Genomic DNA, 60,948 nt, shown 5'->3' with positions numbered 1-60,948 from the left:
CATTGACATTGCGGAATGCCATTGGGGACCATGGGGTGCGGATATACATGCGTTTTTCAAGCGTTTACGCTGCGGAAATTCCGCAGCATATACGCTTGAAAAACGCTACGTGGGCACACAGCCTAAAAACGCTTAAAAAACGCGTGTAAAATCCGCAAGCGTTTTTACTGCCAAGGACATACAGAAACGCTGCGGAAATTTTCTGCTTCAATTCTGCATCGTGGGCACATAGCCTTAGTGATACATAGAAATCTGGATGTGGCCTTAGGGCAGGGTCAGATGGTGCTGTGACATTGTGTCCGAAGCTTCGCCCACGCGCAGCAGGGCAATGGCTGAACAAATGTCCCATGTTTAAAGAAAGACCATCTAAACCCAAGGGACACCCCCCTCCTCCCAAACTACAATAAAGAGTTATAATACAGGCGGGCACTGGTAAAGCCGGATAGTCACGCTAGACAACCAGGCACAATATCTTCACAGGCCAGGAAGCCACAGCCATCTTGGCCACCACTGCTGCAGGCATTCCCTAAATTCTACAATGCTAGGGTATCATGCATTAACCCCATACAGCTCCTTTGTCATTCCTCTTAGTTGGTGGGAGTCTGCTAGTCCACAGTTTGCACTAAGGCTGTGGAGTCGGTGTCCATTTTGGTGGAGTCGGTATAAAATGGACCGACTCTGAAAATATATAGTAAATTGGGTACAGTAGTACAATGCAGGACGTGCTGTAAATGTTTTCATAAGAATTTGGGAGAGTTATGAAATGTCCTATAAATGTCTGTTCTGTTCCTGATCTAAGGATCTCGGCTTTTAGTTGAGATGAATCTGTGCTGCACTTTATGTACATGCTCAGTAGTGAGGCAGGGCAGGGGAGTCGGAGTCAGGGAAATTGAGGAGTCGGAGTTGGAGGCTTACCCACTCCATAGCCCTGGTTTGCACAACTAAGTGGAGATGCATTAAAATAACAGAATTATTGCTTCATTGTAATAGGCTGCGTGCCCACTATGCGTTTTTCAAGCATTTTTGCAGCGGAATTTCCGCAGCGAAAACGCTTAAAAAACGCTTGGTAATACGCGCCCTATGGTCCCCAATGATAATCCGCATGTGCTGTGCACATGCTGCGGAAATTTCCGCTGCGGATTATCATTGCGGAAAAATACGCAGCATGTCCATTAATTTTGCGAACACGCAGCGTAATTGCCGCCATTGACTTGCATTGAATCGCTTAATATCCGCATGACTCCATGTGCACACGTGGATATGAAGCGATTCAATGTACAGGTCTGGAGAAGAGGAGGCGTCAGCGGTCGCGTGACCTGTCACATGACTAAATGACGTCACCGCAGGTCCTTTTAGACCATCGCGAGCCGTACAAGAGACCGGACGCCCCGGAGAAAAGACCGGGGGACATCGGAAGGTAAGTATAATGTTTATTTTTTACCATTTTTATTCTTTTTTTGTAATTATTAACTTGGTCACACTATAAAAATCCATGCCGGTTGCATGGATTTATATAGTGTGACCAAGTTGTCAAGCACTTTTCCAACTGATGCTAAAATCGCTTGGAAAAGCGCTTGATAACCCGCATGCGGAAATGCATGCAAAAACTCTTGACAAACGCTTCCACCTGGCAGGAAAAACGCATGTAAAATCCGCATGCGTTTTTCCTGCCAGGGAGAAGCGGAAAAAAATCTGCAGCATTTCTGCATCGTGGGCACTTAGCCTTAAGCTGCACAATTGGTTGACAGGTTGTGGCCCCCAAAACCTTGGGCGGCAGAATGCCCACTGCACTTACCAAATATCTCCCATCCTATGGAATTCTGTGCCTCAACACGTCCGATTATCCACCACATCCGGATCCTTCAGACGGAACCTGAAAACCCATCTCTTCAAGAAAGCTTACAGCCTGTAATGACCCCGCTGCCTCCTCAACAACGCCGAAGCAACTACTACTGCAACCCCCCAACCTACTGTCTCCTCCCTATTCCTGTAGAATGTAAGCCCGCAAGGGCAGAGTCCTCTTCCCTCCGTATCGGTCTATCATTGTTACTTTGTTTACTGTAGTGATAGTCTTATTTTGTATGTAACCCCCTTATGTACAGCACAATGGAATCAATGGCGCTATATAAATTAATAATAATAATAACTAAGAGCCAGTAGTGCATGCGCTTCTCCCCCAACCAAACTTTTTTTTCTGCCAGAATCGACTTGACCTGGGGACCTGCAGCACAGCCTGTGCCCCCCCACTGGCAAGAAAACCTGTCACTAAGGGCTCATTGAGACATCCATTTTTCATGTACATGTTCCATGTTTTCCACAGAGAGAATATGTGCACATTATAGACTATGGGTTTTTTTTTTTTTTTTTGCGGACTGAATGTCTGGAAAAAGACACGGCCATTTTTGAACTGAGTCATGGATCAAACACGCCCATGCAAAACAGTGGGTAAAAAAACACTGTCTAATGGGTATGAGAAGCATGGAAATTTTTTTCTCTCTTTATTTCTCAGTATACAAAAAAATTGAATGGCTTGTCATGGCCCTCCTAGAGTGTGAGCTTCTGAGCAGGGCCCGGACTCTTCGTGATATCCGTTGAATCACGTCATGTCTTTATTGCCTGTACAAGTCCCCGCTGAATTGTAAAGGGCTGCACAATATGTTGGCGCTATAGAAATAAAATTATTATTACTATTATGACCCTCAGCTACCCACTTGCTTCACTGTGTATGTAAAAACCACATACAGGGAGACCCATGCCGTGCTAGAGGGGGTCCGATGCTGATCACTTCTGTGGTGTGTGGCGCTGATGTAGAAGTGACACCATGACCTATGGCATGCGCCTACAATGGGGTACCACCTATTCTTGTGTTTCCCCCAGAGCCCAATGTTTACAGGGTGTCTGCCATCCCCCGAATCAGTAGTAAGCAATCTATACAGCGCTATAGGGGACTCAGCCCTTATACACATCACACTGGCACTGATACTAATAGTGCCCCTTATAATGTGTGTGCAGATGAGGGGTCTCTAGTTCACCCTCAGCTGCATAAAAGCTCGTTGGACGGTTACCACCCCTAAATTTGGAGGTTGAGGGTCTCCCCCGTTTCTGATGACACCGCTAGCTTCCCTAAGCTTTCACTGTGTGACATCAGCCCGTGTGTCTGCCAGGTGAATGGCGGCCTATGGCTATGTTAGTCCCTCAGCTATACCGAATGAAGGAAAACCAATGTGAACCGGTCCCGCCAGTGTGAATTCAGCACGTAGAAACAGTTATGTTTCCACGCACGCCGTGACGGGCCAGAACAGCCGCACTTTCGGTCTAGTCTTTACGCGCTATGAAAACAAAAACGGCACAGTGCACCATGCAGAAGACTACATATCCCATGAAGCTGCTCGTTAACGTATTACCAATACATAGCCGGAAGGGGCGTGGCTTCGCCTCACTACAGGCACAGACTACATTTCCCGTGATCCTTTTCGAACGAGTAAGCTAGAGAGGCGAGGATAGTATGGGCGCGTCACCCGTCTCCGGGGTGACAAGGCTCGTGGAGTCCTGCCCCTACGCTGTCATTGGTCCTCAGGTGGAAGGAAAGGTAACGTCACAGGCAGGGTGCCCAGTCTGAGCATCCGATTGGTGTAAACCGTCCCCGCGGGCCGGCGGTGGCTCTTGTTCTCTGGGAGGAAAGTGTGAAGATGGCGAAGACGTACGACTACCTGTTCAAACTGCTGCTGATAGGGGACAGCGGGGTCGGGAAGACGTGCCTGCTCTTCAGGTTCAGCGAGGACGCCTTCAATACCACCTTCATCTCCACCATCGGTCAGTGCTCTCACCACACCCACTGCTCACTTCCTCCCCGGCTCCCAGCCTACAGCCAGACTGTCACCCGTGCTGCTGCAGCTGAGCATGGCAAGCCCCGGTGCCCTCAGCTGGCACCTCCCCCGTCTACAGCTCAGTGTGGCCGTACACAGGTCTTACCCTGCGTGCCCTCTGCCTCCTGTGGGCGCCCCATGTGTGATCGCTGCCAGCTGGAGCTGTGGTACCAGCCAGACTCGGCTACTGTGCCTTGGGCTGGATGCAAAACTTCCCAGTAACTGCCCCAGAGCTTGTATGAAGCTGTGTACTACCTATACCAGCTGATGCCCGGGAGATGGGCACATTCTGCCTGTAACCTGCAGGGGGTAGAAGAGCATGCCATGCCACCAGCCATAGTAACACCAGCTTATAGGAAGGCATGGGCTGCTGGCGAGAGCACACATTGCTACTCCCTCACCCTCAGGCATCTAATGCTACTTCAAGACCATGTGGGGGGCCTGGATGGTGGACCCATGGGGTGGATGGATGGTGGGCCCATGGGGTGGATGGATGGTGGGCCCATGGGGTGGATGGATGGTGGGCCCATGGGGGCTTTTTCTGGGTAACACTAGCCAGTAAGTCTTATTTGGCTGCTTCCATTAATGTCTGGTAGTCTGCTCATTTTATTCATGCACAGGCCCCCATTAGTCACATACTTGAGTTGTCGTCATATTGGAGACACTGATGCTTATATGTATGAATACGACGCTGAGCAAATTTCAAACCAAGCTATTATGTGGCAACGTGTGATCCATCTAGTGCCCATTAGACTGATGCAGACGGCAGAGGCCATAATCTTACATACCGGAGGATTGCCACAAGTGGGAAATTCTCAGCCCTGTGCGGATAAATTCTGGTGGCAGCGATGATGACTACAGAGGCAGAGCAAGTACTCGTGTGACTAGTAAACTTTCCCTCCAGCGCTGTGTGTTTTCCCTGGCCTTTAAAGGTCTTCTCTCTCACACACTTTTGTTTTTTTTATTTAAACATTTTTTTTTTTACTGGTTTAAATAAAAAATAATAAGTGTGAGCCAGATAGATGAAGGCTTTGGCTCTGGAGCGCTGAGCAATTGTTACAGTGACATTTCTCTTTGATTGTCCTATGGTTTTCCCAGCCGCAGCACACATTAGTTTTGGCATTTCTTCTGCTGTTTGTGGTGTTTTTCTCCCAGAGATAAACCAATCTTTGATACATTTTATAACTTTACAAATCACCTGATTTTTAAGAAGAATGTTTGAAACGTGATCTATGAATCACATGATTTGTGGTGTGCAAAACATGAGCAAAAAATGCAGGTCCCATAAAAAAACAACCAGATTTACCTGTAAGTGATGGTTGTGTAAGAGCTGAGAACACGCCTGTTGGTTAAAAACATCTTTTATGTGGACAGAAAAATTATGGTGATGGCAACAGTAATGAAAGTGAGGGAAATCCTACATGTGAGCCCCTGACAGTCGTCATTGTGACATGTAAGGCTGCGTTCACACGCTGCGCTACTGTGTGCATCAGCAGATGAGCGCAGAGATTTGCAGCTGACGCCTCAGTGTAACCGCAGACCAGTGCATTCATTGGTGGTTATGGTGGGATTACTGCCTGAAGGTATTTGCACCCGACGTCTCTTACATGCCAGCATACCCACAGAGTTTTGTAAGTAGAAGACACTTCGGGAAAATACTACCGCCCTTTTTTTAGTTTTGTACTTGTATGTATAAAATAATGAGTGACTTCCAATCGGGAGCAAACTGAAGAATGTTCAGGCCACTTCTTTTCCTGCTTTACAGCTCTCGATGCTTGAAGCCATTACATGAAGTTCAAAAAGACTGACTGTGTCAGCAGCGTGTCTTCCTCTTCATTATCATTTTTTAAGTGCCTTTTCTGGTGGAATTCGCCTAAAAAAGTTATCTTGTGCACATCCCCTAAGGCTCCGTTCCCATGATGAGCCTTTGATGTTGCAGATTTTCTGCGCCCATTAAGTAAAATAGGTTACTTGCTTTTTTTTTTTTTTGAAAATACGCAGCGTAAAAATTCACCAAAAACTCATTGTGGGAACGTATCCTAACGCCGGTTTCGCATGTCAGGGTTTTTTGTTTTCTCCTATCTTTTTTTTTTTCAGTGTGCAGGACCCATTTTTGGTTTGTCAGTTGCTACAATCCTTGTTTCCTCTGTTTTTTTCTTACATGAAAGAAAAAAAAAAAAAATGGCGTCTCCTAGCCATTAAATAGTACAGTAAAATACCCGCAGCAGACGATGACTGTGCGATCCAGAATTTATTTTTATTCACAAAGTTATTGACTTGGATCAAAGTAGGACATGTCTGTGTTTTTTTTGTTTTTTTATGTTTTTTTTCTTTTTGCACAAAGTCAGTCCATTAATAAAAAATAAAAATAAAACACAAACTGAGAGCTGTCCTACTTGGAACCAAAGTCAATGACTTTTGTGAAGGGAGAAAAAAAAAAGTGAATGCATCTTCATTGTAATGGGTCTAGTGATCCCTCTGCAGGAATGGGAGATGGCACACGTAAAAGCTGGTGTGATGTGTGAAGCTGGTCTTACCGCAAACTCGTGCACTCAATGGTGAGCGTGGCTGTCGGACGCATGCGGCAGCAGCAGTGCGGGATAACGCCATGAGTACAAGTAACACCAGCACTGATCAACTTCCTATAATGTTACCTTGTGATTGTTGTGGTAATTAAGCGACTTATGTTAATGAAGCCTAATGACTTGCATCTTCAATGAATTGTTGTTTTTTTTAATAGGAAGGTGTGCAAGTCTAAAGTGCTGAGGAATATGTTGGCACTATAGAAATAAAAATTATTATAAGTATTCAAACACAAATTTGGGGAGATTTACTAAGTAAAATGTATCTGGCTCAAATTGTGCAAAAAAAAAAAATAATAATTGTGTTTCAGACACTTTTGAGTCCCACATGACCGTTTTGAAAAGTGTCTAGAAAGTATTGGGTGGCTAAGAGGAGTCGTAGAATGTGTCAGATTTATATTGGTGTACATAATAATTTTGATTTAAAATATTGATCTAAGATAGGTTCACCATAAGAAAGAAGTGCCTGGCAGCGTGCCATGTCTGGAGCAGCTTCTGCCAGGCTGGTCAGATCTGATGCTGGCTTTTTCTTATTCTTTTTATTATTCCTCCTTTGCATACCTTACTGTTGTTTTCTTGCCTTTATTGTGCAGCTATCAAGAGATAAAGTGCGTCTACTGCATTATACTAATGGGTGTTATGTAGGTGCCACCACTCAGCATTTGGAGCCGGAGTTAAAGGGGTATTCCCGTCTCCAAGATCCTATCCCAATATGTAGTAGGTGTAACAATAATAATATTAGCAAATACCTCCAATTAGAAATATAGTATAGTATTTTTGATTCGCTATGTCTCTTTCCTCATGCGCAGGCATCGCAGGACCTTAGGTATCCATGGTTACGCCCACTGATAAAGTCACAGTTAGTTAGTTGCTAGTGGTCGTAACCATGGATACCTAAGGTCCTGCGATGCCTGCACATGAGGTAAGAGACATAGCGCATCAAAAATACTATACTATATTTCTAATTGGAGGTATTTGCTAATATTACTATTATTACACCTACGACATATTGGGATAGGATCTGGGTGACGGGAATACTCCTTTAATGCTTAATTTTCCTATTAAGCAGGAGTTTCATCTGATGCAAACTGTTTAATATATATATATATATATATATATATATATATATATATATATATATATATATATATATATGTATGTGTATGTATATATATATATATATATGTGTATGTATGTATATATTAGTACAGACCAAAAGTTTGGACACGCCTTCTAATCTAAAGATTTTTCTGTATTTTCATGACTTTGTGTGCAAAGCAGTCATCAAAGCAAAAGGTGGTTACTTTGAAGAACCTAGAATATAAGACATATTTTCAGTTGTTTCACACTTTTTTGTTAAGTATATAATTCCACATGTGTTAATTCATAGTTTTGATGCCTTCAGTGTGAATGTACAATTTTCATAGTCATGAAAATACAGAAAAATCTTTAGATGAGAAGGTGTGTCCAAACTTTTGGTCTGTACTAATATATATATATATATATATATATATATATATATATATATATATATATATATATATATATATATATATATATATATATATATATATATATATATATATATATATATATATATATATATATATATTACTTAAAGCATTATCTGTATATTACATAGTTAATGATTTTAGAGAATCTCAAAAGGTGTGATCCAGAGAAGGGCAAAAATCCTATATAAGGCAGTTGTCAGTTACTTCATATTTGGGGTAAAATCCCATCAGAAATATGACATTCAGAATATATCTCTGAACCCACGTGTCATCTGCAATTTTTGATTTGTAATGTTATGTTTTTATGTAATCGCTGTACAAGACAGATTCTTTTTTTTTTTTTCTTTTTATAAAGGGTTTGTCCGCTTTTAGAATAGTGGACACTAAACACTGTAAAATATGTACCCATCCTCCCTGGGTCCAGAAACCAATCTCTACCGCCTCTCGGGTCTCAATGTTTTGGCTGCAGCAGTGACTTCATGTCGACAGCGCAACTCACCGCTGCAGTCAACTGCTCAGCGACTTGTGCTGTCTGCCTCGGCAGTGACTTCATAGCCGCAGCCAAAGCATTGAAACTGAAGCCGTAGCAGAGATCCGTCACTGGACCCAGGAAGGGTGGGGACCTCTTTTTGTTTTGAAAGTGGACAACCCCTTAAATTCTTCAATGATCACAACATGGTGTGCTAAAGGGTTCCGTAGAATCGCTGCTCATAGTAAAGAATCGCCATTTTCCTTAATATGGAATTGAGCTGTTCAGATCCTTGTGTCGGACATAGATCTCTCTGAGAATCTGCCTTCAAAACTTATTTTAAATGAAAGGGGGCGTTACCAGTGTTAGACATGTAATGACTGACAGTTAAATAACAGTCAGCAGAACTAATCTTTGTCAAATTGCAAACACATCTGAAGTTGTCATCTAAAAGTGCTGTAAGCTCTGCTGCAGAGCTGTGTCTAATTATAACGAACACTTCTTCAGCTTCCATCGCCAGGGAGTCGGTGTGTGGTGAGGGGCAGTACAGAAGAGCTTTGTCTCATTACAAATATATGTGCAGTTGTCCTCTCACTTTGGCTGCCTGTGAGATGGAAACTGAAGAAGAGTTAGTTTTAATCAGGCACAGCTCTCCAGCTGAACTGACAGCAGAAAAGGAGAGCTGCATCTGCAAATGTGTTTGTAATGAGACAAAGCTCAGCTCTGCTGTACTGTGTTAGTTGTAATCACCCACAGCTCTGCAGTGCGATCAGGAGAGAGGACATGCAGATCTGTGTTCGGCCCATAGATCTTAACAGTTCATTTACATGAAATAAAAATGTTGATTTCTCTGGAATAAGAGATTGGATTGAAGATATCAAAATATAATTTCATTCAGCTTCCTATGACCTACATGCCCATATAGATGGCTTAGGAGGGTTGATCCTACTGACAGATTACCTTTAAGATTTTCTGCATAGAATCCTAGTTCTGTCTATGGTACTCTTCTAGTACAGTGTATATATAATATATATTACATTATACTGTGCAAGTAACTCAAAGCATTTTGTCTTTGGGCTTACTTGGAAGGAGTGGTGACACTAATAGGTTCCACCGAGTGGGGGACAGTTAGTCAGCCAGATATATAGAACAGAATGATAAAATAATGAATGAATACTGATGAATAAGAGGATCAGATATACCATGCCGTCACTGCGTATGATGTGAAGTCATTGATTGTTTTTTTTTTCACTGGGGACCCAATGGAATTCTATAAATAAATGTATCATAGAGACCGACATCTGTCTATGTCTACAATTCATATCCATCTGTAGCAGGTAGTTCACCAGCAATATAAGTCCTTACGAAAACAGAAATAAATATATATATATATATATATATATATATATATGAGTTGGTGCGAATGGATTCACACATCACATCCCATCGGCCACAACAGTTGTCTGTAGCCGCTGTACGTGAGTGGGAGTACCACCTCTTACTGGACAACATCCGCCGCTCTTCTTTTGATTAGCCAGCTTGGTGCAGCATCATTGATTGCTGTGACATACATATGACGTTGCGCCAGACTAGCTAATGAAAGGAAGAGCTACGGATGTCGGCAGGTAAGAGGTGGTAACGCCCCCACCCCTACTCCCTCTTTTGCAGGTGCCACAGACCACTATTGTGGTCAATGGAATGGGATATGCAAATTGCACCAACTCTAATATATATTATACTCTTTTTTTTTTTTTTTTTCTTCTTTTTTTTTGAGAATGATGACATGTTAAATTTAAGATTTGCTTTAAACAATGGTAAACTCCTGACTTGTCAGTAAGACATGTTGGTGAAGTGGCACATCGTTAATCCTCAGCCTATGAGAACAGTCAGTGTACATTTGGCAAATCTCTGAGTTGGATTTGCATATTTCCATCTGTTAGTCTGTCTAGACGTCGTTTGTCAGACGACACTGAACTCGCAGTGTCACATTGCAACATCACATTTAATGATTTCTTATGGTGTCGCACTGCAACCTTGCGACACAGACGCAAATGTTTCCGAAGGAGTTGGATTTTCTGTTGCAAGTCTCCTCACTTGCCATAGACTTCAATGCACATCACATGCGACTTGTCAAAAATTGGCTGTTTTATTTTACAACAGAATCACAGCCCTAAAGTTGCGATACAATTGCTTCCATGTAGCCCTAGCCTAAATGTATTTCAACTTGTACTGAACTCCCTCGTACATGTGTGCGGGGCCTGTGCATATAACGCAGCCAAATATCAAAAGACTGACCGTCACTTCCAAAACAGAAAACTGGTGTGTACAGGTGCTTACTAAGAGTAGCCATCTCCATGGCTAGATAGGTTCCCAGCAACGAGAGTCTGCTTACCGTGGCTTCCGGGTATACATGAATTGGCCAATTTATGCGCTAAGTATTCTCAGTTATTCCTATTTTCTAAAGCAGTAATGCAATTCAGATTTCATGTATTTCATGTTTACATGCTATAGCGCTACAGAGTGCTACTTTATTTGTTAGTTATATATGGAGATGGCTACTCTTAGTAAGCACCTGTACACACCAGTTTTCTGTTTTGGAAGTGATGGTCAGTCTTTTGATATTTGTATACATAGGCCTTCTAACTGAGCACTCCACCCTTGAGCTCAGGTGGTTTTAATTCTAGCAGGATCCTACCTTCCCATATACATGTAGACTTCAGTCTAAGAGAGGATTCACACTTGATAGGTTCCCAGCAACCAGAGTCGTCTTACCGTGGCTGCCGAGTACACATGTATTGGCCAATTTATGCCCTAATTATTCTCAGTTATTCATAAAATGCAGCCAACCAAAGCACCAATGATGATCGGAGCGGCGCACAGGTCCCCGATGAGCCCGGAGGCGTGTCTCAGAATCCATCTGACTTGCCATACGGCTAAGCCCCAGTTTGATCAGAGTGTGCCCTAATGACTGAGCGGTGGGAGTAGGACCAATAAGACCTCTACTCATTAGGAAGAGGACTCTGTGCCTGAACGAGGCTGCACTGCTGTTTTTTGCATACCCAGGTGGGTCCTCTTTGTGACCGTACCACTATTGACCGGCTACTGTGATTTGTATGGCATCACTATTCAAGTGTTGGGAGACGTGCTGGGTCTCAGAAAAGACAAATACAAGGTTGTCTCCTTAGATCAGTCATGTGCAGCACATCGTACAGTTAAACCATCAATGTCTATAGTCTGGGTACTTCATTACGTGTTTGGTCAGACTGTGCCAAATCTGCTGAAATGCTTACCCTGCGTGAAGCCGGTGGTTCTGTCTTAGATACTATCTGTCCAGCACTTCTTTGCTCGTTTCCCCTGCGACCTTTGAGTTTCTTTCCCTTCGCTGCACTACTGCTATGCAGAACCTCTTTGTTGGTGTCTAGAGGGATCACAGATGTCCTTGTGTCTATATGTATAGATTCACAATAATTGTGACTGGCTCATTCTAAGAGCTCACTGACACCAGAGTGGTCCTGTAATAGGACGCCATCATTGTAAGTCAGTTCAAGAAATCTCTTATCGTCTAAATATTCCACGATCACTTGTGAGTGTTACTTGTTACTATTAAAATGTGGAGGCGTTTAAGAACCACAGCACCCCTGACATGAAGAGGAGACCATATAAAGTTCCAGATCGGGGGCACTGAGTTCTGAGGTGCGTAGTGTATATGTCACCAACGTCCTGCAGACTCAGTAACTGCAGAGCCCCAAACCTCCTCTGCCATTAACATCAGCACCAAAACTTTGCGCCAGCAGCTTCCTGGCATTGGTTTCCATCCAAACCTTACATCACCAAGCACAATGCCAAGTGTTGGCTGTAGTGGTGTAAGACTGATGGATGAGTCTGGGTTTGGCGAATGCCAGGAGAATGTAATCTTCCTGACTGCACTGTGCTAGCTGTGAAGTTTGGTGGCGGAGGGATGATACGATATGGTGGTTGTTCAGGGGTTGGTCTAGGCCCCACAGTTTCAGAGAAGGGAAAACTTTCTACTTTTGCATAACACATTTTGGAAACCTTTTTTTTGGAAGCTTGGGAGAAGTCCCTTTTCTGTTCCCCAGTGCACAAGGCAAAGTCCATAAAGGCATGCGAGGGTGTATTTGGGGTGGAAGAACTTGATTGCCTCCACAGAGTGTTGACGTCAATCCCACCAAGCACTTTTGCGATGAACTAGAACGAAGATTTCTAGCCAGGCTCTCTCATCCAACACCATTGTCTGACCTCACAAATGCTCTTCTGGATGAATGGGCAAAAACTCACTCCCACGGACACCCACCAAAATCTTGTGGAATCTGTTATAGCTGTGAAACGGGGACAAACTCCAAATTTTTACCTATAAAATGTTCTAAAAACTACTGTAGGGATAATGTGCAGGTGTCCAAATTATTTCATCCATATAGTGTATTTCTTGCCTATAAAACGTACATTATATTTAATCTAAAATACTGTCAGCTGACTACACTGACAAACGTTTTTTGCTAAAATGTCAAAATCTGACATTTTTTAGATGAGATCTTTCACTTTACTCTGTGACCTATAAGTAATTATGGTCCAGACAAGCTATACAGGGCATTGTGCCCTATTGGGTGGGCGTGAAACAATCCCATATACCTGCTGCGTGGGACATCGGGTAGCTGTGTAGGTTGCTGAAGACCTTTAGTTATTACACCCCAATGGAGAATTGAGTTAATAATAGGTGGCACTGCACATACATTCCTGCACATTTGCAGGCAACATGTTTATTTTCTGCACTTGTTCCATTAATCATAAGGTGGTAAACCATTGTGTGTGTTATGGCTTCTGCTAACTTTGCTCTGATTGCTATGTGTGGCACAGGGGTGCATGTCTGAGAGAGGTGATGACTCACGGTGGCTGGATTTTAGCACTTCCTCCATGGTAACACTGCATTTACACCCACTCATATGCAGTACACAGGAGCTGCCAAGCTGCTCTCCTGAGCTAGCGATCTATTTTGAATGTACGCAGAGCACACTAGAAATGCTAACATTAATAATCAGTGTATTCTGAGAGGAGAGGTGTCACAGGAGCCATATTTGCACAGATTGATGTGCTGCTGCTTTCTACATAGTATACATAGTTACCATTTCTGTGTATTGGGGCTTGTTCTTCTCACTACAATATATCCTGGGGACTTCCACAGATGCCTAGTAGAGCCACATTATCTCCCTCTCTGACACCGTCGCCTTCCTCTCGCCCTCACTTCCACCTCCAGAGCCTTCAAGATTTCCCTCATTACAGGCTTTCTTGTGAATACTTCAATTTAACAATTTAACTCCTTGTTGGCCACAGGAAAGAAATTCCTCATGTAGGCACGTTGCAGCGGACTCGCACTACTTGCTGCAAAGGCTATTGATGTGATGCAGTCATAGATTATCTCTAGCAACGTTCTTATGTGGAGTCCAAAGTTACTGGACTTTGACATTTAGCGCCACATAATGATGTATCACGGGGTGTGCAAAGAGTCTTCTTTGTAATCGTCCTTTTTTTTTTTAGCATTCTGACTGTGTAATAAGTTACATGGCAAAAAGACAGATGAAAATGCTGCTGTAATCACTTGACAAATGGCATTTATTTTATTTTCTTACTGTATCGAGTACTGTTGAAGATTGCGCTGTTTTATGTAGAGGAATCCAGTAAAAAAACAAAAAAAACATGGTCGCCTGTAGGTGACACAAACTGGGTTGTTTCTCAGGCATTGCTCCCCAACCTCTTGTACATCATGGGCCACTTTCTACAAAAGTAAAGAATCTCATTAAAGGGGTTTCCCACAAACAATAGTTTATTTTAAAAAATTGTCTGTGTCTGACCGTGTACGGAACATACCACATCTCCTGGGCAGGGGAGAAAGCAAAAGAGTATACAGACATTACAGCACGGGATCGCAGAGGATTCATTTTGTGAGGTAAAATATTGTTTAAAAACAGGCAGTGAAATGTTTTACCTCACAAAATGGAGCCTCTGCGATCCCCTGCTATAATGTTTGTAATGTATTTTGCTTCCTCCCCTGCCCAGATGTGGTATGTTCCGTACGGTCAGACACAGCCAATTTTTAAAATGAACTTTTGTAAAACTCCTTTAACTCTTTAAGGAACAGGAATTTTTTTTTTCTTACCATCAACATTGATATGTGGGCTTATATTTTTTTTTAATGTTTTTGCGTGGTAAGCAGTGGTTTTGAATGACATCATTCATTTTGCCACTTGTTTCTCCCCATTTTCAGTACAATAAGTGGGAGGGGGAATTGTCATTCACCCATGTGTGTGTTTGTCTTTAAGGCTTTCATTGTGCTGTAAAAATGACCTGGAAACATGATTGGTCCAGATCAGTGCAATTATGACAATATCATAATTTTTTGAAAGGAGGTGGTGACCAAAACGCAACGCAATTCTGGCATTTTTTGATTCTTTTTTTTCTCTTCGCAGTGTTTACTGTAAACGTTAATTTTAATTCTATTTTGATTGGCTGCTCTGACCTATCAAATCCAATCGCAGGCCTTCGCTCTCAGGTGACCAGTGATCAGGACCTCATTGCTAGTTGAAAAGGTCAGAAAACTCCTTTATCTATGTGAAACTGAGCATACGCATTAGATAGGCATCGGCTATACACTCGTCCGGCTGACGCCAATCTCTCCTCTTCCCCCGGACTCAGGAACGCTCGCCTCGTCTGGGTGTTTGTGTGTTTTTTTGAGAGCCTCTTCCAGAATCATTATCTGACGTGTATGGGCCTACAGTCCCCAGCAGGTCCATTGTTGTCTGATGTATGAGCCGATGTAAATTGAGATTATTTCAGTCAGGTTTCCATCAGTAAGTCATTGTGTAATCTGGAAACTACCCGCTGTGCTGACCATGATTGACCTTAGAGGTTTCATAACTGGAGAGCGCAGCACTTCCTGACCAGAGCTGCTGTAACACTTCCCAACTGGTCATTACAATGAATAGTCAAACTGGTGCAAAAAGTCTCTGGCTGTAAATCCTACTATCTCCTCCATTCTGTTCCTCTGCGTTTGCTGCCTGCACAGTGATGACTGATCTCTGGCGTTATAAGGTCTTTGTGTTGCTTGTTTTGCACATTTAGTTTCGTGATGAATCCGAGCCTTGTGGGAGTTGGATCAGATCGGGGCTGTCAGGAACTGCGGGAAGTGGTCTCTTGACTTTCTGTACAAACCATGACGCACACAGGCCACTTCCTGCCTGAAATAAAGAAGCTGGCTCTTGTGAACATAATATGATGTGTGTGATATATAGACGGGGGTCTATACAATACATCTGACTCTATGGGTGGCTAATAAAGGTGGTTATGATTTCTCTCTTTGTCCTTTTCAGGCATCGATTTTAAAATTCGCACAATCGAATTAGATGGAAAAAAGATCAAGCTTCAGATATGGTACGTTACCGCCTTTCTTCTTTAGGTTCTTTTTGGTATTTACTATTTTCCTTTTCACTGGGATTCCAAACATTTCAGATAATTGCTATGCAAATTGCCTCTTCAGAAAAAAAGAGGAGTTGAACTCTATAGCGCCACCTATTGGAAGCAGCAATCCTACAAGTCACAATCAACCCTTTGATGAGTTGTGCAATATGACGTAGGATAAAAGCCAAACCAGAATCTCAATTTGCTGACACGGTGTTTCAGGCTGTTGGCCCTCGTCAGTGCAAAGTATGAGAACTGATTTGGCTGCATGAGAGGCTCGGGACTGAGGAGGATAATTGCTAGCAAGCAGAGACTGGGCCACACACAGGAGACATTTCTCTGCAGACCCAGCTACATTTTGAGTATATGGGTGCGCTTAACTTTAATGATTTGGCGTTGTTAAACAACGTCAGATCTGTAGGTGTTCGTATTATAGCCTGTTTTTCACAGGCACGCCACTCTTCAGATGTGCACTGAGTGATCATTTCACCCGACGAACGAGTGTTTTACTTGTTCATAAGCTGATCGGCAGCCTGTTTACACTGCAAGATAATTGTGAAACGAGCATTTTTAACTATGTTGGTTCACGATTATCTTGCAGTGCCTGTTAAAGGGTATTCCCATCTCCATGATCCTATCCCAATATGTAGTAGGTGTAGTAATAATATTCACGAATACCTCCAATTAGAATTGTAGCATAGTTCTCCTGATAACTTATGAGCAGGCGTTAGCTAAGTAGATGGTTTATGTTGGCCTGGAAAACACAATGACGTTTTAGGGCGCCATGTTTCGTAGTTAATTATTTTATAAGGCAGAATGGTTTGGTCTTCCATTTGAAGAACACATTTAATAGCCTAGAAGTAGACCTTCTAACCCAGGATTCTTGGAACTCGTGCAATATTTGTTCCTTTAAAAAAAAAATAGAGTTAGGGCTATTTTAGATATTTGCTAGACCTTTTGGACATCAGTTTGATATATCTCTTATAGGAATAGCAGCAAGGATAGAGAATAGTAGAAATTAAAACCTAACTTTTAATATAATTGTCTAAAAACAGGGGCAAAATATAATGGACAAAACATCCCATAACAAATATGATGAAGTGCTCAAGATATTACCAGTGCACATTGATAAAAATGGTTCGGTCTCACCCCTTGGATGTCCAGAGCAAGCCGTCCATAATATCAAGAGGGAGGGCAGGATATGTGGCGCTGCAGGACTACCCTGTTGTGCCCCGTGTAAGTCTCCCTTCCTGACAAGGACAGTCCCAAAGTATGGTCCTGTCCTATAAAATGTGCCTTAATTCCCGCCCGACGCGTTTCATCCACCGGTTACAGTGAACTCATCAGGGGAGTATGGGAATATATTAAGGATTATTAGAGGCTTCAGACGTTAATCACCAGGGCAAAAGTATTTAAGGGTTACCTAGATACAGGGAGGACACTATCTTGTCAGCGGAGTTCTGCATGACGATAAAGATACTGACAAAGGCCTTTGTTTGAGCAATATATCTTTATAGGGCATGAGCATAAAGTGGTATTCCTATCCCAATATGTAGCAGGTGTAGTAATATTAGAAAATGACTCCAATTAGAAATGTAGTATAGTTCTTCTGATAATCTGTGTCGCTTACCCCATATGCAGGGCATTGCAGTAGCTTAGGTATCCATGGTTACGACCACTCATATAGTGACAGGTGGTTACAACCACTAACAACTAACTATGGATACCTATATACTGTAATGCCCTGCACATGAGGTCAGCGACTGCAAATCAAAAGAACTATACTACATTTCTATTTGGAGATAGTTACTAATATTATTATTACACCTACTACATATTGGGGATATGATCTTGGAGGTGGGAATGCCCCTTGTAAGTGTTTTTTTTTTTTTTTTGTTAGAGGGTCAAATCCCATTTTTATAGCTATAGCATTCTAATTAAAATCCACCATACAGGTCCAGATCTGGGCCTTCATATTTAAGGCTAATTATTGTAGTCTTTGGCAAGTGGGCGGTGCTGATGGGTTAATTATGCAGAGCATCTAAAAGCACACCCCCTTAGTAAAAACAATACAAATTTGCACCAAATACAAAGGTGCCCATATCTGTGGAACTGCATGGCAGATTTTAAAGCACCACTCCAGCGTTTTTGTTTTTTTTCAGCACTGGGGTGCACTTTAAGTGTAAGACCCCTGCCCCCGGGGATATACTTGCCCTCCGGCATCTTCCCCGGTTTTTAGCACCGCTGCAGTGCCGCGGCGCCAGCTTGTGAGCGCAGCTTCTGACAGCCGGAACTCAGAAGCTGCCCTCACAAGCTCTCAATACAAGTCTCTGACGGCCAGAATGAGGAACTCGTAGACCTCTTTATTGAAAAGTGACTTCCAGGGTATGCTGGAGCTCGCAGGCATGACTGGTGCGGCGGGATACCAATGAAGGCAGCCGAAGGTGAGTATATGACAAGGGGCAGGGGACTTACATTTAAAGCACCACTCCAGCGGTGTAATAAAAAAAAAAAAAAAACACTGGAGAGGTGCTTTTAAACAATTGAGTGGTGTGCGTGTGTAGGTAATGTATAGTTAGATATATTTTCCTTTCCTGAGTATTGTAGTTCTGCAACAAAGGAATGGAATGTGTTCCCAAAAAACGAACATATTAATCCGTGTTACTCATTGGTAAGCTCTACTATAATACAGCTTGATTTCCAGTGAATGTATGGTTCATGTATAGAGTATTTTAAGGTCTCATGATAAACATCTTCATGTTCTTGTATGTTCAGGGACACAGCGGGGCAGGAGAGGTTCCGTACTATTACTACAGCATACTACAGAGGGGCTATGGTAAGTATCCAGTTTCCTTCTATGTAAGCTTTCCTAAATCCGCATTGCCCTCTTTTATGCACGTACACTATTTATCGGGACTGGACATATCTCAGAAGCCATTTAGCTGCTGTGCCTTTAAATTTGTTACTGGCAACGTTCTGGTTATTTTCTATGCGCACATACGGAAGTTCACTTGCAGCTTTATAATGGCTCCTGATATTGACAGGACTTTGACCACCCTGATTTTTGACAATTTTAATATGCTTTCTTAATGGGGTTCTCCAGGATTAGGGAAAAATGGTTTTGCTCTTTTTTCCCCACAGACGACTCCTCATAAGTCTGCAGGATATGTCTAATACTGCAGTTCAGCCCTGTTCACTTAAATAGGAGAAGAGCTGCAATACCAGACACCACCTTCTAGAAAGATGTGGCACTGGGGGGAAAAAAGCTGTCTTTTTTTTTTTTTTTTTTTTTTTCTTCTGTCAGCTTGTCAGTTGTACAATGATGGAAAAAGATTGAATCAACACTGTGAAGATCTGAGATTGTGGGTTTCAAAAATCACCTAGGCAGGTTAACGATGCAACACTATTTTATTCCTTACATCCATGGTAATACAGCAATTCCAGGTAAATGTCCAAAATGCATTTGTCTTAGTCCACAAGATCCCCAGGGCGGTAGTTACACTGCCTTTGTGCCAACCGATACTCACTGTCCCCCAGCTTTTGGTTGGCCCACACATTTCATAGCTCCAGATAGTATAGTCTGTAGTCACAGTTCACGATCCTCCATATGACAGATAAAATGATAGAAGCACAGGTATCCAGTAGCAACAGTCCTTTAAGAAAGTTTATCAAATTTAGACGACAGATCCCACCACTGTAGCACGTTTATCCAGCCCAATTGGCAGCCGATCTCTACTCCATAAGCCATCAATCCATCCATGGTCCAGGTCCTCAGACTAGATCCTATCCCATTCGACGACATACCATCAACTCTTCCCTAAACATGTGGCTTCTTTTCTCCTTCACTGGGATCAGCCCCCTGAATGTGCAGAACTGCTTAGTGCACATACTTACAAGCAAGCAGAACAATAAAACACAGCAAGAAATCACTAATAAAACACAACAATAAGATCTACGAAAATCGGTGCTCCTTGCTGGAAAAGTCTTTAGTAAATGGGCAGCTCCTCACAAACCCTTTTTTAAACGTATTGATATATTGTACACATCAACTTTTACTTCTAAATTAGTAGCAGGATCCTTAAGGTAAGAAAAAAAAAATGTCCACAACGTGGTAGTGATGCCCTGGACTCCACTCCAGGCAGATAGTGGGTTGGGGGACCACCTTAATCACAGTAGATTGGGTCGTAGAGCTGAGACCTCCATCCCATATATCTCACACATATTCTCTCCAAACACCTTGATTTATTAGCTGGATTGGCTTATCACAAGCAGTGAATGTATTTCTTGTATTTCTTCCAGGGTATCATGCTGGTGTATGATATCACCAATGAGAAGTCATTTGACAATATTAAAAACTGGATAAGAAATATTGAAGAAGTAAGTGATCTGTTCCCCTTTTCTCCGTGCAATTCATATAGTGGCTTTTTAGAACTCTTGTCCGTGCGGTTACTCCGGTTCCCTGCAGTGTATAACTTGTGGTCATGATGTGCCATGGGAGCACCTTAGTTAAAAAAACTGGAAAAACTCTATAAGACAATGTAACTTAAAATTTAAGTTTTGGGACAATGAAATCTGGTTTTGTGATTTTCTTCAATAATTATTGTAAAAGTTGTTGTAATTGTTTTACAACTTTTCTAATCGATTTTGGCCATCTGTAGAGCCAAGGATTACATAGTAGAAAGGGGTTAAAAATGGTAATAACAATGCCCTCGGCTTCCTTCATGTTCCCTGACCGTCTCTGTACTTTCTTTTCCATTTGAATGAATATGTGACCACTGCAGCCAATCCCTGCCCCATGCAGATAGGGCAATAAGTACAGAAACTGGCTGGGGACCTGGGAAAGGTTGGGACAGGGGTGGCGAGGGATTGGTATGGTAAAGTATTATTACTTTTATTATTTTACATGATTCTTGTTTTTTTGTTTGTTTGTTTTTTTAAGTTGTTCTCCCTCTGTTTGTTGTTAAAGGGAACGTGTCGCAATTTTTGTCTGAATTCTATAATTTATTTTAAAGCTAAATAAAAATTTACTGTTTTGACTTTTTTTTTTCTGCAGCTGCTGAGGGTTGGTGTGTAAATGTCAGAGCACGACACTTACACAGCCCCAGTGCATAAGAGACTATGGACAATGTCTGACTGCATCTCCTGTTTTATGACTGCCTCAGGTGTGAACTGGGCACACCCCTTGGACTACCTAGCTCACAGCTGTGGGCAGAGCCAGCTGCCATTTTATTGTAGCCCATCTGTTCTCTGAGCTACAATTTACTCCTGTCACCGCTCACACAGTGTCCAGCGGCAGTGAGCACAAGTTGGGCAGCCAGACATTGTACAACTAATACAATACTTCCTAACTGTTCTTACCACTGGAAACTATCACCTCTATAGTCCTGCTCTGAGCGGTGATAGCAGGGCTGCCGCAGTGACTTCATATAGTGGTGAAAACAGGTCAGTACCTTCGTATTAGTAGTACAATCTTAGGCGGCCCAACCTGTGCTCCCATCGCTTTCTTGCTTGTGTTCACAGCATAGTAGTGATATCGTCTCACTGCTGTACGCTGAGCAGAGGTAAGTCAGTGTAAAGCGTTATTGAGACGTCCTTGATGCAGGGACATCTGAATGAGGCTTTAGTGCTGCATCTGCAAAGCCGCACCAGATCTGAATACTAGGGCTGAGGCAGTGACTTCAGCCAGCTGTGAATTCACGTCACTGAATGTAATCTCCTCCGTATAGCGCTGGTGCCCGAACCTGTGCTCATCAGTAACTACTGTGATCTGAGTGCAGTATCTGCAATGACATGACTGCTCTGCTCACATCACAGTAATTGTCCGCTGACCTGTGCACATAATCCTATCCTGTGTGATACTGTCCACATAGCTATGTATCTAATACTGACATGAGGGATACATTCCGCAGAGCCGTAAATCTAATCCTATGAAAGTGTAATCCTGACTGCTGAACTATGTAATTTCTGTGATGTGAGTGCTGCAGCCACAGTGATATAACTTCTCCATTCAGATCTCCGTATAGACCAGTGAGCAGTGCAGCACCAACTAACAGAATTGATGCTGCCAGCGGTCTTCGGTGGCACTGTCCACATCTCTGTATCAGTCATGAATAGTGTTGAGCATTCCGATACCGCGAATATCGGCCGATACCCGATATTTCAGTATCGGAATTCCGATACTTAATTCCGATACTTTTACAATATCGAATACCGGAATCGGAAGTTCCCATAATGCCTGCGCTCTGCAGTGTCTCTGAAGGGTGACAAGCTGGATGGCAGCGCTCAGCTGCGATCCAACCTGTCATCAGAATGCCATCCCAGCGTGAGAGAATTCTCCTGATTGTTTAAAAGCCGGCGGGCTGTAAAAAGCTGCCGGCTTTTAAACAATCACACAGCCCCATACTGCTTCCCCGCAGCCTCCCACCCCTATCCTCCGCTCCCCCCGCCACCTCCCATCCCGATCATAAGTTAGGACCGGGTGGGGAGCACAGCACCAAGGAGTGGGAAGCGAAGGACCCGGCGGGGAAGCCGGCAGTGAAAAGACTTCCCCGCCGGCTTTCCCGTTCTGTGCTGCGCTTTCCCGACGGTTATTTCAAATGAACAGCTGAGGTATCAGGTGATGCCGATCAGCTGTTCATTTGAAGTAGCCGCGGTGCCCTCAGAGGGTTCATGTGAGTTCATGCTTGACTGCATTGCATGAACTCACATGAACTTTCTCACGGCCGCACAGGTCAGCCTCACCTCCCAGACCATCAGCCCGTCATGATTAGTGTCTGTGCGATGTCTGCGAGTGTGTGCGGTGTCTGTGCGATGTCTGCGAGTGTGTGCGGTGTCTGTGCGATGTCTGCGAGTGTGTGCGGTGTCTGTGCGATGTCTGCGAGTGTGTGCGGTGTCTGTGCGATGTCTGCGAGTGTGTGCGGTGTCTGTGCGGTGTCTGTGCGATGTCTGTGCGATGTCTGCGAGTGTGTGCGGTGTCTATGCGATGTCTGCGGGTGTTTGCGCGGTGTCTGTGCGATGTCTGCGAGTGTGTGCGGGTGTGCGCGGTGTCTGTGCGATGTCTGGGGGGTGTGTGCGTGCAGGCAGACATAGGCCGATGTGACACTACTACTCCCATCGGCCTATGTCTGTCCCCTGTCCACTCGTGCCTGCAGGATCAGCTCGATGGGAGCAGTAGTTCCCATCAGCCTGATCCTGCTATTTAAATTGCCCTACTGTGTCCCCAATAAATTTTAAATACATTTCATTGATCGCCAGTGGTTACCTACAATAAATTAGTTTATACATTACCTGTCCCCGCCGATCGCCACCTAAAATAAAGTAAAAAATAAAAAAATACACCTATACTCACCTAGACACCTAATTCCCCGAAGCCATCGATCTCCTGTAATAAAATCTAAAATAATAAACCACAACCTTATCCTTACCCCTCCGTAGTAGTCCACGAGTGTCTCACGATGATCTCCAGTTTAGAGCAGCCACATAGAATGTGACCGCTCTGAACCGCTGCCGCCGCTAGAATGATGGGGCCGTAAAGCAGCCCCGTCATTGCATAAGCGGGTTCGCTGGAGTTCAGGCAGCGCTGCTCCGGTTAGCTCCTTTACGGCCCTGCTGTATCGTGAGAAATTCCCACGGTACAGCAGTGCCGTAAAGGAGGTCTCCGGAGCTGCGCTGCCTGAATGCACTCCGGTGACCTCAGTCAGGGGCTCACGCTGCGGGGAGCTGACGTGTTCCCGGCAGCGTGAGCTTACAGCAGCCATGCACAGCTGTCACCATCTCCAGATGGCGGGGGGGGGCAGAAAGCTTGGGCCTCCCTGCGCTGCAGATTCCATCCCCCAGCTGCCTAGTTGTACCTGGCTGGACACAAAAATAGGGCGAAGCCCCACGTCAATTTTTTTTTAATTATTTCAGGAAATTCATGAAATAATTAAAAAAAAATTGATGTGGGGCTTCGCCCTATATTTGTGTCCAGCCAGGTACAGCAGGCAGGAACGGGCTGCCCCCAACCACCAGCTGCCTATTTGTGCCTGGCCAGACACAACAATATAGGGAAGCCCTTTTTTTCTTAATTATTTCATGAATTTCATGAAATAATAAAAAAAAAAAATACGTAGAGCTTCGCCCTATTTTTGTGTCCAGCCAGGTACAACTAGGCAGCTGGGGGGCTGGAATCTGCAGCGCAGGGAGGCCCAAGCTTTCTGCCCCCCCCCCCGCTGCAAATTGCAGTCCGCAGCCACCCCGGAAAATGGCGCGTTCATAGAAGCGCCATCTTCTGGCGCTGTACCCAACTCATCCAGGGCCCTGGTGCGGTGGCTCACTGGGTAATAAAGGGGTTAGGGCCAGCTTGGCATTATCAGTTGGCCCTAAGCCCGAAATTCATGGGGTCACGCCAATATTAGACATGAAAGCCATGAATTTCTAGTAAAGTATTTAAAAAAAAAAACCACAACACCCAGAAAAAAGTCCTTTAATTGAAATAAACACACAATTCTTTATTGTTCTAAATTAAACCATACTTACCATCACGCCCATTCCAGCTGAAGCCAACGATCTCCTGCAATAAAAGTAAAATAATAAAGCAACATCATCCTTACCTTTCCATGGTTCCCAGGACAGCTTCAGGTCTGCTACATCGAGATGACAGGCTGGACCGCAGCAGAACGCTGTCATCCAGCCTGTCATCCCGCGGACACTGAGAAGCGCAGGCATGCTTGCGCTCCTCAGTGTCAGGCTGTGACGGCATCCCGATGAGCCGAGTCTCTAACGCTCACCGCATGCGCAGGTGAATTCTCCCACGCTGTCAGTGACGTGCATGAGGTGAGCCGAGTTCATTGTCGGCTCATCTGGATGCCGTCACAGCCTGACACTGAGGAGCGCAAGCATGCCTGCGCTTCTCAGTGTCCGCGGGATGACAGGCTGGATGACAGCGTTCTGCTGCGGTCCAGCCTGTCATCTCGATGTAGCAGAGCTGAAGCTGTCCTGGGAACCATGGGAAGGTAAGGATGATGTTGCTTTATTATTTTACTTTTATTGCAGGAGATCGTTGGCTTCAGCTGGAATGGGTGTGACGGTAAGTATGGTTTAATTTAGAACAATAAAGAATTGTGTGTTTATTTCAATTAAAGGATTTTATTCTGGGTGTTTGTGTTTTTTTTAACTTTGACTATGGGGTTAGTAATGGGGGTGTCTTATAGACGCCTCTCCATTACTAACCTGGGCTTGATGTCAGCTGGCATTATAAGCTGACATCAACCCCAACCCTATTACCCCACTGCCACCGCTACAGGGCAGTGGGAAGAGCGAGGCTAAGCGCCATTTCTGGGGCGGCTGACGGCTGGTGTTTCTAGCATGGGAGGGGGCCAATATTCATGGCACCCTTCCTGGGCTATTAATATCAGCCCCCAGCTGTCTGCCTAGCCTTTGCTAGCTATTAAAATAGGGGGGACCCCACGTTATTTTTTTTGGGGGGGGGGTCCCCCATTTTAATAGCTAGTAAAGGCTAGGTATTCAGCTGGGGGCTGATATTAGTAGCCTGGGAAGCTCCGTGGGTATTACCCCCTTCCCAAGCTTCAAACATCTGCCCCAGCCGTCTGGTTAACCTCCGCTAGAGACTAAAATTAAGGGGAACCACACGCCAATTTTTTTTTTTAATAAATCCTTTATTTTAACACTAAATGACAAGTACAGTAATCAACACTATCACTGTACTTCTTCATATATATATGTGACTGACATGTTTCTATCTATCTAATCTATGTGTGATGCTCTATTCTTTCTATTCTAAATTGTCGGGTACCGCTGCTGAATTGCCGGCTGGCTTTTTTAAAGAGACGGTGCATGAAAACACTAATATTTTTTTTAAATAAATCCTTTACACTAAATGACAAGTACAGTAATCAACACTGTCACTGTACTTCATAGATAGAAACATGTCAGTCACATATATATCTAATCTATGTGTGAAGCTCTATTCTTTCTGTTATAAATTGTCGGGTACCGGTATATGCAGCTGCTGAATTGCCGGCTTTTCATGTTTCACTGTGAGCACTGTTCCCATCGATTTGGGCAACCACCTCCCCCAATACATTCTACATTATTGTTAGTTGTTTTCCTTCATGTAGAATTAACCTACAAGGAAAGAAAGGGTTTATTTTCATTCCGATATTTGTGTCCCATCGACTTGCATTGGTTTCCGGTATCGGAATCGGCGATATCCGATACTTTTTGGGTATCGGCCCGATCCAATCCGATCCGATATTTCCTGATATCGGAAGGTATCGCTCAACACTAGTCATGAATAAAATGACACAGCACTGTGATTCTAAGTTTCATTCTGCTTTATCCCCAGAAGGGAAGGCGAGTAGTGACATCAGACACGTGTGAGCAGGTCCTGCCGCATTCACTGCAGTCATAATGCGAGCTAGCATTACACTAGGCTTTCATGGCAAATCTCAGCAGCTGCTCCTCCTAATGTTTTAAAAGTTGAAAATATCTACACTGTCTTCTTCTGAGGCTATAACCACATTGCTGCTGGGTCCTGTTTCTGATCAGGCAGAGCATTTCATGAGTGCTCTGCCTGATTATTAGTTTTCAGAGTAGTGTAAACATTTAAAGATGTTGTCCATTTTGAGCCTAAATTTGCACACAGACTGGTAATGCTTTAAAGGGAACTTATCCGTCCTGCCCAGACCATAGGAAGCAAGACATGGCTTCACAAATGGCTATGTAGGCCATTGCAGTAGCTTAGGTATCCACTCGTATAGTGACAGTTGGCTGTTAGTGGTCGCAACCACGGATACCTAAGCTCTTGCAGGGCCCTTCACATGGGGTAAGCAACATAGCGAATCAGAAGAACTATACCACATTTCTAATTGCAAATATTTGCTAATATTATTATTATACCTACTACATATTGAGGGGTTGTTGGAGATGGGAATACCCCTTTTAAGTATATCATGTTTATATTTTTTGTTACATACATACATACGTATGTATGTATGTATGTATGTATGTATGTGTGTGTATATATATATATATATATATATATATATATATATATATATATATATATATATATATATATATATATATATATATATATATATATATATATATATATATATATATATGTATATGCATATGCATATGTGGCACAACAGTGCGGTCTATGTATGTCCTCATCCCTACCAAGCAGGAAAGGAATTGTTGAGTTAGAGTAAGCATGAGGGCAAATGTGTTGATTCTGTGTTTAGCCAGCAAGTTTATTGGTCAGAACCAGACAATTTCTCATCACTTCATTATTTTCTGTACAATTCTTTCCCAGCATGCCTCATCTGATGTGGAGCGAATGATCCTGGGCAATAAATGTGACATGAATGATAAGAGACAAGTATCCCGGGAGAAGGGCGAAAAGGTACGTCATTCTTTGCCCTTTACTCTGACCATAGTCTGGTAATGTTTTTTCTTGTTTTGTTTTTTTTAATCCTTTGGGTTTTTTTTCTCTTTAAATCCAGCTTGCTATTGATTATGGAATCAAGTTTCTTGAAACCAGTGCAAAATCCAGCATCAATGTGGAAGAGGTAAAAATTGATCCTATGTGAAAAGCTTTGGTTCACCAAAGGGAAAACTTTAAGTTTTTTAATGTATATTTGGTAATTCTTTGTGCACCAGTTCCCTCACATATTTTTAAACATCAGAGGTTCTCCCTTTGTGTAGGTGCAGTGTCATAACTGGGCCCAGAAGCCATCGGAGAAATCAAATTATCCAATTTCCCATGACTTCCATGTAGCTTTTTTATACATATAGCATGTTTTTGGTTTCCTGCTCATGGCCACAAGAACCTCCATTGCCTTGCTGTATTCTAGTCACTGCTGTATCTACTGTGCACTGCCAAATTGAATAGTTTTTACAGGGCGTAGAATAGCCATTATGGGTAATCCCCAGTGCTCAGAGCCCTGCTGCAATCCCAGCTCTCATATTGAAATACTTTTATACATGGTCACCCATGGCGATAAGTGGGCAGTGTGTGGTATTACATTTGTCAGATAAATTTAGAGTGGGAGAAAAGCGTCTATAACTATAGGAAACGCAGAGCATATTTGAGTTTATACAGCAAGGAGAGCACCCAAATATATATACCGTATATTCCGGCGTATAAGACGACCTGATGTATAAGACGACCCCCCTACTTTCCTGTTTAAAATATAGAGTTTAGGATATATTCACCGTATAAGACTACCCCTTTTCCAACGCATACCAAACATCGGTAAAAATTAAAAAAAAACAGATTTGAATTTAACATTGTCCTTTTTTAATTTAAATTCTTATGACATGCAGGTATATAGCAGGAAAACTGTCACTCATAAACATATTAAAATAGGGGGGACCCCACGTCATTTTTTGGGGGGGTCCCCCATTCTAATAGCTAGTAAAGGCTAGGTATTCAGCTGGGGGCTGATATTAGTAGCCTGGGAAGCTCCGTGGGTATTACCCCCTTCCCAGACTTCAAACATCTGCCCCAGCCGTCTGCTTAACCTCCGCTAGAGACTATAATGATGGTGGATCCCACGCCAATTTTCTTTTTAAAAAATCCTTTATTTTAACACTAAATGACAATTGAGGGGTTAATAAAGATGCAGTCCCTAAATTATTAATTTTGTAATTAATTTTTCCCAAAAATGTTGACGTGGGCTTCGCCATATTTTTGTGTCCAGCCAGGTACAGCAGGCAGGAACGGGCTGCACCCAACCACCAGCTGCCTATTTGTACCTGGCCGGACACAACAATATAGGGAAGCCCTTTTTTTTTTAATTATTTCATGAAATAATTTAAAAAAAAATTGACGTGGGGCTTCGCCCTATTTTTGTGTCCAGCCAGGTACAACTAGGCAGCTGGGGGCTGGAATCCGCAGCGCAGGGAGGCCCAAGCTTTCTGCCCCCCCCCCCCCCCCCCCCCGCTGCAAATTGCAGTCCGCAGCCACCCCGGAAAATGGCACGTTCATAGAAGCGCCATCTTCTGGCGCTGTACCCAACTCATCCAGGGCCCTGGTGCGGTGGCTCACTGGGTAATAAAGGGGTTAGGGCCAGCTTGGCATTATCAGCTGGCCCTAAGCCCGAAATTCATGGGGTCACGCCAATATTAGACATGACCACCATGAATTTCTAGTAAAGTATTTAAAAAAAAACACAACACCCAGAAAAAAGTCCTTTAATCGAAATAAAGACACAATTCTTTATTGTTCTAAATTAAACCATACTTACCATCACGCCCATTCCAGCTGAAGCCAACGATCTCCTGCAATAAAAGTAAAATAATAAAGCAACCTCATCCTTACCTCTCCATGGTTCCCAGGACCGGTCCAGCTCTGCTACATTCACATGACAGGCTGCACCGCAGCAGAACGCTGCCGTTCAGCTTGCCATGCGGCAGACACTGAGAAGCGCAGGCATGCTTGTGCTCCTCAGTGTCTGACTGTGACGGCATCCAGATGAGCCGAGATCATGTCCAATGAACTCGGCTCACCTCATGCACGTCACTGACAGCGTGGGAAAATTCTCCTGCTCCCCGCATGCGCAGTAGAAGTTTCCCACGCTGTCAGTGACGGACGTCCAGGAGGTGAGCTGAGTTCATTGTCGGCTCATCTGGATGCCGTCACAGCGAGACACTGAGGAGCACAAGCATGCCTGCGCTTCTCAGTGTCTGCGGGATGACAGGCTGGATGGCGGCGTTCTGCTGCGGTCCAGCCTGTCATCTCGATGTAGCAGAGCTGGACCGGTCCTGGGAACCATGGAGAGGTAAGGATGATGTTGCTTTATTATTTTACTTTTATTGCAGGAGATCGTTGGCTTCAGCTGGAATGGGCGTGACGGTAAGTATGGTTTAATTTAGAACAATAAAGAATTGTGTGTTTATTTCAATTAAAGGACTTTATTCTGGGTGTTTGTGTTTTTTTTAACTTTGACTATGGGGTTAGTAATGGGGGTGTCTTATAGACGCCTCTCCATTACTAACCTGGGCTTGATGTCAGCTGGCATTATAAGCTGACATCAACCCCAACCCTATTACCCCACTGCCACCGCTACAGGGCAGTGGGAAGAGCGAGGCTAAGTGCCAGAGTTGGCGCATCCTATGGATGCGCCATTTCTGGGGCGGCTGACGGCTGGTGTTTCTAGCCTGGGAGGGGGCCAATATTCATGGCACCCTTCCTGGGCTATTAATATCAGCCTCCAGCTGTCTGCCTAGCCTTTGCTAGCTATTAAAATAGGGGGGACCCCACGTCATTTTTTTGGGATCCCCCATTTTAATAGCTAGTAAAGGCTAGGTATTCAGCTGGGGGCTGATATTAGTAGCCTGGGAAGCTCCGTGGGTATTACCCCCTTCCCAGTCTTCAAACATCTGCCCCAGCCGTCTGCTTAACCTCCGCTAGAGACTAAAATTAAGGGGAACCCCACGCCAATTTTTTTTTTAAATAAATCCTTTATTTTAACACTAGATGACAAGTGCAGTAACCAGCACTATCACTGTACTTCATATATATGTGACTGACATGTTTCTATCTATCTAATCTATGTGTGATGCTCTATTCTTTCTGTTATAAATTGTCGGGTACAGATGCTGAATTGCCGGCCGGCTTTTTTAAAGAGACGGTGCATGAAAACACTAATATTTGTTTTAATAAATCCTTTACACTAAATGACAAGTACAGTAAGCAATACTGTCACTGTACTTCATATATATGTGACTGACATGTTTCTATCTATCTAATCTATGTGTGATGCTCTATTCTTTCTATTCTAAATTGTCGGGTGCCGGCTTATGCCGCTGCTGAATTGCCGGCTTTTCATATATTGTCACAGAAGCGATGCGAACTTCCCTGCTCCGGACACAGCGCAGCGCTTCTGTGACAAGTGAAAGCTGTCGGCACAGAAGCCCTGCGCTGTGTCCGGAGCTGGGAATACGCAGCGATGTGTCAGTTTCAGCACAGAAGCGCTGACTGTCTGGACCTACCGCCGCCGTATTTTAACTCCCTCCACCTTATATTAACTCCGACATGGCAGGGATACGGCCACGGCAGCTTATTAACACCCCCAGAGTATCCCCGCATGTCAATTTCTGAAAGTTCAAAAGCATTACCGGCGTATAAGACGACCCCAGACTAGACAGAAGATTTTTCAGTCGCCGCCGGGTCCTCCAGTAACGTATGCACGAAAACAATCCCGTTGCCGTGGGAGTCCGCACCGCCGTAACACTTGTGGGTGAGTCAGTCCGTTGCCTTCACAGGCCTGTGTTGAGCTTCATACAGACTTGCAGTGCAGATCCTCCTATTCTGCTGCTAGCAATCCCAACACTGACACACCAAAACCTTTTGCTACAGGTTTTTAAATGAAAACTGTGGACATGATCCACTTGTAAGACTCGGCTGGAGGGAGCGATCCGCCCCACTTCCATCCTGTAGATCGCTCCAAAAATAAAAGCTCATGCTGCGTTTTCTTAATCAGACTTGGTCAAATAGCTTGACCAAGTTCAACTTTTATTTTGCACTGCAACCACATCTGTGTCTGTGATTGCAATGCACTCTAGCGGGTTCAGTATGCCTCTATGCTCATCCTGGGGGATGCATACCGCCCCTCGTATATGATCCCCCTCACTGCCTCACAATATACACACACACACACACACACACACACCTGTCAGGTAAGAAGAGGTGGAAAGAGAAATCTCTCCAGGAATGAGGCAGTGCTGTTATATAGACCTCGTGTCCAGCATGTATTACTGGGAGGGACACGAACACGAGAGAAGTCTGAAACTAAGGGTGCCTGCAGACGAGCTTATGGAAAATTGTCCACGTTTCATCCAGAAAACTCGGACTCAGTTTCTTTTGTTTATGATCGAAATCTATCCATAAAAATCGGATGTGACTCTGACTTATCTGGAATTTTTTTTTCATCTCACACCCATAGACCTGAATGGAGACCGGATGAAAGTATTGCATGCTGTGATTTATTTATTTTTCCCTCACGGACACTTGGACCGACAAAAAAATCATTAATTTGGACAGCACCATTGACTAACATGGGTCAGTGTGCTGTCAGATTTAAAAATGAAATCAGATAGCACACGTCTGATTTATAAGCTCTTCTTCGTGAGCCCTAAGAGTTATTTGCAAATGACACAAAGACTTTCCTAAAATGAATGAAGGAATAGAGATTGCACATCAAACCTTACTGCAATGTTAAGCACTAAGGCTATGTGCCCACGTTGCGGACCTGAAGCATATTTTTTACGCTTCTCCCTGGCGGGAAAATAGCATGCGGATATTACATGCGGTTTTCCCGCCAGGTAGAAGCGTTTGTGAGGCGTCTTTGCATGCATTTCCGCATGCGGGTTATCAAGCACTTCTCCAAGCATCACTTGGAAAAGTGCTTGACAACTTGTTCAGAATGGTAAAAAATAAAAAAATAAACTTTATACTCACCTTCTGATGCATTCTCTGCCCCGTCCGGAGGCTTGAGCGGCTCACGCTGTTGTGTGCAGGACCTGCGGTGACGTCATTGAGTCATGTGGTGGGTCACATGACTCAATGACGTGGCAGGTCCTTCAGACAACAGCGCGACGGAGGGAAAACATCAGAAGATAAGTATAAACTTTATTTTATTCTTTTTTTTACAGGTTCTTTGGTACCCAGGTCTGGATGAGTCTCCTCTCCTCCAGACTTAGGTACCATACGCACATTGATTCCGCATGCGGAAACGCAAAATTAATGAACATGCTGCGGATTTTTGACCGCAGCATATACGCTGCGGAAAAATCCGCAGCATGGGCATTGACATTGCGGAATGCCATTGGGGACCATGGGGTGCGGATATACATGCGTTTTTCAAGCGTTTACGCTGCGGAAATTCCGCAGCATATACGCTTGAAAAACGCTACGTGGGCACACAGCCTAAGGCTATGTGCCCATGATGCAGAAATGAAGCAGAAATTTCCTGAGGATTTCTGCATCTCCTTGGCAGAAAAAAATGCATGCGGATTTTACATGCTTTTTTTCTGCCAGGGATAAGCTTTTTTTCATGCATTTCTGCATGCGTTTTTTCAAGCGCTTTTCCAAGCGATTTTGGCCATCACTTGGAAAGTGCTTGACAAGTTGGTCACACAGTATAAATCCTTTCAACCGGCATAGATTTATATTGTGTGACCAACTTATGCTGCTTTAAATGCAGCATCAATAGTAAAAAAAAAAACAACAAAAAAACAACATTATACTTAACTTTCCGGTGGCCCCCGGTCTCCTTCTCTGGTGGCATGCTCTGTTCTCGGCGTCCTGTGGTATTCAGAGAGGACATTGAAAGCCTGCGGTGACGTCATTTAGTCTTGTGATGGTGACCTGTTGGCTTACTAAATGACGACAGCGCAGTTCCTTTCTGAACACTGCGGGACGCTGAGGACAGAGGACGCCACTGGAGAAGGAGACCGGGAGCCACCGGAGAGGTAGGTATAGTGTTTTTTTTTTTTTACTATTGATGCTGCATTTAAAGCAGCATAAGTTGGTCACACAATATAAATCTGTGCCGGTTGCATGGATTTATACTGTGTGACCAACTTGTCAAGCACTTTTCCAAGTGATGCTCAAAATCGCTTGGAAAAGCGCTTGAAAACCGCTTATCCCTGGCAGAAAAAACGCATGTAAAAATCCGCATGCGTTTTTTCTGCCAAGGAGATGCAGAAATGCTCAGAAAATTTCTGCTTCATTTCGTGGGCACATAGCCTTAAGGTGGCCATAGCTTTTGAGTAACTATAAATCACACCTTACCTTCACAGAGCCATAGTTAAAGCATTATGGTTTGCTGTAGCTTTTAATAGCTCACCAGCGTTCTGCATATGTACCGCAGTTGTACAGCTCCTGGTAAGCCATAAACAGCAAGGTCCCTCTAGTGGCCGCTGCCAGCAGCACGTCCGTGTGACATAAATAGGGGGTTTAGAGCTCTGTATTATACAAATAAAGGTTTGGCACCTTATAAAAATTATTATAACAGTAACTGTAAAAACGAATGGTAAAAACTATATGCATGTTTGGAATTACACATTTGCTTTTCATAAAGATAACGTAATATTTCTATTCTTTTTTTTATTTATTTTTTTACAATTTCCATACGAGAAGATCCTATAAATATTGCTGATATATATTTTTTTTTTTATATATAAATGTATTTTTTTTTCCAGGCATTTTTCACCCTTGGTCGTGACATCATGACAAAACTCAACAGAAAAATGGTTTGTATTAAAATAAATATTTTTATCAAGATGCCCCTCAGACTAGCAGGTCAAAGCTCCATCGCTAGCCTCTTTTTAGTGTGTCTGCTACAAACTGTCTGGGTTTTTAGTAATGAAATAGAATATTTTAGTTTTGTTTTGTTTTTTTCCCCATTGAGGGCAGTACATAAATGCCATCACACAAAAAGACTTGTTTAGGCTACCTCTCTGGAGATTAACTTATATTTGTTATATAAAAAATGGAATAAATGAAATAAATATAAAAAAAAAATGGATAGATATAGTATATACACACCTCAATTGGATTAAATAATATAATGTCTTCATTTATTGATGGCAACAGCCTCGCCATTATAACATGATTTGTGGTTTTATAGTTTTTAAGGTTGAATGTGGACATAAGTCCATTTAGTTCACACTACAGCTTGACATCCAGGAGAAGGCGAAGGACACCGTGACGCAGATGCGTTTCACGCGACATATGGCAATCAGACTAATTTGCTGGATCCAATGTCCACTGAATCTAGTGCCCATAACCTATACTTTTAGATTTTTCAAGAAAGGCATCCAGGCCTCCTTGAACCCTTTGAATACTAAATACATGGAGTTCCAGTCCACTAAAACTTCAAAAAGCTTTATTCAAAAATCCACAATACAAAAGGCATTGCTAGGGCAGGGGGAGTATATAATTCAATCCATAATTATGTAAAGTGCAAATGCATATATAAACCTCATAATTGTATGATCTGATGCAAAAGTACCATCTATGTTGCTGCCTGTTATGCAAATAGTAAGTTTATACTTTGATTATTTATTCCCTGTAATTACCGCACTTGTAGCATAAAGAAAAATCCCGCATTGATACACACTAACATAAAACACTCTTATCTATTGTTACCCCATGTGTGGTACCACACTGACTGCCCCAACGCATATTTCGCATTGGTTTCCTCGGGGGGCTATCTCTTTAAACCTTTTGTAGTGAATCAACAATTAAAACATCATGTGGTAGAGAGTTCCATATTCTCACTGCTTTTACAGTAAAGAATTTCCATCTGTGATTATGATAAACCCTTCTTTCCTCTAGACGTAGAGGAATACCTCATTGTCACAGTTGCAGGCTTAAGGCCACATTCACACGTTCAGTATTTAGTGAGTTTTTTTACCTCAGCATTTGTAAGCCAAAACCAGGAGTGGGTGATAAATGCCGGATTGGTGACTTGTTTCTATTATGCTTTTCTCTGATTGTTCCTCACGTGGTTTTGGCTAACACATACTGAGGTAAAATACTGACCAAATACTGAGAGTGTGAATGTGGCCTTAGTGTAAAAAGATCATTATACAGATCCCTGTATTGTCGCTTCATACATTTGATGGTGATTGATCCTATACCTTTTTAGGTCTATTTAGCTTTTGTTTTTAATGTTTTTCCTCGCCTTTCTAGACAGATAATTTCATTGTTTAGGGGCAACTAACCTTGGTGGACTGGAACTACATTGTCAGGGTGAAGTGAATTTTGTTGGTGTGCGCGTGTATGTTTAAGCCTTGTAGTTTATTAAACTTGACATCAGATCGTGTCTTTTTATTCATTTCTCATAATAAACTGGTAATTTGTAATGGTTTGGCTGATTAGACAACTTTGGAGCATATTGTGGAGAGCTGGTATCTTTCAGCTCACTAAGACTATGTCCACACATTGCTTTTTCTCAGCATTTTTTATGCATATTTTCAGCTGCTTTTTACAGTACCAGCAAAGTCTGAGATTCCAGAAATCTCATGCACACAACTTGGTTTATTTGATCAGTATTTTGTGCTTTGCATGTTTTTTTGCAGAATAGAGCATGTTACTTCTTTCTGCGGTTTTCACCCATTGAAAGTAATGGGTAGTGAAAAAACGCCTAGTATAAACATAGCTATCAGGTTTTGCAGCGTTTTTAGTGGGAAAAAAAGCAAGTACAAACATATGTGAAAGTAATTTATTTTTGTGATTTTACCATTTTGTCTTGGTCATCTGAGATGGAAGCTTGGATTAGAACAGTTTAATTAAATTAGTGATGTGTGCACATAAACATTGGCTGAGCTACGTGTGAAATTGAACAATACCTGTGGCCCAGGGAGGTGTGAAATTCAACAATGCCCTAAGCAACTGAATGGCAGACCATATTGTGAAAGTAAATGGTGTCCTACAAAGTCAATGCACTGCCAGTGTCTTAATAAAAACTATTCCTGAACAATTCACCTTCCCCAATGTTACATTTGAAATTCTGGTTAATATGGTGTCACATATGTCTTGTATTGGTGACCTGTGTTCATTCTTATGTGGTGGAAGTAAAGTTGAACGTTAGGATCCTGAAAAACGCTCCTAAAAATCACCAAAACCTGTGTTTTTTTCCTGCCAAGAGATCAGGTTTTGCTGCAGAAAGAAAAAAAACGCAATGTGTGAACATAGCCTAGAACGTGGGGTCTGGGGATGACCCGGTTTGATTGCAGTTATGTATGGCCATGTTTTTAAAGCTATTGTCGGGCTTGATAAAAATTGATGAAGATATGTTTTAAAATTAAGAAAGTAATACTAATATGCTTATTATCAAACCGCTGCTGATGTTAGCGGGGGTACAGACAGCTTCACTTTAACATTTGCAGATATGGGGAGTGGGGGAGAAGGTCTCTCCTGTCTTGTTGATGTGTATAAGGGGGCTGGCTGTCTAGTTCTGTTCTACAGCTAAACCAGCCCTAATCTTATCTGCATCAGCCGTTGAGGAAGAAGGGGCCTGGCTTGGTTCTTACAGCGACACGGAGTTTTGTCAGGATATCCATAAAGCTTTGACAATGAAAGTTGATAGAAAGTTCTATCCGTTGCCATTTCAAATACAACGGCAGCTCATATAATCCAGATGGACAGTTCTTTTTAACCATTCGTGTCACTACTCCGCTATGTAGCAGCTCCCCCATTGGATGTGTAGCTGCACATCTGTGTATAAATGAATGTGACTTTATGACCAAAGCTTGAATCGATGCTCTACGTCCTTTGCACTCTATGAAAGTGCATTCATTAATGTCACACTTTGGCTTTTGTACTTTCTTTTCCCAGAATGAAAGCAGCTCTCCAGGAGGTGGAGGTCCGGTAAAAATTACAGAAAAATCGGCAAAGAAAAGCAGTTTCTTTCGTTGCGTGTTACTTTGATGAACTGAAGCACGCTCATGAGAGAAAGAGATGGACTGTGGCACACCCGATTGAATGGCATCTTGCCAACCTCAGGTGCCTCAAGAGGCCTCTGGGGAAAAAATAAACCTGCTGTTTGCTGAAAGCGCCCGATATGAGACAGTTGCCGACATGGATTTCTGGAGTGGAAGACTACAATGGGGAGCTTTTTCTTACCTTTGCAACGAACACACAGGAACAAAAAGGCTAATATCAAAATCTGAATTTTACGCTTTTTATTTGGCTAAAGGTTATAGTCTTTCTCAAGACCAATTTTATTCTGCCCCCTGTTCAGTAGTCACTGGTCAAGGCTTCGTTGCAATCAGTTTATTACAGATTTTAGTAACTGGAAGAAGCATGGTGGCCTTACTTATATACCCATTTTCCATCTGCTCTTTGCTACCTGTGGATGCTGTAATGTATTGGAACCGAATGTTGGAATTAACGGTGGTGGGGTTTACCATTTTGTCAAGGGCAAATCTAGCTGCAAATATACCGATGATGTAGGGTCTCTGGCAGATCCCATACATCCGCAGTGAGATTTGCTTTAAACTGTTACATGTCTGAAATTTAGCCATATTGAAAAGTAAATCTGATGCACATGAATAGTAATGCAGATAGGAAATGTATAGTTAATTTATATGAATGTGGATAACCCATCCTGACACTCCTTTGGACCATGCATTTAGCTCTCACAAGGGGTTAATTTATACCTTTCTGGCCTTTATCGGATGCGACCCCTGGCATTTCCGCTTTCTCACATAACCCGTTATCCATAATTCCACTCCATGAATTCACTTGCAAACTACCTTCCCAGATGCTAGACTTTAGCTGCCGTCCATCATATTGCCCTGCTTGAATGTGAACTGTTATTGTAAGTTTTTGTCTGCTTTTTTGGCAGGTGCTTTCTCCTTGCTTTGTTTCCTTTTTGAGTAACTCCTAAAATATCAGTATTTGGTATATAGCATAAATTACCAAAATTCACAGAGGAAATATACCATAGAAAAATTATACTTTATTGGATATACTATAACAATAATCAATAACGAAAATACTTTTTTTTTTTTTTTTTTTTTTTTAAATAAAAGTTGTGAAACAATACTCTACTGGCTGAAAAAGTCTACCCACCAATTTCAATACTCTTCAATGTTGATCCTCACGCGGCAAAATGACAAATGGTTGAACAACGCCGAAGGATTCAGTGAGGCATGAAAATTGGTAATATATGCTTACCTCTATAAGGCCCTAATTTGAGCACTCCGGACCTAAGAAAGTGTTTAGGACAAGTTGGGAGAGACAGGAGTGGAAAAATTATACCTCTGGGGTGAAACAATCAAAGTCGAGGGCCAGTTACATCAGGCATACACCATCACCTATGCCCTCCCTGTCCTCAAGACCCTCATTCCCCTCTTCTTCCTCCCTCTCTTTTTTAGGGAAAAGGGAGAATTTGTGACACTATGCACTAAGAGAAAGACCTGGACATCATTTTTGGAAGTAACCCTTCGTAATGACAATTAAAATTTTATCGTCATATCCCCTATCTGCAACTGAGTTAAGGGTCCTTTTATATAAAGGGTTATCTTACGTCCTCACAAACCATTAATGGGTGAAAAACATCAACCTGTTCCCAGGGAAATTAAAATGAAAAAAGAAAAACTGACCAATTAGAATGTATGGCACTGGGATTTGCAGAGGAGGATCTTCCTAGTGTCAGACTTCTGTCGGGGTTATTGGATGAAAATGCCAGGGTACCAGGCCTGGATCTCCCTTATGGATCTCACACCAGTCAATACTAGGATGCCCCCAGGGTCAGAGATCACGAGCATAGATATCTTTACTAAGCTAGTATCGGAAGACTTAAGAAATCTAGGACAGGCTGTGAAGGGACACCCTTCCAATCTGCCATTTGCGTGTAGGAGGACCCTTGATAACCTTGCAAAGAATGGTGACTTGATTTTTAAAGCGTCGAATAAAGAGGGCAGTCTGATGATCTTTGATCATCCCCGAAGTATGTGTCTGGGTGTCCTGCAGGACAGATCCATATACAATTGAACCCCATTGACCATTTTGGAGAGGAACTTGAGAGAATACTTATTGAGGCACTAGATGTTGGACTCCTTTCAAAAAATTTAGATGTTTTCTATGTGTCCTAAGTACTCTATGATACTTGTTTTTTATTTTCTTCCTAAAATACATAAAGGTTTAAAACCACTGAAGGGCTGCCCTATAGTTTCAGAAATTAGATTTTTTAACTCAAAATAGTAGGGTCTATATTAATAGTGCTAAGAAAATGTGCTATTGCATTACCATCCTGCATAAGGGATACTTCTGACTTATTGTTGAAATTAGAAGATATTGTGATTGGTTTGATATACAGCTAGCATCTATTGATGTAGAGGCGCGCTCTACAGCAGTATCCCACATGAATTTGGGCTAAAGGCATTTGTGTACTTCACTTGACCTCCGACAATGTGTTTAATAGGAAATTCAACACACAGTTATTTTAGCTTTGATACCAAATTCTACCACCAACTCAGGGGCACTGCAATGCCTCCACGTATGCTAATTTGTTCCTGGGCTGGTGGGAGGATCCTATTGACTTTCGGGAGGACGAAATACCATGGTGGAGCCCCCAGATTTTACGCTGGGGGTGCTATATTGACATTGTTATAGTCCTTTGGGCTGGTGATAAGGTATCCTTTGAGAGGCTTGTCAAGGACATCCATGAAAATACATGCGGTCTGAGATTTACGTCAGAAATAGATCATGATTGCATTAATTTTTTTAGTTATTGCCATTGCAAGAGGTATTGATGGGTCCGATATCAACTAAGACTTTTCGAGAGTCGACCGCACAAACAATCTGCTACACTGGGAAAGCCATTACCCCCAGAGCCTTAAGAATGGGATACCAAAGGAACAAAAGGGACTTTTTACAAACAAGCACAGCAACTCAAGGACTTAATATGCTCAATTCAGCATTTAAGGAGGTCACTGCTATTTAGACCTCAAAAAGAAATGAGAATGGACAGCTGGTCAGGATAATTGGAAGGTTTGATGATTGCTCACGGGAGGTAACGGGATACTCTGAAAAAGCTAATTTAAAAGCAGATCTGGACATCAGTGAGATGTTGCCTTCATACCCTGTCATTACTTTTAGAAGGGGTAGATCCATTCAAGATCAACTGGTACAGTTTTTGTAACCCCCCCCCCCCCCAAACACCCAGGTACATGGTTAGATGATAGGAGTTTGGGGACCTTTATGTGTGGTATGTGTAGGTCTTGCAGATACATCACCTGTGGTGTTTCATATTTTTTAATAAGTATTTTTATTATTGATATTTTTAATGTATATTTTTATAAGGTAAATTTCCTCTGTGAATTTGTTTCCTTTCAGCCAGTATATGGTATACAAGTGAATAACTTCCTACTAATATTTTTTTTAAACTATAATCTTAAAATAATACTTGGAAACGTTATTAGAATTGTATTTTCACCCATGTTTTCATAGGAGCAGTAGCTGAACAATTATCCCGAGCATCCTAGGCTAGTATCAGGAGGAAGAAGTTTCTAAATTTCTAAATAATTTTATATGGTCATGGGTTCTGCAAAGCAAATTTTGGTGTCATTGTGTCTTTGTTTTTAAAACTATATTATCGGATTCGTTTTTTTTCACGTGTCGTTGGGCCACTGTGGACCTATTCACATTTCATTAGCGTAAAAGTCCCTGTTTTTATTAACGTGAGAAGAGATGGCTATATAGTAGAATCTCTGGGTTACTAAAACATTAGAAATCCTATAATCGGTAACTATAGAAGGCCTGATTCCTGTATGGGACTATGCTTCAAGAGCAACCAGACTTAGTTCTTTGCATTTATTTTTTTTACTTAATTTGTGTATATGCTTCAGAAATTCTAATATAACATGTTACTATTCTTTTTATATATTTTTTTGAGTGATGTTGGGTAAAGATCATTTTTGTAGAGTGAAGTGATAAATTCATGCCCAGGCACTGTAATACTTTGTTATATGCATGATTGATCAGCTCATGTTCTTATGAGGACACCTATGCACTGACTTGTGTAACTTCATCTTCAGAAAGCATTTGACATGTCATACATACGATACAGGTGGGGCACCCATTGATCACAACTTCCAAGTTAAAATGGTTCTTATAAGTGCTGCTCTCATTTTCTCATTTGGCACTGAAAACAGACTCCATGGACTTTGTATGGAGCCCACCTCTGGTCTCCGAGGACAGCAGTGCTGCACTGACCACTTTTGTTCCTTTTGCTTTTAGTGATCAGTTGATGGTCTCCCACATCAAAAGTTTTCTTAAAACTGCAATTACATTTTATGCGATTTTTGAAAGGCCAGTAGACACCATATTGTACTTTTGAAGGACAAGTGATTAGCGTAACCTATTATATTACGTAGAACTGATTTATGAAAGTAACAATATGATTGCTTTGACATTAAAGGATTTTACCAATTCCAGAAAAATTCTTACAAACCACTTAGGTTTATAACAAAAGTAGTAGTATTCACCACCTTACCAATCCCAAGATGTTCCCATGCTGATGCTCCTGTGTCTCCTGCTGGGCTTCGCTTACTGGGCTTTACTTACCGGGCTTCAGGGATGACCTCTGGAGTCAGGTGAAGATATTGATAAGGCGACCACAAAGGCCCCCAAAAACATTAGACTAAAGTCGGCCAAACTCGCCAAAGGATCTGGCATATTTAATTTCTGATGGATGATCCTTTTGTGTATTGAAGAGATAAGCCAATGCCAGAGATGTCTGGCGGTGTCTTATTAATAAAGAACGTACAAGTGCTCAGCCTAGCATTCCCGCGTATGGGGACTTGGGAGACATAACTGTCGGCCGAATCATTGTTCACCGACAGCTGTGTAATGGGGGTAGAGTGGTCATTACTCCTGTTATTTTGCACAATTGTAAACTGTGTCTAAGAAATTCATGGGGTTGGAAAACTTCTTTAAGCTTTCCACTCTTCAAACTTTTGTTCTTGGCACAAGCCATTGTGAATCTGTGTAGATTCTTTCTTGTATGAGTATGTGAGATCTAATATATCTCTATATGCTTTGTATTCCCTGTGAACCAACAAAGCCTGATACATCCGCACACCCAAACACATACAAAGCTGTATACTGCCATTTCTCTCCATTCTCCATAACTGAGCTTGTTTGGGCTGATATTGTGGATGACGTCAGTCTCTGTTGTAAATCTGAAGCTGCTGATTTTTTTTGTGTCTTAATCTTATTTTGCTTATTGTTTTTAGTGAAAACAAAACAAAAAACTGCAAAACATGGCTTGAAAGTATTAATGTACTGATATACCCCTGCTCCCGAGCCTGTGTTCAGAATGCATACTTTGCTTTTCCTATTTTGTGTATTTTCAGTATTTAAAGTTTTTCTTAAATTATCAACTTCTTATCTGTGGAATTGTGCACAGTTTTCAATTTCTTGTTTTTCTTCAAAGGAATGCACTATTTTACAGAAATACATGTTTTATTTCTCCCAAGATGGTGATCAGAGCACATGCTATTAAAGTGCCATTAGTTCTTTCTGATAAGCTTTTAATATGATCCATGCATTTAACACAATCTCAGATCTACAAGTTACAGGTTTCGTTTTGTTTTATGATTGAATGTGTTGGAAATTGACTTGCCATCCTCTGTAAAGCTAAGCAAGTGATCACCTATCCACAAGCTAACGTGCTGATTACTGGAGTTCTCGCCTCTGGGACCCCCCCAAGAGCCAAAGAATGTGGCTCCAAAGAGCCACATTTGAATGGAGTGATGGTGGTGCATGCATTGCATCAGAAGGCCTCAGCAGAAGAAAACTGAAAACCATGATTAAAAAAGAACCACTGAGCGGATTCCTTCAACAAAGGTATCAATTTAATCAGTGTGATAGCGCCAGTAAGGCCATACCTTTTACTTTATAGTGATAAATTCTGCTGACAGGTTGCCTTTAAAATATATACCGTACTCTGCACAAGTTTTAGGCAGGTGTGGGGAAAAAATGGTGCAAAGTAGGAATGCTTTCAAATATAGAAGTGGTAATTGCATTTGTTAATAGTTTTTTAAGTGAGCTAAAGAGGAATCTAAATCAAATCAACATTTGGTATAACCACCTTTTGCTTTCAAAACCGCATCAATTCATCTTGGTACACTTGCGCCCAATTTTTTTAAGGAATTGGAGAGGGAGGTTGGTCCAAATACCTTGGAGAACTAACTATAGAGCCGTTTATGTAGGCTGTGCAAATCCTAAACAGACTTTGTTGAGATCAGTGTTCTGTGGGGGCCATATCATCACTTCCAGGATTCCTTGTTCTTTCAGCTGAAGATTTGTGATGAGCGAGCACTAAAATGCTCGGGTACTCATTGCTCAGGTCGAGCAAATTGAAATGCTCGAGTGCGGTCTGCAGAGGGCCTAAAAATTGCCAAATCAATGGGAACAGTGCTAAAATGACATGAGAACAGCATGGGGAAGACCACTGGAAGCATCTCTGACTCCCAGGTCACTGCTGTCAATAATGTTGTCAGAGGTATTATGCCACTTTTACGGACTGACAATAAAACATACAAAAATCAAAATGGATTTTTCTGGGAAAAATGTTAAGGAACATCCTTTCCAGGGTAATGACTTGTATATATGGCAAAATAAATATGCAAAAACAAAAATGCTCCTCCACACCTTGGGCTATGTTCACACGTAGCGTTTTTGATGCGTTTTTGCACTTTTGCATTGCTTTCAACGGTAAAAAAATGCATTCACCGGGAAATGTAATTTTAACATTTTACTACCTTTATCTGGCCATGTGGTGTGTGAGACATGATCAGACACATTCATACAATGCTGAAAAGACAATGGGAACAGCTTTGGAAAGACTCCTGGAAGCATCTCTGACTCCCAGGTTACTACCTTAAACTGTGGTCATCTCATCAGACATGATCCTACTGAGGTAATAATACAGACATTTTTGGCAACGTGACAAATCTTAAACTCCATTTAAAATGGGCAATGTGTGTGTCAAGGGACGGGGAAGTGGACGTTATGGTGATATTGCACGCTGAGGCCGTGGGCAAGATGAAACTGTGCCTGCTGAGAGCACAACAAACACCCACGTCATGTCAAGCTACCTTCCTGTCCCAATTTCTAGGGGGCCGCGGAACACCACTATTGAAGCCACAAAAGTGTGAAAAGGTTGGTTGGATAGTCGATAAAGTTTCCAGTCAATTTGCCACCACCCTGTGTTCCACATGGTCCAGTCTCAGTAGATGTGAGTCTGGACCACATTATTATTACTACTTTATCGCCATTTGTTCCATGGCACTTTACATGTGAGAAAGGGGTATGCATCGCAAAAACAATTACAATAATCTTGAACAAAAATGTGACAGCGACTGGTACAGGAGAGGAGACGAGAAGACTCTGCCTGCGAAGGCTCACAGTCTACAAGGGATTGGTGAGGATAGAGTAGGTGAGGATAGAGTTGGTCTTGCAGCAGTATGGTGGAGTGAGGGTTACTGTAAGTTGTATGCATGTCGGAAGAGGTGGGTCTTCAGGTTCTTTTTGAAGGTTTCAACAGTAGGCGAGAGTCAGAAATGGTGGGGTAGAGAAATCCAGAGTAGGGGGGATGCACGGGAGAAATCTTGTATCCGATTGTGGGAAGAGGAGATAAGTGGGGAGTAGAGAAGGAGATCTTGTGAGGATAGGAGGTTGCGTGCAGGTAAGTACCGGGAGCTTAGGTCACAGATGTATTTAGGAGATGGGTTGTGGATGGCTTTGCATGCCAAGGTTAGGGATTTGAACTGGAGTCTGTCAATCCCTTCACTGGCTCCCCATTGCCCAGAGAGGAAAGGCCAGGGAATAGCGAGGGGACAGGTGGATTAGTCGGGCAACAGTGTTTAGGATAGCTTGGAGGAATGCGAGAGTATTAGAAGGGAGGCCACAGAGCAGGAGGTTGCAGTAGTCGAGGCGGGAGATGATGAGGGTCTGCACTAGTGTTTTTGTAGATTCGTGGTTGAAGAATGAGCGGATCTGGGAGATTTTTTTTTACTTGGAGTCGGCATCTTCCTCACCCTGATCCGCCTTTCGCCCACCATTCTGAGTGCCATGAGACAACTGATCCCACACTTGGGCACTTCGAAGAGATGTTTTGTTCATCTTTCCATTTATAGATTCTGGCCTCTTGCTCGGTCCACTGGGAAGGGGAAAGAGCTTGGATATGTGGTTTGAAGGAGAGATTAGAGTCCAGGGTTACCCCAAGAGCTGTTCACTTTTTCATCGATAGATTCGCCCTCTCGCCCGGCCAGCTTCGAGCAGGGCAACAGACAGAAGATCGCATGTAGCGATTTGAGCAGCCATGGTCACCCAAAGGTGACGCTAGGAAAGTGCAATTATTGTCTCAAGAGGTGGATAATGATGAGACACAATGGACAGAAAGTCAGGGGGAGGACCAGGGTGCGGAAGTGGAAGACGAAGTGGTGACTGATGAAGTCACTGACCCAACCTGGCAAGGGGCCATGCAGAGCGAGGACAGCAGCACACGGGGGAGTGAGGCTTAGCACCACAACAGCCAGGAAGAAGCAGTGTGGTGACCACAGACCCAACTGCTCCCCGGATCACCAGCAATACGGAAGTTGCCAGTACAACTGTTAGGTTTTCCAGAGTCTGGTTGTTTTTTAAAGACTGTCCAGATAAGGCCATTTGCAACATCTGCCAGGCAAGCATTAGCAAGAGCACCAAAACTACCAGCCTGACCACCACTAGCATGCTCAGGCACATGACAGCAAAGCACCCGACTAGCTGGGCCGAACACCAAGGTCCAGAAAGTGTCTGCGGGTGACACTACTACCTCTTCCGCTGTTGTGCATGCACGCCAATTCCCTGTCCATGGCGCATGCTAAGATGCCTCCCGCCCTGCACCTGTCGTTGCAGATTTGCAACCATCACCGTCCACGTCCTTGTCCCTTAGCAGTGTTCAGTTGTCCCTACCACAGTCCTTGGAATGCAAGCGCAAGTATGCAGCCACCGAACCACAGGCCGCAATGCTAAACTGTCACACTTCTGGACTGCTTGCACTTGAAATGTTGCCTTTTAGGCTCGTGGAGGTGGAAGTGTTCCACAACCTCATGGCAGCGGGGTGTCCAAACTAGGCCCCCAGCCGACACTATTTCTCCCGGTATCATCTCCACCTTCCACAAGCATGGGTCCCAGAACATTACCCGTGCTCTCCCCAGTGCACTTGTGGGAAGGACCACCTAACCACAAACACGTGGACAAGTGAATGTGGCCAGGGACGGTTTATCTCACTGACGCAATCCACTGGGTTAATATTGTGGAAGCCGGGACACAGTGGGACCCTGGGATGGAGCACGTCCTCCGAACGCAGAGGATTGCGGGCCCTGGGTCAATCAGGGTTGCCCCTACATTCTACAGCTCCTGCACCACCTCCTCCTCCTCTTCAGCCTCCCATCTCCATCACTTGATTCATTTTTTCACGACAAATTCCACATTATTTACTTAAACTTCATGTGTGCCAATAACAATAAGCAGGACTGTATGCTTAGGCAACAAACCGCACACTGTTGCAGAGTTGTTAAAAGCTGTATCAGAGAACCTGGTGGCAGCTCTGAAGCTAGGCAAGCTCGCACACGTACCATGCCTGGCCCATGTGCTCAACTTAGTGGTTCTGCGGTTTCTCAAAATCTACCCAGATCTGCCCGAGCGGCTTGTGAAAGCATGCCGCGTGTTTGCTCTTTTCAGAAAGCCAGCTACAGCTTCCGCCTCCCTGGCAGGGTTTCAGCAGCGTTTGCAGCTTCCAGCTCACCGACTGGTGCGCGATGTGACTATGCATTGGAAATCAACGTTGCTGATGTTTGGAATGATTTTGAGCTGCAGAGGGCAGTTGTTGAGTACCAGCTTCAACACGTCCGTTGGCATTCAGGTCAGCCTCCACACATAAGAGCTGATGAGTAGGCATGGATGCCTGACATCTGTGCCGTCCTCCAAAACTTTGAGGGTTTCACCAAGATGGTGAGCAGCGATGATGCCATAATTAGCGTCACCATCCCGCTTCTCTGTCTATTGAAACGGTCGCTGCTCACAATTAAAGAGGAGGCATTGCAGGTGGAGCAAGGAACTATACAGGGTGATGCTACTCAGCTCAGCCTCGTCTTATCTCAACGTGGATTGGGTGATAATGAGGAAGCGGAGGAGGAAGAGAACATAGACAGTCTTACTCTTGGTGAGAACAGGGAAGTCTTGACTGTTGGCAGTCTGGCACACAAGGCCGACTTTATGTTCCGCTGCCTTTACCGTGACCATCGCGTTGTACGCATTTTGGGCATTACAGAAAACTGGCATGGCACGAGAGAATTCTTGGAGACCGAGGTGTTCAGTTCTGATTAAGGACGATGTCAGTCTTAGATCAGTTGCAGAACGGAGAGCACGGGAGGAGTGATGATACACAGAAATGAGGGATGAGATATAGGCTGGTGTTGAACTGTGGACAGCATGGTGGGTGAGAGAGATGAGTTTGTATTGTATTCTATATAGATTGTTTAACCTAACCAGTGCAATGACTGGCACAGGTTAGAGGCGTCAGTGAAGTGGCTTGATAGAAATAAGACCCTGGCTGCTGCATTCGGAAGGGATTGGAGAGGAGACAGTTTGCTTAGAGGGAGACCGATTAGAAGAGTGTTGCAGTAGTGAATAAGAGCGACAGTAAGAGTTTTTGCAGTATCAAAGGTGAGAAAAGGTTGAATTGTGGAGATGTTTTAAGGTGCAGGTGAAATGAGCAAGTGAATGATTTTCCACATTGAATAAAGGAAAGTTGTGTGTCAAATATGACTCCAAGACAGCAGGCGTGCCGAGTGGGAGTTCTGGTAGCACCACCTAAAGAAAATTGCAAAGTCAGGTATAGGTAGGTTAGTAGAGGGAGGAAACCGAAGGAGTTCATTTTTAGAGATATTAAGTTCAGGCTCTTGTTGAAGAATTATAACAAAAAAAAAATTCCCATCTGACAACACTGGCAGCAGAGGTCACAGTCAGAAAGTTCATTGGACAACCAAGGAGTACAACCGAGGGAGACCCAAACCAGATGCAGCAGAGGCAGGAGAACGCTTTCAAAGGTCTAGGACAGTTTTCTCAGACCCTCCAGCGCCCAGTTCCTGATACACGGGGTACGCTGACAGGGAGGGAAAAGTTTTGGAAGATGCTGAAGGACTACCTTGGCGACCATACCAGTGTCCTCCATGATTCCTCTCTGTCTCTGTGCCTTACAACTGTTGAGTATCCAAGTTGGACACGTGGCATGAACTGTCTTTCTACGCCTTGGAGGTCCTGCCGCTAGCGTTTTGTCAGAGATGGTTTTTAGTGCCGCCGGGGGCATAATTGATAAAACTGATAGGCGCATCCGCCTGTCAACTGAAAATGCTGACATGTTGACTCTAATAAAAATGAACAAGTGCTGGATTGGGCCAGACTTCTCAACACCACCAGATTATAGCATCAAACATAAACTCAAATCGAGTGGTTATTTTTTTGGGGGTCTATTCCCATGCACCCCTTCACACCCAGACATGGGTATACCCTTCAGGAATTGTTCTATTTTATGTTGCTTTCCTCCTTCTCTTCATCCTCCACCACCATATCACCAGGGTGACCGTGATGCAACACCCACATAATTTTTTTAAGGGTGGTTCTAATTAGAGATGAGCGAATCTAATATATATATATAATCGTCTTATCCCGTCTTTTTGTCCTTCTGTCCAGGAAATCCCGCGTCGCTGATTGGTCCGGCCGCAGCCAATCAGCGACGCGGGATTTCAGAAAAAGAGGGCGGCCGTTAGTGGCTCATCTGCCACACGGAGGTCATCTCCCGGCTGCTCGCAGCAGAAGTACCCCGACTGGCGACGCCGCTGACCTCCATGCGGCTACCGTCGGGAGATCAGCGGCTAGGGCCACTGATCTCCCGACGGCAAGTGTGAAGGGAGGACCGGGGAGCTGCACCGCCGGTCGGGATACTTCTGCTGCGAGCAGCCGGTCATCTCCCGGCTGCTCGCAGTGGAAGTACCCGCACAGGCAGCGCCGCTCCCCGGTCCTCACTAATACAGTTCGCTGATTGGTCGCGATATTGGCGCCAAATTTAAACACCGCTCTGCTGATTGCGCCCGATCGGCCGCATACATATTCTAGAATACCCAATGCGTTAGAATCGGGCCACCATCTAGTATTTCAATATTTGTTCCGGATTACAATCGCCGTTTTTGCAATATTTACCAATGTAATTGTCGAATATTCGCCGATCGCCATTGAATTCAATGCGTGCCAAAACCAAACGCATACACAACACCTTCAAAGGGGGCCAAAAGCTGCCAAAACACATCAACTTAGGGGCAGTCACAAGGAAAGTGCCTTCAATTGACCCAGAGTACAAGTATTATAATTATTATTATAGCGCCATTTATTCCATTTCGCTTTACATATGAAGAAAGGTCACTGACCGGTATAAGAGCAGAGAGGACCCTGCCCGTGAGGGCGCACAAACAGTTTATAAGGGATGGGTGAGGATATTACTTTATCGCCATTTATTCCATGGCGCTTTACATGTGAAAAGGGGATATGCATTACAAAAACAAGAACAATAATGTGACAGCGACTGGTACAAGGGAGGAGACGAGAGGACTCTGCCCGTGAGGGCTCACAGTCTACAAGGGATTGGTGAGGATACAGTAGATGAGGATAGAGCTGGTCGTGCAGTGTTATGGTGGAGGTTGTAGGCTTGTCAGAAGGGATGGGTCTTTAGCTTCCTTTTTAAAGGTTTCAACAATAGGCGAGAGTCTGATATGTTGGGGTACAGAGTTCAAGAAGAGTAGAAGGGATGCACAGGAAAAATCTTGTATGCGATAATGGGAAAAGGAGATAAGAGGGGAGTAGAGAAGGAGATCTTGTGAGGATCGGAGGTTGCGTGCATGTATGTACCGGGAGACTAGGTCACAGATATATGGAGGAGACAGGTTGTGGATGGCTTTGCATGTCATGGTTACAGTTTTGAACTGAAGTCTCTGGCCAATGGGGAGCCAGTGAAGGGATCCATCTTATAGATTGCTGGAGCCAGTCCACAGTAAAATAGCAGCCATAGAGTGTCCAGTAACCTTCCTACAGACTTTTCTTAGCCAGAGCTGCTTCTCGGCAGGGTTGGACGGGCCCATCAGAGAACTGGATACTCCTCCGGTGGGCCCTGGCTTCTCCTTCAGGAGATTTCACAGCACAAACTTTGCAGGTCGTGATCATGACAGAGGCCACCATCTCCTTAGCTTGCTGCTGGTACTTTTCTGTGGGAATCAGCTTGCCTCCATCCAGCCTGGAATATTTCCAGTGGTTTGGTATTGGCACCCAGTACCAGAAGCGAAGCCATCCACAATTTCCTTCTCAGGAATTTTATTTGGTAGACTGAGTGGCTGCACAAATACATTAGTTTCTCACAAAGGAGCTGAAGATACTAAGTGGCAGTAGGTGCAAGTTTCTTCAGCATGTTAGATATCAGAGGTAGAACAGAGAGGGCAGCACAGTGGCTCAGTGGTTAGCACTGTAGCCTTGCAGCGCTGGGGTCCTGGGTTCAAATCCCACCAAGGGCAACATCTGCATGGATTTTGTATGTTCGCCTCGTGTTTGCGTGGGTTTCCCCCTCAGTAAAAAGCAGCAATAGAGTGTCCAGGAACCTTCACACAGACTTTTTTTCTCAACCAGGGCTGCGTCTCGGCCGGGTTGGATGGGCCCACCAGAGAATCCGCAGGTGGGCCCTGGCTTCACCATCAGGAGAGTTCATGATAGCGCAAACTTTGCCGCTGCTATGGGGCTCTTGAGCGGGGGAGAAAGGTGGGCCCTCCAAATTAAATCCTCTGGTGGGCCCAATGTTTTTCTGTCTGACACTGCTTCTCGGTGAGAGTTGTTTTTCACCACAGCCATATTCTTTAGCTCGGTGAAAGGACTAGCATAGAGGGAAACCGTATCTACTCCGGCTGTCATTTCTCCGCCACCAGGTTCCGCCCATTGTGACACACGACCATGCCTGGCTGTATGTTCAGCCTTGAGAGCCACAGATCAGGCTGCTGTGTTACAGCTTTCATCAACTCTGCAGCGGTGGGCAGTTTGTCACCTAAGCATTAAGCATATTATCTTCAGCACAGCCTGTTGCCGCTTGTCCAAGGCAGTGCTGCAGTGCTTTCAGCTTGTGACTGATGTGGTAATTTCGTAGATGGAGGCTGAACTGGAGGAGGAGGTGCAGTAGCTGAACAATGTGATTACATTGAGGTTACATTGCCGAGTCTGGTTTTTATACTAAAGAAAGATCCTACTCTGTTTTTTTTTTTTTGTTTTTTTTTTTACGTATCTTCAAATGTGTATTGGAGTTCGTCCTAATTATTAGCAGCCCTTGAAATGGCTGCCTATGCAATAACAGTGTAGGAGACACACTCCTTAATAACAAGAAGGACAATTCAAATAGATTCTATATTCTAGAATATTAACTGTCTTATATGAAATTATTTTACGGTTGAGGTATCGCAGTATAGATAAGGTATTACTCCGATCCAGCCAGGTATTATTGCTTTATACTGCGTGCTGCCCAAAAAAAATTAAAATCTATTCTATTCCCTATGGATAATGCTGTTAGATGCATTTACAATAGGGACAGGTGCTGCTAGGTGGTATCATCACCAGCTACAGATGAGTGTTCATTCTGGTCGCATAAATGTCTTCCACCGTGCATAACTTTTTTTTTTTTTCATTTCTTTAGCCTTATATACAAGTCATTACCCTGGAAAGAACATTTCTTAACATTGTTTCCATTTTAACTTGTTTTTTGTATGTTTTTTTTTTTGTCGGTCCGTAAAAGTGGAGTTATTTTCTGACAACATTGTTCACAGATATGCTATTTGTCAGCGGCCAGCTGTGAATAGGTTTGAACCCTCAACTGCAATACTTTTAAATGGAGTGTAATATTTGACACTCTCACAAAAATTTCTGGATTATTAGGGAAGTCATATGGGATAACGTCTGATGGCCACGGTTTCCGGCAGTCGCTTAATAGTATGGTATTTGTCAGCGACCAAGTGTCAATTGGTTCAACAAAACACAAGTGGCTGACTTTAAATGGAGTGTAATATTTGGCATGCTTCCCAAAATGTCTGTATTATTACCCCAGTAATATGGATCACGTGCGTCTGATCAATGAAAAAAGTTCCTCTGCTTCCACAATACTGTAATATGAATAAAACTAAAAAAATCTGTCTGTATTCTGCGAACAAGCAAATGGAGCTGTAAAATGGTGTACACTGACACACTGCTACCATCTATAAATGGAGGACAATATTTTCCACGTTCACTATAAATGGCTGATTTTGGAACTCAGTTATATGTGATACATCTGACGCAGAACCATGGTTTTAAAAAGCAGACCTGTAGTTTACTAATACTATTCTTCACAGCAACCTTGTGTGAATAGCTTCACCAACACACTGCAACAAAATGGAAATCGAAGCCAGAAATGGCTGATTTTGGAACGCAGTTATATGTGATACATCTGACGGAGAACCATGGTTTTAAAAAGCAAGCCTGTAGTGTACTGATACTATTCTTCACAGCAACCTTGTGTGAATAGCTTCACTGACACACTGCAACAAAATGGAAATGGAGGCCAATATTTTCCACGTTCACTACAAATTTCTGGATTTTTATTGCTGTAGTATGGAAAAGATCTGGCTGTATTCTGCAGTGCTAACAAGCAAATGGAGCAGAAAAATTGTGTACTCTGGATTGATTTTTAAGCAAAGAGCAAGGATTAAGATAAAAAAATTCCCCTGGCCCCTGATACCTGGGGCTATGTCTACAAATATTTGTCGCAGCTGGGTCAGTCAGAAGTTGAACATGCAGTGGACCCACTTGTGCTGTATCATGCACTGCAGTCTGTTACATACCCTGCCTGCCTTGGTTTTTAAGCAAATAACCAGGGTTAAGATCAAAAAAAAATTTGCCCTGGCTCCTGATACCTGGGGCTTTGTCTACAAATATTTGTAAGAACAGCAGCAGCAGCGGACAGAACGTTCAATGGACCCTTTTGCACTATATGCACTGCAGTCTGCCACATACACTGCCTGCCTGCATAACTCCTGCTATCACCACTGAATATATGCTGCTTGATTAGTCCTCAGAAAGACTGTTAGTTCAGATGGATATACACTGCTCAAAAAAATAATGAACGCTCAAATAACACATCCCAGATCTGAATGAATGAAATATTCTTATTGAATACTTTGTTCTGTACAAAGTTGAATGTGCTGACAACAAAATCACACAAAAATCATCAATGGAAATCACATTTATTAACCAATGGAGGACTAGATTTGGAGTCACCCCCAAAATTAAAGTGGAAAAATACACTACAGGCTGATCCAACTTTGATGTAATGTCCTTAAAACAAGTCAAAATGAGGCTCAGTATTGTGTGTGGCCTCCACGTGCATGTATGACCTCCCTACAATGCTTGGGCATGCTCCCGATGAGGTTGCTGATGGTCTCCTGTGGGATCTCCTCCCAGACCTGGACTAAAGCATCTGCCAACTCCTGAACAGTCTGTGGTGCAATGTGACGTTGGTGGATGGAGCGAGACATGATGTGCCAGATGTGCTCAGGTCTGGGGAACGGGCGGGCCAGTCCATAGCTTCAATGCCTTCATCTTACAGGAACTGCTGACAGACTCCAGCTACATGAGGTCTGGCATTGTCCTGCATTAGGAGGAACCCAGGGCCAACCGCACCAGCATATGGTCTCACAAGGGGTCTGAGGATCTCATCTCCGTACCTAATGGCAGTCAGACTACCTCTTGCGAGCACATGGAGGGCTGTGCGGCCCTCCAAAGAAATGCCACAGAACACCAGGATTGGCAAAGTCGCCGTGTGCTCTTCACAGATGAAAGCAGGTTCACACTGAGCACATGTGACAGAGTCTGAAGACGCCGTGGAGAGCGATCTGCTGTCTGCAACATCCTTCAGCATGACCGGTTTGGCAGTGGGTCAGTAATGGTGTGGGGTGGCATTTCTTTGGAGGGCCACACAGCCCTCCATGTGCTCGCCAGAGGTAGCCTGACTGCCATTAGGTACCGAGATGAGAACCCTAGACCCCTTGTGAGACCATATGCTTGTGCGGTTGGCCCTGGGTTCCTCCTAATGCAGGACAATGCCAGACCTCATGTGGCTGGAGTGTGTCAGCAGTTCCTGCAAGATGAAGGCATTGAAGCTGTGGACTGACCCGCCCGTTCCCCAGACCTGAATCCGATTGAGCACATCTGGGACATCATGTCTCGCTCCATCCACCAACGTCCCGTTGCACCATCAGAACTATGAATTAACACATGTGGGATTATATACTTAACAAAAAAGTGTGAAACAACTGAAAATATGTCTTACATTCTAGGTACACCTTTTGCTTTGATGACTGCTTTGCACACTCTTGGCATTCTCTTGGTGAGCTTCAAGAGGTAGTCACCGGAAATGGTCTTCCAACAATCTTGAAGGAGATCTCAGAGATGCTTAGCACTTGTTGGCCCTTTTGCCTTCACTCTGCGGTCCAGCTCACCCCAAACCATCTCGATTGGGTTCAGGTCTGGTGACTTTGGAGGCCAGGTCATCTGGTGTAGCACCCCATCACTCTCCTCCTTGGTCAAATAGCCCTTACACAGCCTGGAGGTGTGTTTGGGGTCATTGTCCTGTTGAAAAATAAATGATGGTCCAACTAAACGCAAACCAGATGGAATAGCATGCCGCTGCAAGATGCTGTGGTAGCCATGCTGGTTCAGTATGCCTTCAATTTTGAATAAATCCCCAACAGTGTCACCAGCAAAGCACCCCCACACCATCACACCTCCTCCTCCATGCTTCACGGTGGGAACCAGGCATGTAGAGTCCATCCGTTCACCTTTTCTGCGTCGCACAAAGACACGGTGGTTGGAACCAAAGATCTCAAATTTGGACTCATCAGACCAAAGCACAGATTTCCACTGGTCTAATGTCCATTCCTTGTGTTCTTTAACCCAAACAAGTCTCTTCTGCTTGTTGCCTGTCCTTAGCAGTGGTTTCCTAGCAGCTATTTTACCATGAAGGCCTGCTGCACAAAGTCTCCTCTTAACAGTTGTTGTAGAGATGTGTCTGCTGCTAGTACTCTGTGTGGCATTGACCTGGTCTCTAATCTGAGCTGCTGTTAACCTGCGATTTCTGAGGCTGGTGACTCGGATAAACTTATCCTCAGAAGCAGAGGTGACTCTTGGTCTTCCTTTCCTTGGGTGGTCCTCATGTGAGCCAGTTTCTTTGTAGCACTTGATGGTTTTTGCAACTGCACTTGGGGACACTTTCAAAGTTTTCCCAATTTTTCGGACTGACTGACCTTCATTTCTTAAAGTAATGATGGCCACTCGTTTTTCTTTACTTAGCTGCTTTTTTCTTGCCATAATACAAATTCAGTAGGACTATCAGCTGTGTATCCACCAGACTTCTGCACAACACAAGTCCCAACCTCATTTATAAGGCAAGAAATCCCACTTATTAAACTTGACAGGGCACACCTGTGAAATGAAAACCATTTCCGGTGACTACCTCTAGAAGCTCATCAAGAGATTGCCAAGAGCGTGCAAAGCAGTCACCAAAGCAAAAGGTGGCTACTTTGAAGAACCTAGAATATAAGACATATTTTCAGTTGTTTCATACTTTTTTGTTAAGTATATAATTCCACATGTGTTAATTCATAGTTTTGATGCCTTCAGTGTGAATGTACAATTTTCATAATTATGAAAATACAGAAAAATCTTTAAATGAGAAGGTGTGTCCAAACTTTTGGTCTGTACTGTATGTTGTGGAATACCTAGGCTAACTATAAACAAGCAAATCTTTCCCTGACTCAGCAGCAGCTCTCCCTACTCTGTCTGTTTCCGGGGTAGACTGTGACGAGCATAGTGGCGCCAGGTCTTATATAGATCTGATGATGCTGTGCAGCCAACCAATCACTGTAATGGCCACAACCAACATGGCTACGGCATTACAGTGCATGGCAAGTAATCTCTTCATGTTCATTGGCTCTCTAAATAGCGCCAAACATGCAGGACGGGGACTCGAGTTTCCGCCCGAGCAACCCAGAAATACTCGCCAAGCTTGTCGAGCACCGTGATGCTTGGGCGAGTACCGAGTAGTGGCGAGCACGTTCGCTTATCACTACTGAAGATTATTCTTAATAATATTATTTGTATGTTTGGAGTCGTATTCCTCTGCAGAATAAATTTGGAGCCAATCGGATGCTTCCGCGACGGTATTGCATGATGGATAAGTATCTGCCTGTATTTCTCCGCATGGAGTACACCATTAATCTTGACCAAATTCCCAATGGTATACAGTCATGGCTGAAAGGGTTGGTCCCTTTGAAATTGTTCCAGAAAATGTGTTATTTCTCCCAGAAAATTATTTTAATTACACATGTTTTGTTATATACATCTTTATTTCCTATGTGTGTATTGGAACAACACAAGAAAAAACTGAAGAAAAAAAAGTCAAATTGGACATAATTTCACATAAAAACCCAAAAATGGGCCAGACAAAATTGTTGCCTCGTTTCCAAAATTGTGGCAAAACAGCTTTGTTGCATGTGATGCTTGTTCAAACTCGCCTGTGGCAAATATTGGGGAGGGGGGAACAATATGAAAATTACACCTGAAACCAGATAGAAAGGGAAGAAGTTGACTCAATCATGCCACTCTAAGCCTTGGAAAACAGAACGAGAAGAGAACTGTCTAAGGACTTGAGAATCAAAATTGTTGAACAGTATCAACAATCTCAAGGTTACAAGTCCATCTCCAGAGATTTTAATGTTCCTTTGTCCACGGTGCGCAACATAATCAAGAAGTTTTACAACCTATGGCACTGTAGCTAATCTCCCTGGATGTCCGGATGGTGGATAGGCAGCCTCTATCAAGTTCCAAAGAAATTCAAGCTGTCCTGCAGGCTCAGGGTGCATCAGTGTCAGCACAAACCATCCGTTGACATTTGGATGAAATGAAACACTATGGCAGGAGACCAGAGGTGTATCTAGGTCTTCTAGCACCCTGGGCAAGAATTCAGTTTGGTGCCCCCCCCCCCCACTCCCCGCTCCTTCCCCAGCACATATGCGATTTGCACACTAAGGCCAATGCCCCACTATCGGTATTTGGTCAGTATTATTCCTCAGGAGCGGGAGCCAAAACCAGGAATGGGTGATAAATGCAGAATTGGTGATTTGTTTCTATTAAACCTTTTCTCAGATTGTTCCTCACCCGGTTTTGGCTCCCACTCCTGAGAAAAAATACTGACCAAATACTGATAGTGGGGCCGTGGTCTTAGTCACATGCCGACGAGCTGCTCTTCCTAATTCTCTCTGAGAGAAGCAGGAAGAAAAGGTTGTTGGCACTTGACCGTAAGTATGAAAATTGCATATGAGTGAAGTGGCCATGTGATGACTAATGGAACCTGCAAGCAGAGCTGAATCCTAACAGTGAGTATATTACACACTGTCAGGATTGGCTACAGGGATTCATTTTATAATTAACCTCGTCCAGGTTTGAGATGAAAGTCTAAATTCTCATACCTCATTAGAATAAATCAAAGAATAGTTCTTGTGCTATCAAAATTTGTAAGTTTATTACATCACAAAAATTACAGAAATACACAACAGACAACCCTTATGTAAAATAGCCCCTAAAAAGACCCGTTTAAAAGACTTGGGCAGTGTGGTTCTAGATGAAAATATTATTTGGCATCATGATTATATCATCAAAATTTAGTGGTGAACATGATACAGGGATTCAGTTCATATATTCCAGAGATAGGATTACATGGATAACATATATTCAAAATTTCATATATATATATATATATATATATATATATACAGCCTTATGATAATAACCATTTATAACAGTAATTACAATTGCAATACATGATTCTAAGATGGCTATTAAAGGCTAATATATGTATCACACATAATTTCAATTTTGTCACTATCTCTATGGGTCAAAAGATCAGGCAATTATAAGGTATAAAATGCCACCCAGAGATAAATCAGAATAGTGAAGGACAATGATAATTGCTGTGACCCCCCCCCCCCCACAGTTTAATGAAAAACTATTTAGTCAGCAGTAAGCATACAAACCATGTGCCATCTTATTGGAAACCAAACTGCCTCGTACCCCAACGCGTGTTTCGCGTTCTGCTTCGTCGGGGGGTACTGAGGCAGTGCCATACCTGGGTTTTTATCTGGTGTAAAGAATTAGAGGGGATTCAGGTCACCTGGAGCATCCCATGATCACGGGCGCTTGTATTCTGCCCATCGCACTCCCGCGGCCTGCGTCCTGGAAGTCCAGCTGCGCATGACGGCAAAGCTGGAGTTCTGATTGGACACCGGGCGCCGGAACCAAGGCCACGATGGCGTGGCGCACACGCACACCACATGGGAGATCACAAGGTGCCATATTGGGTTAGGGCAAAATTCCCCCGACGTCCATTTATAGCCGCATAAAGTACATTGCATACAGAAAGTAACAGGAGACTCATATACATATATATCCTATATCATTTGTTGCTTCAATAGGCATATTCTTCATTCTTAGTGATTCATCATACAGTCAGGATTCAGAATCTTAAAGATAGAAATAGTAATATTATTTGCAAATGCCCATAAGTTCAAATAATCATATTACATCATTAGTATAGTATAAGTAACAGGATAATCTATCCTAAATATGTATTACTTATTCATCAAATGTTCAAATACCTTATATAATCCCATGATCTGTCAATAAGATAATAATTTAATAGTTAATCAATATACAGTTCCCAGGAATAGCAGCATAGTGTAGTGGTAAGGGATGAAAGTCTGAAGTCACTGTATGTGACTGCAGGCTTCTGAATTCTTACAGTGCATGCACTGCACACTTTTAGGATTCTCCCTTGCTGTGGCAACAGTGGACGGTCATGTCACCACAAGTATAAGATTTGTATACTTCTGGCCACATTTCGACTAGACGTGTCTGGCCTCCCTCAATTCATTTTCATTGAGTGAGGCCACGCATGTCTAGTCGGCACGTCACTGCATGTAAACAAATCGCCGGCACAAGAGAATCCTGACAGTGTGCAGTGCGCACTGAGAATTCAGAAGTCTGCAGTCTCATAGAATGACTGCAGACTCATCATAAACATGGACAACATCTTTAATGCTCCTAACATAAATAAAAAATAAAAAAAAATGTCAGCATCATAAAAAACATTTACATCCAGGTACCTTATAGATGACGTTGTCTCTGGAGTCATTCTCTTTCTTTTCTTCCTCTTGCCCAGACGCCATGCTGACTTTTCTCATCCACAGCCGTCTCTGCAGACTGCTATCTTCTCCGGTCTTGTGCAGAACATCCCCACACGATGCCCTTAAAGATAGCAGAGTCACTATAATGCTCCTGAATAAAAATATCTGCCCTACGCTGAGCCCCTTAATTGCCCCTCACTATATTCCCTGAACAAAATATGACCCCCACACTGTCCCTCTTATGGTACATGCTCTCCACACTGCCCTCTCCTTTCCATACTGGGCCCCTTCGTCACACTAATCTCTCACACTGTTTCCCGACTATAGGGCCCAGCCTCTATACTGTGCCCCCTCATCCCACTCCCCCTTTTTAGCATACTGTTCCCTCTTGGCTGTGACCTTACACTGTCCCTCCATGCTACCCCCACCCACTACTCAGTCTCTATTCTGTGCCCACTCACACTTTTCTTCCCCCATACTGTCTCCTCACAGTATTTCCCTCAATAGTCTCCTTACACGTTTCCCCCTACCGCCTAATATTTCCCCCTCACACATTCCCCCCAACTCCCTATACTGTGTCCGCACACATCCCATCACCCTCTCTTCCCATACTGTGTCAGCACACATTTTCCTCCTCGCTATGAATAATATGTCTGCACCCACCCCCCACTCGCTCCCCGCAGATTAAATCTCCCCTCCACACTGAATAAATATGGCCCCTGCACAATTAATAAATATGCCCCCTGCACAATAGCCCCCTGCACAATTAATAAATATGCCCTCTTCACAATTGCCCCCTGCACAATTAATAAATAGCCCCCCTGCACAGTTAATATGCCCCCTGCACAATAGCCCCCTGCACAATTAATAAATATGCCCCCCTACACAACGAATACCCCCCTGCACAATTAATAAATATGCCCCCCTGCACAATTAATACCCCCCGGCACAATTAATAAATATCCCCCCTTGCACGATTAATAAATAGCCCCCTGCACAATTTATAGCCCCTGCACAATTTATAGATTTATAGCCCCCTGCACAATTAATATTCCCCTGCACAATTAATAAATATGCTCGCTGCACAATTAATAGCCCCCTTGCACAATTAATAAATATGCCCCCCTGCACAATAAATACCCCCTGCACAATTAATACCCCCCTGCACAATTAATAAA

The 60,948-nt window shown here is 43.3% G+C and overlaps 1 protein-coding gene across 1 annotated transcript; it reads left to right on the top strand.

The window, feature by feature from the left end:
• Positions 1-3,581: 3,581 nt before the first annotated feature.
• On the top strand, positions 3,582-42,885 carry RAB8B (RAB8B, member RAS oncogene family). Its single transcript, XM_073652708.1, has 8 exons — positions 3,582-3,813; positions 15,811-15,871; positions 18,674-18,734; positions 20,198-20,275; positions 27,219-27,308; positions 27,409-27,474; positions 34,115-34,165; positions 37,257-42,885. Exons 1-8 carry the CDS (start codon positions 3,690-3,692, stop codon positions 37,347-37,349), a joined length of 624 nt encoding a protein of 207 aa, XP_073508809.1. The 5' UTR covers positions 3,582-3,689; the 3' UTR covers positions 37,350-42,885.
• The last annotated feature ends 18,063 nt before the right edge of the window (positions 42,886-60,948 follow it).

Source organism: Phyllobates terribilis, unplaced genomic scaffold (genome assembly GCF_046119375.1).
Source record: "Phyllobates terribilis strain yellow unplaced genomic scaffold, ASM4611937v1 Scaffold_11__3_contigs__length_659146591, whole genome shotgun sequence".
Classification (NCBI taxonomy): Eukaryota; Metazoa; Chordata; class Amphibia; order Anura; family Dendrobatidae; genus Phyllobates; species Phyllobates terribilis.
This window is presented reverse-complemented; position numbering and strand designations above follow the sequence as displayed.

Coding starts and splice junctions, on each gene's coding strand:
- RAB8B (XM_073652708.1), top strand. CDS start 3,690: ATGGCGAAGACGTACGACTACCTGTTCAAACTGCTGCTGATAGGGGAC. Junction 27,309..27,408: donor CCCGGGAGAAGGGCGAAAAG/GTACGTCATTCT, acceptor CTTTAAATCCAG/CTTGCTATTGATTATGGAAT. Junction 34,166..37,256: donor CAAAACTCAACAGAAAAATG/GTTTGTATTAAA, acceptor TTCTTTTCCCAG/AATGAAAGCAGCTCTCCAGG.